At 34.3% G+C, this 72,089-nt stretch overlaps 2 long non-coding RNA genes across 2 annotated transcripts; one reads left to right on the forward strand and one right to left on the reverse strand.

Annotated features, from left to right (window-relative positions):
* Positions 1 to 5,364: 5,364 nt before the first annotated feature.
* LOC309630688 lies at positions 5,365 to 14,006 on the forward strand. The gene is made up of 2 exons (XR_014245887.1): positions 5,365 to 8,160; positions 8,195 to 14,006. It is a non-coding gene; the product is annotated as an uncharacterized lncRNA (long non-coding RNA).
* A 1,183-nt stretch (positions 14,007 to 15,189) lies between these two features.
* Positions 15,190 to 56,455, reverse strand: LOC309630668. Its single transcript, XR_014245874.1, has 3 exons — positions 47,581 to 56,455; positions 33,181 to 33,234; positions 15,190 to 27,029 (listed from the first exon to the last, which is right to left on the reverse strand). It is a non-coding gene; the product is annotated as an uncharacterized lncRNA (long non-coding RNA).
* Between the last annotated feature and the right edge of the window lie 15,634 nt (positions 56,456 to 72,089).

Genomic DNA, 72,089 nt, shown 5'->3' on the forward strand with positions numbered 1-72,089 from the left:
TTTTTTGCTTGGATTCATTTTCTTTTTTTTCTGTCTTCCTATACATAAAGGTAAGGTATTCCATGCACCGTTGCATAATGGTTGCTTAGTATTTGACTATTGCTAATCAGTATCTTCATAAATAATTTGTCTTATAAGGCAGAATATTAATATATAACAATTTAACACAAACATACATTCGGGACTGAGAAACAGGCGGGTGAAAAGTGCATCCTTGGGTCACTCTTTTCTTTTTTTATACTTATTCATCATTTTAAATCTGTTACAGTATATAGGGGAATAGGGGCTAAGAAAAATAAGATATTTTTTCTTCTGTTTTAATTCTTATTTAGCATTAAAAAAGATTCCTTTGACTTTAATAAGAAAAGTCAAGTTTTTAATTAAAGATGGTTTAAGTCATGATTCAGTAAGGAAAGCAGAAGCTACATCATTTATTTTTACAAACAGAAATTAATACAAAGAACTCATTACCGGTTGTGAGTCAACAACTGCAAAGCCAAATCAGGATTCTGGGGTAACACATGGATAGTAATTCTAGAAATTATTCGGCAAACACAGGGAAGAATTTGGATCATTAGAACCTAGAAGTTTGGAGGAGAGTTTTTTGTGGAGGTGAAATTAAAATCTCTGAAGTGGGAAGGCTGCCAGTGGGTGCCAGGACCTCAGCAGGGAGGAGGGAGCTGCAGTTACTGGGACCCTTGAGAAGAAAGCATTATGGGCTGGTGCTTCCAGCCCTAAGGGAACACATTACAGCTGGTTATGGGAACACAGAGAAAAACAAAAAAACTGGGTCCTGGACCTAAACACCTCTGCCAGGACAACAGGCCTTTGCTGAATTCATGCAGGTGGGGCCAGAGGACACCAAGGGAAGGTCAAGACATTTTCCTCCTTCTCCCAGATTTCCAGAACACTTCTCTAGATGGGCCCTTACACACGCACCTCACGAACACATGGGAAACACAGTGAGGCAGAGCCTGAACCCCAACATCACAAAGCAAAGTTCAGAGGGTGGGTTTTGGACCTGACAGATAGCAACACTAACTGGCACCGACAGCTAATTTATTCATAGCTTTTCCAAACCATGCCCTTATTTTAACTTTTGTCTGATTTTTCACCACAGGAGTGAGCAAAGAAAGTATTTCATTTGCTTGTGAAGTAGGTCAAAAAGGCCTGAGTCTCTGAGGACACTCATGATGAATTTTCTGCACTACCAGACTACAAATGCCATGGTTCTGCAGACCAATGACTATTTAAGCGCACTGTATTGAGTAGTACTTCAATAATAATATATTCCTCCTGTTTGATATAAGAATACAGGCAATCATATAAAACTTCCTACGGATTTATGACGTTATGAAATATATTTGACTCCAGGGAAAATGTCAGTGGAGAAGTATGTTTACAATGAGTTAACCTCAGAAGTATCTATTTATACTAAAATATGATTGAAATTAATCTTTCCTAAATCTGAAATATTTAGGTTTTATCAACGTTTTACAATTCTTTGGAGAAAAAACTGTTTCTAGCAGACATTACTGTAACACCTGGCACAAGTACTTATATTTGTAAAACTTCTTTCAGAGTTGCCATTGGCATAAGGGCCTCAGAACAAATTTGAACGACATAGTTTGGGAAAGAGATGCCAACAAGTTAACAGTAATTCACTCTTTGAAAGCTCATTTGTCACAATACTTTTAAGAGAAAGTGGTCCAAAAGAAAATCTCCATTTAATATTACCCATGGAAAATAAAATAGCTTTAAGGCTAACTACTCTCCACAATAAGCACTGGCCAACATTAGAACGCTAACAAATAGTCTTTTGGATGTGTTGCTTGTATTGTTAAAGTTATCTTCCCATCTAACATTTTCTGCAAGCATGGTCTGTCTCTTGTAATAGTTAAAACTATTTTCTGTTTGACCAGTTATAATGTATATAAAGCTCTTGGATAATCTATGTATAATTTTTACGAGTGGCTTAGCACATAAGGAACATTCAGTAGATATTATGTATGTTGTTATTGTTGCATTGGAACGTCCATAGGAATAGACGGTATTCTCCGTGTTTCATGGCACCAGATTCTTCCTAAGAGAAACTGCATCCCAAGAGGGTCTGAGTGCAAACTCTCAGGTTACTGGTTTCTATTTTGCAAATAATTCATGCTAAATAATTCACTTCACAGAATTCATTTCTCCAATAATTTAGATACCAACAATAAATCTATGATAATTCAGGTAACAATTGTAAATATATGAGTTAATATCAATGCAACATCATTATATTTTTTCTTATTATAGAAAGTTATATACCTCATTGGTTTCAATTGAACCTAAACATAAACTATAGGCTTCAATGTTTTCTAAACTGCAATATATAAAAGGATGATATTTGTTTAAGAACTATTTATGAGCATTTACTATGGTTGTTTGATTCTGATTGTGTCTGTATATGCATGTGCAGTTTTGGTAACTAACTTGTTGCCCCAGACATCTAGTAAGTGATGAAACCTCGGCTTCTTTCTGCCTCTTTCACCCAATTTTGACTTCCACTATTCATAGTCCTGAGGTGACCTCATCTTGATTCTTGCCTTTAAACTACCTCTTCTGTCCCAAGCTTAATCTGATAATTATCTCGTCATTTAAATGTCATTTAAATGATGACATTTAAATATGGTAAAGCAGATATTATTCCCCATTTTCACACTTAATCAAAAGGAAAATGAGTTATAAGATCTTATTTATAAAATCACTTCAGAAATTAAAAAAACAAATTAATATAATTATTCTTAAAATATATGTCCTATATCAGAGATCTGCAAACTTCTTTTTATTTATTTATTTATTTATTTATTTATTCATTTATTTATGGCTGTGTTGGGTCTTCGTTTCTGTGCGAGGGCTTTCTCTAGTTGCGGCAAGCGGGGGCCACTCTTCATCGCGGTGCGCAGGCCTCTCACTGTCGCGGCCTCTCTTGTTGCGGAGCACAGGCTCCAGACGCGCAGGCTCAGTAGTTGTGGCTCACGGGCCTAGTTGCTCCGCGGCACGTGGGATCTTCCCAGACCAGGGCTCGAACCCGTGTTCCCTGCATTGGCAGGCAGATTCTCAACCACTGCGCCACCAGGGAAGCCCCTGAAAACTTTTTTGTAAAGAATTGGTTGTGAATATTTTAGGCTTTAGAGACTGTATATGGTCTCTCTTGCTGCTGCTCCTGCTTCTGCTTTGCTTATTCTTATTACTTTTTTTACAACCATTTAAAAATATCCTGTAATTCAGCCCTTGATCTGTGTAATTCAAGAATCCTTACCCATGTATTATTGCTTCTCTTGCTGATTATTACATTTTGGAAGTTAATTTTGAAAAAAAAAAAAAGAAACTTTAAATGTAATAATTTGATCTTCTTTATTCAATAATAATAATTCTAAACCTCTATTAACATATATTCTGATAAATTATGTTATGAGAGATAACTTCTTTCTTGCCCTATTTCTGGCCTCCAATCCATCCATTTTTCAACATTAGGGAATGTGTTCTGGGGGACATGGGATCTCTTCACTGACAGTGAAGTTGATTTTCTGTCTTTTATACTCTATTTAATATAAATGACAGCAATACAATATTTTTTAATTCATATAATTCAAGGTATTTTTATAAGCATAATTATTACAAGGGCTTTCTTTCTGAAAACATAGTAAATTTCTTATCTATCAAATTCCTTTTCTTTGTCCTTAGGCAATTTAGTCATTAACTCCTCATTTTTAATCATGAATTGTGCATATTTAAACTTTCCCGTCAGGCTAAGGTGAAAGGCAACATTAACATGCTTTCTTCCAGGAGTTCATGTCTCATATTGTACACTTTGACTTTTAAGAAAATATCCTCTATGGATCACAAATGTAGAGGAGCAGCTATAAATCTAAAATTTTAAGAGACGTAAAAGGGAAACTACTTAATTTAAAAAGAGGAAGTAAGGTGGACATAAGTTTTACAAAAACCAAGGCATAGTAAGTAAAAAACCAAAAAGAGACTGGGGCTAGAAACAACCAAAATAAGCACAAAACAAAGAAAAAGAACTGCCAGGCATGACCTGTCCGATATGAGCAACATCGTCATGATGCTAGATCTTTTAAATGTATTATTCCATATAATCACACATACAATATAAAGAAGGAATTTTTATTCCCAGTTTTATAGGTAAAGACAAACTCACAGATCTTATTAAGGACAATAGGAATTAAACCCAAAGTCTACTTGAGTCCAAAGTTCACAGAGTGTCCATATTTCTACATTATCTCTCAATTATACAAAAACCAGGAAAATTAATTTTTTTAATTTACATATTTTAGTTAATATGAATTAATTCAATATGAGTTTATTTTATCAATTGTCTGAAAATAATTCCAAGTTAGTTCTACATTATCAGAAGTATAATGAAGAGAATGAAAATTGGCAATGGTGCAGCCAATCCTCTAATTTTACGGTCAGGAACAAGCGACCAGCACGCTCAGTACAACTGATATTACTCGACGCCACCTCAAACACCCATTCACACAGCATGGCCTTGATAAGTCCTTCTGACGACAATCCTTGTGCTAGGTACATAGTAGGTACTCTGATTGACTCATTTAAATCTTTGGTGCGGACAGAGCAACAGCAACTCTAGTCCCATTTGGTAAGTCCCCTCCCTCTTTCTTCCTTCTTCATCTTCAAAGATCCCCTGATATTCAGTGAAAGATCATTTTAGGGGGACGTAAACTGTAATAGATCAATTATAACACTGATAAATTATCATAACTCCAGTAGAGCACACTGATAGACAATGATTTGATTAAACTTCAGTACCTTCAGATATTCCTCTTTTTTATTTTATAGTTTGGGAAATACATCTGTAATATGTATTTGCACAATTGCATTCAGTATTGTAAAATGATGAATGCCTACTTAAATATGTAATTGACCTAGAATGGACATTGGCAAATACTTTATGGCTAAGATATAGAAATGGGATAATACATAGGTACAGACATACCTCGGACATGTTGGGACTTTGGCTCCAGACCACAATGAAGAGAATATCTCAATAAAACAGATCGCACAAGTTTTTTGGTTTCCCAGTGCATATAAAAGTTATGTTTACACTATACTGTAGTCTATGAAGTCTGCAATAGCATTGTCTAAAAAAACAATGTACATACTTTAATTAAAAATACTTTATTGCTGAAAAATGCTAACCATCATCTGAGATTTCAGCGAGTCATAATCTTTTTGCTGGTGGAGAGTCTTGTCTTGATGTTGATGGCTGCTGACTGATCAGGTGGTTGCTAAAGGTTGGGGTGTCTGTGGCAATTTCTTAAAATAAGACAACAAACTTTCATGGACGAAATATCTCTGTAGAATGCAATGCCATTTGATAGCATTTATCCACAGTAGAACTTCTTTCAAAATTGAAGTCAATCCTCTCAAACCCTGCCTCTGCTTTGAGCAACTAAGTTTATGGAATAATCTAAATCCTTTGTTGCCATTTCAACAATCTTCACAGCATCTTCATCAGGAGTAGTTTCCATCTCAAGAAATCACTTTCTTTGCTCATCCATAAGAAGCAACTCCTCATCCATTCAAGTGTTATCATGAGATTGCAGCAATTCAGTCACATCTTCAGGGTCCACTTCTAATTCTAGTTCTCTTGCTATTTCTACCACATCTGCAGTTACTTCTTCCACTGAAGTCTTGGACACTCAAAGTCACCCATGAGGGTTGGGATCAACTTCTTCCAAACTGTGTTAATGTTGATATTTTGACCTCTTCCCATGAATCATGAATGTTCTTGATGGCAGCTAGAATGGTGAATCCTCTCCAGAAGGTTTTCAATTTACTTTGCTCAGATCCATCATAGGAATTACTGTCTGTGGCAGCTATGGCCTTACAAAATATATTTCTTAAATAATAAGACTTGAAAGTCAAAATTTCTCTTTGATCCATGGGCTGAAGAACGGATGTTGTGTTAGCAGGCATGGAAACAACATTAATCTCATTGTACATCTCCATCAGAGCTCTTGGGTGACCAGATGCATTGTCACTGAGCAGTAATATTTTGAAAGGAATCTTTTCTTCTGAGCAGTAGGTCTCAACAAGGGACTTAAAATATTCAGTAAACCATGTTGTATAAACAGATGTGCTGTCATTCAGGTTTTGTTGTTCCACTTATACTCTGTCTGTACACAGACAGAGTAGATTTAGCATAATTCTTAAGGGCCCTAGGATTTTCAGAATGGTAAATGAGCACTGGCTTTAACTTAAAGTCACCAGCTGCATTAGCCCCTAACAAGAGAGTCAGCCTGTCCTTTGAAGCTTTGAAGCTAGGCACTGACTTCTCTCTAGCTATGAAAGTTCTTAATGGCATCTTCTTCCAATATAAGGGTATTTTGTCTACATTGAAAATCTGTTGTTTAGTGTAGCCACCTTCATTGATTATCTTAGCCTGATGTTCTGGATAACTTGCAGCAGTTTCTACATCAGCATTTGCTGTTTCACCTTAGTACTTTATGGTATGGAGAGGACTTCTTTGGTTAAACCTCATGAACCAACCTCTGCTAGCCTCAAACTTCTCTTCTGAAACTTCCTTGCCTCTCTCAGTCTTCATAGAATTAAAGAGAGTTAGGGCCTTCTTCTGGATTAGGCTTTGCTTAAGGGAAAGTTGTGGCTGGTCTGATCTTCTATCCAGACCACTGAACCTTTCTTCATATCAGCAATAAGCCTGTTTCACTTCCCTATCATTCCTATGTTCGCTGGAGGAGCACTTTTAATTTCCTTCAAGAACTTTTCCTTTGCATTCACAAATTGGCTAACTGTTTGACACAAGAGGCCTAGCTTTCAGCCTTTCTCTGTTTTAACACGCTTTCCTCACTAAGCTTAATCATTTCTAGCTTTTGATTTAACGTGAGAGTGGTACGACTCTTCATTTCACTTGAACACTTAGAGGCCATTGTAGGGTTTTTGATTGGCCTACTTTCAATGTTTTTGTGTCTCAGGAAATAGGGAGGCCTGAAAAGAGGGAGAGAGACCGGCAAAGGACTGGTCAGTGGTGCAGTCAGAACACACACATTTATTAAGTTCACTTTCTTATATGGGTGTGGTTCATTGTGCCCCAAAACAATTACAATAGTAACATCAGAGATCACTGATCACAGATGACCATAAGAAATATAATAATAATAAAAACTTTAAAATATTGTGAGAATTACCAAACCGTGATGCAGAGACACAAAGTGAGCAAATACTGTTGGATAAATGGTGCCTGTAGACTTATTTGATGCAATATTGCTGCACATGAAGAATTTGAAATTGAACTGAGAAATTGAAGAATTTCTAAAAAATGCAATGTCTGCGAAATGCAATATGACAAAACACACTAAAATGAGGTCTGTCTGTACTTATATGAACAGGTTTCCACAATTTCTTATTAATGAAATTAAAAAATAATAATAATTATTTTTTGAAACACAGATCCACTGAAGATAAAGAGATTTTTTTTTAAGGAATATTTTACTTGGTTCAAAGTTAGTATTCCTTATCTTCAAGATTGATTGTGAGTGCTGTTAATGCTGATCTGTAATGATAGTTTACACATTTCATCTTTGAAAATGCCTATTGCCCCAGATTGATACTGCCAAGTATTGATATCCATCTATAAGCATATGCTATCAATAAATCATATTCATTGCATAGTAGGCATTGATAGAATTCTATGAGAGTCTTCTCTTGAGAGTCTTGACAAGTGAGTTACAATTTCTTACTATTATTAATTATTCAATTCTCCAGTTGTCTCAGAGTTGCCCAGTGGGAACACCCTTCTCTTGACCCATCACTTTTTGAGCACTTCCTTGTCTCTGGTAAGAGATATATACATACCATGAATTACTTGTTCTTTCCATGCCTCATGCCCTGGAATCAAATCAGACCTGTCTATAAGAAACTCTAATTTCTTTTGTTGGAGAATGTTATTTAGAAGATAAAAGTGGATATTAGCCAAGCTCATTGCTATTGGTGTGCATCTGCTACCAGGCCCTCTCTGCAAACAGAGCTAGAGAATGTGGATACACACACACATTTTATATATATATGTATATATATATATACACACACACACATAAATATGTGTACATATAGGTGTATGTGTATATCTATATATAGATATATATAGGTATATGTGTATATCTATATATAGATATATATAGTTATACAAAAAGTATACACATTTACAGCTGAGGTATTTTCAACCATTTCTTTATATTGAAGACAAGCATTAACAATACTTCCAATTCCCATCCAAATCCACAGTGTTCATTTTAACTTGCTTCTTTAAAAAAAATATTTATATTCCTTTCTCTGACAGTGAGAAGTGTGGCTTTCATGAATTCTTTAAATTGAAGTATAATTGACATACAACATTCTATTAGTTTCATGTGTACATCATAAAGACTCAACATTTGTATGCATTGCGCAATGATCACCACAATAAGTTACGATCTGTCACCATACAAAGCTACAAGAATTTTTTTTCTCGGGATAATTTTTAAATTTTACTTGTTTAGCAACTTTCTTAGCAAATTTTCAGTACAATGGTATTCATTATTCTTGCATTTATTTATTTTATAAATTGAATTATTAGTACATTTAATTATTAATATTTTTTCAAATCACCATCTACGTATGATTAATCCTCCATCAGCACAGCCAGTTCCTCCTCCCCACGGACGTCTCGCCTGGCTCCAGCTGCAGGACGCCAGGCTCTGCTGCCCCATTTAGCTGCCTCCCCAGCCCTCGGGTTCTGACCCACCTCGCTAGGCAGTCTCTGCTCCCGGACCCCCTTCCCTACAGGCAGGGCGTGAGAAGCAGGGTCAGGCTGCCCTCGTGTGGTCGACCTCCCCACACACCCTTGCCTTCTGACATCCTCTAATGGGTGTGTGTCTCACCTCACTCACATCTTCTCTGAAATGTCACTCCAATACCCTCCCCTCCAGGAATGTTCTCTTCAACCCACCTAAACTCTGACATCGGTGCTGGGCTGCTTCACACCATCCCCCAGATCCTAACGAACAAGAGCACCCATCGTGGAGATGCCCTTCTTCATGCTGCTTGGATCTAAATTCCCTAACAGGACATCCCCACCACCGCCCGGACAGCCGCCCTTCTACACACACTCACCACGGCTCTGGCTCTGGGACCCCAGGCCAGGCTAGGTCTCACTCACCTTGCTCAGGCCTCTAGCTCCCCTCTCCCTCCCCACTCCTTCCCTCCTCCCCAAGATGCCTACATGCTTTTCCCTATTTAAAAGATTGAATGTTTCAGGCAGAGGAGAGAAGGGAAAGCTTAGCACAGTTTTAAAAGTATGAGTTCCCTAAAAGTTCTTTTTCAATCTATTGAATTTTTCCCTTTGCCTTTACATGTTTTCTTGGGAGAAGGAGGTGGAACGATTCTTATCTATTTTCAGGATTTCAACGATCTCTTAATGTACTAAATTTTCTCCTAACTAGCTTGTTCTGTAAGACTTCATCCCTTAACCCTCAGATGTTAAATCTGAATGTCAGTTTCATATATATTCTGTGGCTATCCCAGGCAAATTTCAACACTTTAAAACCTGTGATTCTGTGAGTCACCACTGACATGTGTGGCATCATCTATTCCCACCCTTAGAGCATAAAGTGCTTCTTGTTTTACATGCATTCTATCCACATTTTTTCTCTTTTCCTACATGGAGTCTTCAATGGCTGGAAAATTGCCCAAAATGGCAAAATTATGATTTATATCCAGATGTTAATGAGTTCTTAAAAAATACATATATTGTTGCTAATTTGCTTTGGACATAGTAGATTCTCTCCTTATCTCTTGATGCTTCCTCCATCACATTTTAGGATTAGAGGTATTTAATTGCTTATAGCAACATGGACCCATGCACTTGACCCTTTACTCATGGTGTCCTGATACGTTTTCTTTATCTTCCTCTCTCCCATTTATTTCTGCTAATTTTAAAGTCTAAAGTCAGTGATCACTTTCTCCAGAAGTTACCCTTGTAATTTGAGAATAATGCCATTTCTATCTTTATATTTACGGCATTGTTTTAAAATGATTGTTCAGGTTTCTTTTCTCTAAAACTGTATTGTGAATTCCTTGAAACCGGGACCTTACCTAGTCTGATCAGAGTAAAATCTTGGTTTGCAGTAGGTTCTGGATGAATACTTTGTAAATAAACTGTTTTCTACTGTCCTTGACAAGCAGTATTTCTGTATTTTGTCATACTTGCCACTTGGCCTGACTGACAGTTCAGTACTTAACGATGAATTTAATCTTGGCTCAGGTTGGTCTGTTTTGCTACAGTGTATTTTCAAACTATCTCTTAGTGCTCCAAGTTCTGACTTGCAATTTTGTAAGCTCTGTACGTGACCTCCTCACTTCCTTTTTAAGTGACAGACATACCTCGTGTATAAACAAATGAATGAATGGTCTTATATCCTGTAAATCTGAAATAAATGGGTGTATTTTTAAGAGAGAGAGAAGGTATGTATTCTAGCATCTTGGTGGAATTTTAAACACTTTATTTCATTTAATTTCATTTTTGAAATAAGCATCTTACAAACAAGAACTACCTTTGCCACTTACTTTACATATAATACCATTTAATTTTTGTTAAGTTTCTGAAGCTTTTACTATTATTACTGTTGTATTTTAAATGAGAAAAACAAGCCTGGAGAGGTGAAGTGATTCGATCAGGATCGCACAATTAGGATTCAAACTCAGAACTATCTGGATTTAAAGCTCATGTTCTTAATTTACACTATTCCAGAAAACTCAGATGTATGACAAAAAGCATGTGATTGGATTTGTGGATTTTTACTATTATTATTATTTCACATGACATTTAATTTATTTTTTAAGTAAATTAGGGTTGCCAGATTAGCAAATAAAAATAAAGAATGCCAAATTATATTACATGAAATATATTTCTACTAAAAATTGATTTGTTTTATGTATAAAATTCAAAATTAACTGTCATGCTGTATTTTATCTAGCAGCCCTAAGATGAATAACAATAAATAAGCATGCTGAGAATTTGAGGAATATCCATTGTTGAATGTTGTCAGTGTATGAGAACTGGGCATTAGTTGGGCAGACACTTTTACACTGGTAAAAATTACTGAATCTTCTCAAATAGGGGGGTACGAAAGAAAGAAGGATAAGAAGAAAAAAAAGAAATGATGGCAGTTATACATGGAAGGAAGAAGGAAGGAAGGAAGGAAGGAAAGAAGGAAGGAAGGAAGGAGGGAAGGGAGGGAGGGAGGGAGGAAGAAAGGAAGGAAGGAAGGAAGGGAGGGAGATAGGGAGGGAAGAAGAGTGAAAATCAAAGAGAATAAAAAGAGACAAAAGAGTGATAAATGAAAGAGTATCATTGAAAATAAACATTAAAAATGCAGCCAGTGTTGACACTTAGAAATAATACTGTTTCTAAGTCCTCTGATCCCTCAAATGTTTAATAAATCATAAACTTGAAAAGATTTGGCCCATCTACAAACTGAAAATGAATCAAAACTCACACTTATGTTCCTTCCATCTCTCTCACTATTGTTGCTTATTTCAATTAATGTCTTTCCTTGTTACACCATGTTACTTCTGCCTCATTATTTGGATCACATCAATTCCCATCTTTGGCAGGAACTGAGGGTATGTGTATATGTCTTTTGTGTCCTCGGATCTCATCTTGAGGTCTTAAATGATTACTTGCAGAGTGCTTTTCTGCTTAGAGCACATGTTGAGCAATTTTCTATATAATCATATCAAGATCATCTCCTTTACATCTTGTGAAAATTGCTAATAGTACTTTTCTTGCCATGTTAAAATCACAAATAACTTATTCTAAAATGCACTAACTGCTTCATACCCTGCTAACACAGACCACAGAACAAATTTTTTAAGTTAATAACTTAACCACTGAAAATATTTTTAAAGTTAATATTTACTTTATTAGAATTCATTGGTACCTTTCCCAATTTTTTGTTTGAAAAAGAGCCTTGTAAAGAATGTTTAGGGGCTTCCCTAGTGGCGCAGTGGTTGAGAATCTGCCTGCCAATGCCGGGGACATGGGTTCGAGCCCTGGTCTGGGAAGATCCCACATGCCGCAGAGCAACTGGGCCTGTGAGCCGCAACTACTGAGCCTGCGCGTCTGGAGCCTGTGCTCCGCAATGGGAGAGGCCGCGGCAGTGAGAGGCCCGCGCACCGCGATGAAGAGTGGCCCCTGCTCGCCAGAACTGGAGAAAGCCCTCTCACAGAAACGAAGACCCAACACAGCCATAAATAAATAAATTAATTAATTAAAAAAAAATGTTTAACATTTCTTATTATAATCAAAATATAGGTTATCTTCTTTTTTCTTTCTGAAAAAAATAGATTTGTAATGGAATAATAGGTTATTTATTTTTGCTTTATACTTAGATATATAATTATGACAGAGAGGCTACTAGAAGAATTTAGAAATTCAAGACATTGAGTTAAAAATTCCTGTTATGCCTAAACTTACGTGAATGTATTAAAATTATAATTCCAGAATTTCCACCAGCTGTGTGATGCCAGATCACTCACTTAATACCTCTGGGACTCTGTTTTTAGATCTAAGAATTAAGATTTTTAAGTAATTTTTTCTACATTGTCTTCCTATGTCAATTAATTTTGGGATTTTTAAAGATATAATTTTTATATGTTTACACATTTTTTGTTTAATATAGTCAATGTAGATAATTTGGGGGTCTTACCTATATTAATTTTAGCTGTGAATTTATCCAGTGTATCTTGGAGTAAAGCAAGCCACATTTAACAGAGAGCGAAGAGATCTTGGAAAAACTCTTTAAATTCCCCAGCTTTCAGTTCCTTCTCTTTAAGTAACTTTGGTTGTGGTGGAGTTAGGCATTCAAGATTCCTTCTTGAGCCATAAATGAAATAGACAAAATATGTAGTTGCCAACTCACCACTGTATTTGGTGATTCATGGACTCAGTCATTAAACAGAAGCACAGCATGAAAGAAATGATCCACACTGAGGTGATGTAGGCCACCTTAAATCTGAGGAAACTGCATTTTCAACAGTGAAATCTAATAAGCCTGAGGTTCATAAAATAACTGGAGGAAAGCCACGTAAACAAGCAGACTAGCAATTTAGACATGGAAAACTATGGATGCCAAAGCGTTCGTACACTGGCCAAGCAAAGAAAATCATTAGGTAGTATCATAAAACTTCCCCAACCCATAAAATGCTACTATTTTATTCCTACAAACAGCAATTTCACCCTTTATTTTCCTGTGTATTTTACGGCATGGGATTCTTATATGGTGCCATCTACATTTAAATCTCATTTCTTTAAAGATTTTTTTCTCATCTTTTATCTTTTGAAAATACTACAGCTCACAATGGAATAATCAGTGTTTCTGAAGCAAAAAATTCTCCGTTACATAAAGTGAAGCATTTCAGAGCAAAAGAAAATGCCTGTTCAATATAAGATATCATTGTGATGTTTGGAATATAATAATGAAATCAATGTTTTAATATCTACTTATTTATTCAATAATTGCCATATTTGTCTGGTGTTTTTCAGGTATATTTTCCTCATTTGCTTTTGAGAGGGTTTGCAAAAGGTCCTCTCCACTGACGTTTATACATCAGGTGGAAAATTACAAATAAGATAGAAACAAGCATGCTCTTTTTTCTTAAACAAATATTGAAAATATGTAGCATTTGATCAATTAATTTGTGAATCAAAAATAATAGTCCATGCTTTTGGATTATAATTCTGTACATTTTGAACAAGTATGTCAAGTAAATGATAGATTAACAATAAAATAAAAAGAAGATTTTAACTAAGTTTCTAATTATCAGCATATTCATTACCATTGTTAAATAACAAATCACCACAACATTCAGCAGCTTAAAAAATGAACATTTTTGTCTCACAGATTTTGGTGGGTCAGGAATCCAGGAGCAATTTATCTGGGTGGTTCAGGCCCAGGGGCTCTCAGCAGGTTGCTGTTAAGCTTTCAGCTGGGGCTGGCTTTATATGAACCGTCACTGGGACTGAATAATCCACTTCCAAGCTCATGAGTGTGGCTATTGGCAGGCCTTAGTTCTTCATCACTTAGGTGATTCCATAGACTGAGTAAACTGAGTAAACCTACAGTGTGGCATTTGGCTTCTCCCAGTGTCCTCCTGGGACACCAATGTTAGTTCATTATATTTTTTGGATTAAGGTAGAAGTCTTAGAAACGATGGTGGCAGAAAAAACATCTGAGTGACTTGTGTAGCTTATTTTCAGTGTCTTGGTAGCTATTCCACACATAACTTCATTGAAACTTTAACTCTTTGAGTCAAGATCTCCTATCATGTCAGCTTAAAAAAAAACAAACAAGAAAAACTTTACAAATACTCAACATCTACCTTGACACACTTGCTCAAAAGATTGATGATTTCTTTTAGAAATATCCTCTTAGGTGAATATTTTTATTGCTATTAATTTCCTGCATAATTTCTTTGATATTTATTTCATTCTATTCAATTTTTTATCTCTACTAGGTTCAAAAGAAGTAGGATTCACATTTTACAAACTCACTAATTAAAAGATAATTTTCTCCAAATATTTATTCTGAAGATTTTTTTATTGTCAACATATAAACAATAGTCTCTTCAACAAATGGTGCTGGAATCACTGGATATCTGCATATAGAACAATTAACCCAGACACAGGCCTTACATTTTTTATAAAAATTAACTCAAAATTTCTCTTTTGTCATTTTACATTTATCAAAACCCATAGAATATACAAAACCAAGAGTAAACCCTGATGAAAACTATGGACTTTGGGTAATAATGAAGTGTCCATGTAGGTTCATCGATAATAACACATACACCACTTGGTGCTGCAGGATGTTGACAGTGGAGAGGCTGCATATGTGGGAGCTGGGGATACACGGGAACTCTCTGTGCTTTCTGCTCAGTTTTGCTAAGACCCTAAAACAGCTCTAAAAATTAAGGTCTGTTTTAGAAAAGAAGCCCTCAATACTCAGTAGTGTACAACAATAAGCATTTATTTTCATGTATTTGAGGATTTTGTGGGGGGGTGCCCAGCTGATCACAGACATGCTTGCTTGAGCTGAGGCTGGGATGAGGGAGCTTAGCTGAGGCCGTGCTGCTTCTCTCACCTTCCTCCTAAGACCACCTGGCTAGTCTGGGCATGCGCTTCTCTTGGAGGTGACCAAACAATGAGAAGGAAAACAGAAACAATGTCATTTTGGGCCCAGGCACAGGACAGACAAGCTGTCATTTCCATCTTATTCTGTAGGTTAAATCAAATCAAATCACATTACGCAAATATCAAAATGGGGAGACACTGAAAAAGCATAGCAAAGTGTTTAAGAAATGGGGTCATGAATGCCATCTACCACTCAGCATGAGAGACAGATTAAAGAAATTCACTGCACAAAATAAAATGGATTTGATCTAAATCTTCCTAGAATGGGTTATCTTAGTTCTGTTAAGTGAAAAATAGTTATCTTTAATAAAATTGCCTATGAATAGCAAAAGATTACAATTTTAAATAACAAAGCCATAATCTAAAATATTAGAAGCAAAACTCACCGAATTGAGGATGTTAAATTATAATTTAAATATAAATCCTTAGAGACATCCCATGGTTATGCTTTTCTACATTTTTAAGAGAAAAATCTGTTAATATGTAGCCAAGAAAGGTAGAAATCTCTCAGGTATGCCTATAGGATATAAAGAATGAATTATATTTTCTAATGACATGTTATGAGACCATGAAATGTAATGCTCAAGAATTCTTTGTAAAGAAATATTTCTGTTAAAGGTCAGAGAGTACATTAAAAGAGCTATAAGCAAAATATATAATATTTACATGAATGTTAATAAAAAAGAAGCAAATCTCCACTATGTAGATTTGCATATTAGACAAGGAATATTCTCAAGTGGTTACTTTTTATGAATACGTGCAAAAATGAAAATATTTTTATTAGTCACCAAGTAGTTTAATAAAAATATTTTCAGTGTAATCATGAATTGGTGTGTTATTATAGCAAATGCATGCAGAAAAAAATTGTCTGTTAAATTTATAAAATAATTGACCAATTTCTTTAACAGGTGTTATCATAATTGTCAATGTTTAATAAAAATTGTAAATTTTGCCAAGTAATACAGTTAACATATTTTTTCTACAATAATCATGTAATCACCTATTAATTTATTTAGATTTATTTTATTACTGTTTTATTTTGATTTTTTTAATACAAGAGAGTGATAAAAATAAAAAATATGCAAGAATATTCAGTGAAAAATAAACCTCTCCTTGAAACTTGATGCCCTTGTCTACAAGGCAACTATTGGGTTGGCCAAAAAGTTCATTTGGGTTTTTTTGTAACATCTTACGGAAAAACCCGACCAAACTTTTTGGCCAACCCAAGACTTCCATATTATTTTTAGATTTATACATATAAAAATATTTACATATATAAGTATTTGTATACATGAAATTATAAAATACTTAAAAAGCTCTGCACCTTAGTTATCTTCTGTGAAAAAATATATATCTGGGAAACCATTTCAAGTCAGTACACAGACATTCACCTACATTCCATGCACTGATATGTCTGTTCTCCTACCTATAACTTTTAAACTATATTCTGTAAATCTTCAAAGATGAAATACATAGAGAAAATAATATCATGACACATTAAATTCAATAATAAAGACATTTAAATGCCAGAGCATTTAGACTGCTTGTCTTAGAGAAAGTGCAAGAGACTAATTCTATAATATTCATGTCTCAGAATTTGGCAAATCTGTGATCTGAGTGGTTAGGAAAGTTCATGTATTAGGATTATGAAGCAGAATTCTGTCACTAGTCTGGTAAATTAACCCATTGTTCTTGATATTACTACACTTCGTCCAACCAACATTTTTAGATTTAGAACATTTCTCACCATTTCTCTTAATCATCAAGATTCTAGATAATAGGGGCTTCCCTGGTGGCGCAGTGGTTGAGAATCTGCCTGCCAATGCAGGGGACGCGGGTTCGAGCCCTGGTCTGGGAAGATCCCACATGCCGCGGAGCAACTAGGCCCATGAGCCACAACTACTGAGCCTGCGCGTCTGGAGCCTGTGCTCCGCAACAAGAGAGGCCGCAATAGTGAGAGGCCCGCGCACCGCGATGAAGAGTGGCCCCCGCTTGCCGCAACTAGAGAAAAGCCCTCGCAGAAACAAAGACCCAACACGGCCAAAAATAAAATAAATAAATAAATAATTAAAAAAAAAAAAAGAATAACTCAGCTCTTTAAAAAAAAAAAAAAAAGATTCTAGATAATAAACAACCTCTTTCTTGAGATGGATGTAAAAATTTGGCAAAAAAAAAAATCAGCTAATGGCTGAAGACCTAAAACCCAACCTATTTCTCATCAATAATAACAGACACTCTTCACAGGGGAGAGCATGGCACCTGAAGACTTCTTAACTTTACATTACTTAGTTTCTTTATTGTGTGTTAAGCTATTCCTGTTGTTGGCCAGTAGATTTAGGTATAAGGTGTTGATGCTTAAAATTCATCTATGTGTACAATGTTGGTTCACATAATTCTTTAAAAAGTACACATTTGTTGTTGTTGTTGTTATCATGTTGTGATGGACAACCTGTAAAATCGCTCACAATGACCCCGCCTCCTGTTATTCATGAACTTGTGTGATTGTCTCTTCTTGATTGTGGACTGGACCTGGTTACTTGCTTCTAATCAAGAGAATATGGCAAAAGTAATGAAATGTCATTTTAAATTAAATTTTAAAAGACTACTGCTTTCCTTTTGCTTCACTCACCTTCCACCCTTCCTCTTTCCCTTTCTCTTTATCCCTCTCTCCCTCCCCTCACTCTGGAGTAAGCAAACTGCCATGTTGTGGGTAGCATTATACAATTATAGAAAAACAAGGATGGAAAAGAGCTGAATCTCATCAAAAAGCAAGAATTGACCTGAGGTCTGTCAACTGCCTCTTCAGTGAAACTAGATCCTTCCCTGTTCGAGTCTGCAGCCTGGTGTGAGCCCTGAACCAGAGACACTCAGCTAACTGTCACCTGACCCACAGAAACTATGAGATAATAAAGGCACCTTGTTTTAAGCCACTAACTTTTGAGGTAATCTTTACACAGCAATAGACAACTAGTATACATGATAACAGGTGTTCTGACATTCTTTGGAAATAGTATATGAAAACCTGCAAAGTGACCATTTGATCATGAGAAAAAAGTAAAATATAAAACAAATAAAATCATGTGTGACAAATCCAAATTAAAAATGCATGCTAATTTAAAAAAAAAAAAAGCAGGCATACATTACAACACTTTTCAGGTAATTTATCTATTAGGGGGTGAAGTGAAGCAATTATTGAAGTCAACAGAGCTAGTAGGTCTTGCTGAAGCTTGTTTAATATCTTCTTAGTTTATTATCTATGAAAACCTAGAGAAATCCAAAACCAACAGCTAAAAATGCAGAAATAGTTGGATTAAAAATATGCCAGTTAGGATTCAATTTATAATACAGAAGAGTTCTTAAAAAAAAAAAACTGAGAGAGTACTTCTCATTTACCAACTAAACTTAAAAATGTCCTAAAAAGATAGACTCCAATAACATCAGAATGTTCTGCTCTAAAAAAGTTCAGTTTTTCATTAGTGACACTAAGTAATCTTTTTTTTTTGCTTATTAAAAACTCCTTTTCTCCTTTATAGGTTCTTAGAAGGCAATGAAAAATAAACATAACTATTACACAATGTACAACATCCTTAAATTTTTTTTGTAAGTTACACACAGAGAGGGATAAACCTGAGTATTTTCTTCTGTGTGGAGCATTCGAAGCCATTTTTATTCATCTTGCATTTACCCATCACACTAGCAACAGTTTGGAAGAAAATTATAAACGACCAAATATATTTGTTGAATATTTGTTGACTGAATTAATAAGCATACATACTCCCATTAAAGTTTATCTTTTCTTTTTCTGGTTCTTTTTTTTTTAAGTGGGACTGGAAAGCTCATATTTCCTAAAAATATTTTTTAAAATACTGATTATACATATTGGTTCATCATTAATTGTTTTTCAGAATTGTTTTTGTCTTTTTATTGTGCTGATTTTTAAATGAGTCTACGGTAGGTAATATATTTAAAAGTTTTCACTTGATTTCCAAATCGGCACAATTTATCTATAATACATTTCGATTCTGGACGGCAGCACCCTAACTTTTACATTTCCCTTACCTCACACTTCTTAACACAGATAATTTAGCAGTGTGTTTTAACATAGTAAATGTTCCATAAAAGAGTATACACTGTTATCAGTAGACAATATAATCCAAAAAATTTCTTTTTGTGGTGTCATTCATAAATATTCTATCAAATAAACTTTTAGGTGACAGTGAAATAAAAGTGGATGTGAGCAAACTAATACTTCTGGCTGGAAACAATCTAATATCTAATCTCTAATTATAATGAAACTGTTACTACATCTATTTTTATTTTTATTTTTTTGCATCTTCCCTTGCTGGAACACCCTCTACAAGGACCTAATGCATTGCTCTCCACACAATGAACAGTAAGTGCTTGTAAACCAGTCCACTCTAAGATGCTTCATCAAAAACCTAATTGCATTTTTGCCACCATACTGTTGCCATTAAATTGAGTCCCAAGAAAAAAATGAGTGTAGCCTTAAGTGAAAGAAACGTTCTATAATTATCTGATAAACATGAACAAAATAGATTTCCAATTCTATTTTTTCAGTTCTAAATTAGGTTTTGGTTCCTAATCTAATTTAGTATTCTACTTCAGTAGAAATTTTCAGGATAACATTTCAACTCTCTACTTTGCTGAGTCTATCAAGTCCCAATCTTATCTGTATAACGAAGACCAGACCTATTCGAGCACATCAAAATTGGATAGGGCAGAATAATCTTTTCTTTTTGCTACTTGTCTACATGACAGCACCACTCAGTAGGGACCTAGTAATTCTAGTCATGCAGTTCATCCTCTTGTAATATGAAATTCAAATTCAAATTCAGGCAATGCTTTGATACAGCTAATCTGGCTGCAGTTGTACAGACAGCTCCAGAATTAACCTACCAAGAATATTGTAACTTTACTTCTCTTCCAAATATTGTTATTCATTTCTTCCATTTTATTGATGAAAACTATCCATTTGAGTGATACCTGAACTCAAATTTAATGTTTACACATGGACTGCCTTGAATAATATCTATTGACACCTCTTAAAGATATTTATTCAGTTTTCTAAAAACTCTGAATATTTGCAAATGTGATTGAATTTTATTCAACTATTTGAATTTCTAACTGTGGCATATTTAGGTTGTGTATTATGCATTTGCCAGGTTCCTTTTGGGGGATGTTCTCTGCTCTATTGTGTACAGTACTGGTAGGAAAATAGCTCTGGCTTACAGGATCCATTTTTTCTCTCTCCAGCATCCCCAGTACAGGTGAGCTGTATTGACCCATACTTGCTTGACCAAGCAGACTTTCTTTCTCCCGGGACTTCATAACTTGTGAAAGTAGCAAAAGGACATGAATGAGATATGTAGGCCATTCATCACAGTAGAAGTGAAATGACCAGATTGTATCATTACAAACTTACCTGTACTATTTCCTGTTTCTTACACATTAGGAAAGTCCTGCCTAATCCTAAAACTAAAACTCCAAATCCTCATCTAGTTTTACTTCCTTGATATATTGCTAATAATATCCACTTTCAGAGACACTAACTATTGAACTTAACCAAGAAACATAATTGATCTAGAATGTGGTTGTGATTAGTATATTTTAATGCAACAAATTTTCTATTTTTCTTCACTGTGAAGCAAATTTGAAATTGTGTGTCACATCTTGATAAGACAATGACACCTGCAAAAGGACACCTAAAATTTTGAGAATTTTACTGACATAATTTGAAATATATGATTAGGAGAAGATTTAACATGATGGTAAATGAAGGGGAATAATTGTATATGAAAAAGGCCTAAAATGATATAAAATAGAATAAATTTTAAAAATTCAACTTGACATATATATAATAAAATAGGCTTGACATTATAATGTATATTAAAAATAAAGAGAAGTATGCTTGCAATTGGGATAATAAAAACAGGAAGATAGGGAGTTCAAAAATTAGATAAATGTATTAATATTTAAAAAACAAACTCAGCTTAATGAAGAACTTCCATTACCTTTTTTTTTTCATTTATTTAATCAGAGTATAGTTTATTTACCATGTTGTGATAGTTTCAGGTGTATAGCAAAGTGAATCAGTTATACATATATGTATGTCCACTCTTTTTTAGATTCTTTTCCCATATAGGCCATTACGGAGTATTGAGTAGAGTTCCCTGTGCTATACAGTAGGTTCTTATTAGTCATCTATTTTATATATAGTAGTGTATATATGTCAATTCCAGTCTCCCAATTTACCCCCCCTTACCCCCTGGTAACCATACAGTTGTTTTCTACATCTGTAACTATTTCTGTTTTGTAGATAAGTTTTAGATTCCACAAATAAGCAATATATTTTTAGATTCCACAAATAAGCAATATCATATGATATTTTTCTTTCTCTGTCTGACTTACTTCACTTAGTATGATCATCTCTAGTTCCATCCATGTTTCTGCAAATGGCATTATTTTGTTCTTTTTTATGGCTGAGTAATATTCCACTGTATATAGGTACCACACTTTCTTTATCCATTCCTCTGTTGATGGACATTTAGGTTGCTTCCATGTCCTGGCTATTGTAAATAGTGTTGCAATGAACACTGGCATGCGTGTATCTTTTCGAATTATGGTTTTCTCCAGATATAAGCCCAGGAGTGGGATTGCTAGATCTTATGGTAGCTATATTTTTAGTTTTTAAGGAACCTGCATACTATTTTCCACAGTGACTATACCAATTTACATTCTCACCAACAGTGTAGGAGGGTTCCCTTTTCTCCACACCCTCTCCAGCAATTATTGTTTGTAGATTTTTTGATGATGGACATTCTGACCTGTGTGAGGTGGTACCTCATTGTAGTTTTGATTCGCATTTCTCTAATAATTAGTGATGTTGAGCACCGTTTCATGTGCTTTTTGGCCATCTGTATGTCTTCTTTGGAGAAATGTCTCTTGAGATCTTCTGTCCGTTTTTTGATTGGGTTGTTCGTTTATTGATATACCTTTCTTCTTTTTACTCAGTTTTTGCTCCCTGACCTTAACAGAAATGTGTGTGTGTGTGTGTGTATAAATATATATATATAGAGTGTATATATCCACAATTCATATAAAATTATTTAAATTAAGGTTTATGTTTTATTTACAACAAATGAATAGAACTATTTACAATATATTTGCATTTGCCCATTTTCGTGACATATGCTTTTTAAAAATCTTTGCAAAGTCTAGTCTCGCTTACATCTACTGTGGTTGTTCATGATTGTCTTCCTATTTCACTGTATAGAGAAAATACTTAAATATGCCCTATTAACAATTCAACATATAAATACTGTTACACACATTATGGATCAATTTTCTATGATACTGATATTTTAAAATTTGCTTAAACCTCAAATATTATTTCCTCATATGATGTTCTATGCAATTGCTCTAAACAATAAGGATAATTAAAAAGATTAATTACCTAAGAATATAATTATGTCAAATCATTTTTTCCAATTCATTGTGCCAAACGCAAAGGATGTTTGACTGAGTTTTTTTTTTTTTTTAACAAGATTTTCTGGAATCAGGGAGAAATTTGTTAAGAAACAAGCTTTTAATAGAGTAATTTACAAATTATTTGTATATCACATCACTCCATATGATTAGTCAATGCTGCAGAAAATGTGGTTTCACTTCAATTTATTATTCAACTTAAAGTAATTATTTAGATTTACATCTAGAATGTTTTAAACATCACAACCCTTTTCTTGCTTAAAAAAATGAATGTAAAAACTAGAATTTCCCTAGCAGTGGGAAATATATGTATTGTAAAGTGGATTGAAATGGAGAACAGTGTTCAAACTGTTCCATTATATCAAAGTTGGCTTACTCAGCTGTAAACTTCTTCCACAAAAATCAACTGTGTGATAGAAGCTGGTTATGAATTAGAAAAAAGGAAAACAAGTGTTTCTTCATACCAATAACTAATGGTTTATTTTTAAAACATTTCTAAGCAGTTTGAAGAATCATAGTGGTGTAAAAACACACAAATGAGACCAGAGAATTTCTGTCTTTGAAATGCAACAGACTCTGTAGCACCCACTGAAAAATGATTTTCTGTTGTTCACTGTGACAAATAAATAAAAAGAAAATGTCTTTTCCTATTGAAATAACTTTTTAGAGAATTAAGTATATCAAACACCTTATATTCATACTAAAAAAGCATCTTTTTTCATTCTGTGCTCCTCAATATATAGGCATCTATTTAGGCTTATACAGATTTAGGTATATTTGAAAGTCTTTATCCTTGTGGCTTATATGTAGTTAACTATTTTCAATTATAATATGATTACTTATAAAAGCTCTTTATATATTTTGAATACAAACTCCTTATCAGAAATATAGTTTGCAAATATTTTCCTCCATTCCGTATGTTGTGTTTTCATTCTGTTGATGGTTTTCTTTGTGGTACAGAAGCGTTTTAGTTTAATGTAGTTTCATTTGTATATTTTTGCTTTTGTCGTCTGTGCTTTTTGTGTCATATCCAAAAAATCATGGCCAAGATCAGTTTCAAGGAGCTTTTTCCTCATTGCCAAGATCAGTTTCAAGGACCTTTTTCCCTATGTTTTCCTCTAGGTGTTTTATGGTTTCAGGTCTTACGTTTAAGTCTTTAATACATTTGAGTTGATTTGTGTGCATAAAATAAAGATGTAATGTAAGGGTCCAATTTCATTCTTTTATTGTGGATCCAGTTTTCCCAACACAATCTCTTGAAGAGATTATCCTTTCCCTATTGTGTATTCTTGGTGCCTTCATCAAAAAGTAGTTGATTGGAGGTGTGTGTGTTCATTTTTGGTCTATTTTGTTCCATTGATCTATGTGTCTGTTTTTATGCCGGTACCATACGTTACTTCACTATAGCTTTGTAAGATAATTTGTAACAAGGAAGTGTGACGCCTCTAGCTTTATTCTTCTTGCCCAAGATTACCTTAGGTATTCAGGACCTTTTGTGATTCCATACAAATTTTAGGATTTTTTTTTTATTTTGGTGAAAAATGCATTTGGAATTTTGATAGAAATTGCATTTAATATATAGATCACTTTGAGTAGTATGAGTATTTCAATAATGTTAATTCTGCACCTCATAGCATACACAAAACTTAGTGTGGAATTTATCATAGAAGTAAGGATAAAACTAAAACTATAAAACTGTTAGAAGAAAATTTAGGGAAAATGTTTGCAATCTCAGGGTAAGCAAAGATTTTATATGGAGCACAAGAACTAGTAATCATAAAGAAATAATAATTTGGACATCATTTAAAAAACAAACATCAGCTCTTTAAAAGAAAATAACACACAAGCTGGCTAAAACACTATGTATATATATATCATATAATATATATCACTGATATATCTAGATATATATCTATATATCTCATATATGTGTGTGTGGGACAAAGCATTTGCATGCACAAATTATAAAACAATTCTTGCACCTCAATAAAAAGCAGACAAACAACCCAATGAAGAAAATGGTAAAAGGCTTAAATAAACCATTCATTAAAGAAGTTAACAAGCATGGCTAATAAATATTTGAAAAGATTTTTAACATCATTAGTCATCATGGAAATACAAATAAATTCACAACGAGAAGCCATTTTACACCAAATAGAATAGTTAAGTGTTTTTAAGACAATACAAAATACTGACAGTAGGCAAATTTTGAAGAATCATTTAAGAGGCCATAGGATCTCAGGATGGCAAGCAGACAATAACAAGAGACTTTAACTCATTATGAATGTTTGAAACAGTCTCACTGAAGAGGGTGAGGGAAAAGTTGTTGACCTAAGTAACTTTAGAGTTGAGAGGACTCTATAAAACTAAAGGTAAATTCTTTACATAAGCACTGGACACTCATTGACAGAGTTGTATCCTACAAGGGGTATGGATTAAAAATTCCAATATAGCTATATTTGCATACTGGAATTGAATAATTAAGTAAATGGATGTCAGATGCTAGCAACCAATAGTCCTACTCTTAGTGGGGGATGTTACAGACAAGCAAGGAAGGAAGACTACAATGAGTCATATGATACTTAATTAGAGTTGGAGACATCAGTGCGAACTTATGTTTATTTTAATATAGACACAAATGTTTATAGATATGTGAATATACAGAGGTTGGTATACACACATATATTCCTCTGCTCTGTTAGCAGAGAAGTTCTAGAAGCACTAACATCCAAGTGAGTACACTTGCACCCAGATTCTGGTTTCCAATACCATCTGCCAATAAAAGGAACCAAATCTCCTTGGGGAAATAGCTGATTCCAGGACTGGAGCAGAAAATACACAAGATTAGCCTGAAGCAACTAGTAGCATCAGAAAGTGATGAAGTACATAAAAACAACAACAAAAAAAGACCATGCAATGGTTTTCAGGATCCAACTGCAAGAGGATCCAATGGCCAAAGTTGGAATGATTTGAACAACAAAATAAATAAAGTGACATTGGTTCATGACCCAATTTTAAAATTAACATCTATGGATCCATACTGATATACACTTTTTATAAATAAATAAATAAATACATGACAGAGAATAGACAAATCTCACATTCAGTAGAATTCCAAATAATTTGGGTAGATACTCTGCCCTCAAGAAATGGAGCGTAACTCCCACTCTCTACGTGTGGGCTGAACAGAGCAATTTCCTTCCAAAGTTTACAGCATGGGTAGGGGGAAACATGGCAACTTTAAAAACCTGACAAACACCGCCTCAGCCAGGTAATCAATATGAACGTCAACAATGATAAATCAGGTTGGTAATATGTATCTTGGATAGGATGTGATGAGAATAACATTTTACCTCTGTGAGCTTATTCCCCCAAAACTCAACCCCAGTTTAATGATGAAAAAAATTAGACAAATCCCAAATGAGGGACATTAACAAGTAACTGATGAGTACTACTCAAAACCATCCAGGTTATCAAAAACAATGAAAGCCAGAGAAACTGTCACAGTCAAGAGAGGCCTAAGGAGACATTACAACTTAATGCAATGTCGTGTCCTAGATGGGATCCTAAGAGAAAAAAATTAGATGAAAACTAATGGGGGCTTCCCTGGGGGCACAGTGGTTGAGAGTCTGCCTGCCAATGCAGGGGACGCGGGTTCGAGCCCTGGTCTGTGAGGATCCCACATGCCGCGGAGCAACTGGGCCCATGAGCCACAACTACTGAGCCTGCGCGTCTGGAGCCTGTGCTCCGCAACAAGAGAGGCCACGACAGTGAGAGGCCCGCGCACCGCGATGAAGAGTGGCCCCCGCTCGCCGCAACTAGAGAAAGCCCTCGCACAGAAACGAAGACCCAACACAGCCAAAAATAAATAAATAAATTTAAAAAGTGTTTCTTCTAGTCTTTAAAAAAAAAAAAAAAACTAATGGGAAAATTTTAGTAACAATATATAGTCTTTTCTTCAGTAACTCAGTAAAGAAGAAAAGTACAATCTGGAGGATAAATAACAAAAGTATGAAATAGAGAAAGGGACAATCACTGTTTCCAGGTATCCAGAGAAAAATCATTTTCTGATGTCCTTAAATGAAAGTTACTTACTTTATTAAGCCATTTGCTTTTCCACGGTTGTTGGAACTTTCATGTGATAGCTGCTTCTGGAGGTTTTCTAATCAAGATACTTAATGATGGTATCTTATTAATTCTTGCTGTTTAAAGATGGCTGATGTCATTTCACTTGCTAAGAGTACATCTAAAAATAAATGTTGTTTAATTTAACTGTTAATTAAGAGATCCCATGAAGTAATTTATATTGAAGATCAAGAACAATCCATCTTTGATCAAGGATACATCATAGTCATGCAGGGGATGATTAGATAGTTGGAGAGTAAAGGTAACCTGTACCTATTAATGATTATAAGAATGATAGGAATGATTATACTTCATATGTTTTCCACAATATTTTAGATAGATAAAAATGTACAAGATTGAAATCAGTTATGAGTACAGATACCGGTTCTGAGAGAGGCAAGTTATGACTTCATCCAGAGGTAAGAATGCAGGTCCATGACAGGTAAGGAAAGTACTTTCAAACATGAGATTTCAAAGTTGTTTGGTAGTTCAACTTATTTATGTTTTAATACTTCATTCCCTCCTCTTTTCCATATTCTTGGGCATAATCAATAGTCAGATTCCTGTGTAAGGGGAAATGCCTTATGTCACTTACACCTAACTTGCCTGGAAAAATGTATTTCTTCAATACTGAATAAGTAAACTAGAATGGTCCAACCATTTCTATAGTTATTTTTAAAGGCACTGTGAGTGTTGTGGCTTTTTAAATAGACAATTGTTTCTACATATAAGGAAAATAAATGTATATTCATTGATGCATTTTCATAACCCATAGTGAGAGATAATAGTATTAAATTCATTTAGAGATGCACAAATCTTCCCTTAGGATGTACTTTCCGTCCATGTGCCACTTTTACAGCTTTTCCAGTATCATGTAGGTTGCAGGTGAGTCATGAATCGCTATTTTAGAAACCCACCAGTGTTCGATTCGATTTTAAAAGCTTGCCTCATGGAGTATGTTAGCCTCACTTGAGGTCATCCGGTCCCAGTACACAGTCACCTAGCTTTCTCAGATTATTTCCTCTTGATTTGACAGCTTGATTTTTCCAACTCTTTTCTTCAGACTCAGGAACCGGAGACCACACATCTGTGGTGAAACTGTAAATATCTCCATGAATGTGTCTTTGGAAAAACTTTAGGCAGAACAATTTATTTAACCTAATGTTTTGCTAAAGCATTTTCTCCAACTCCTATGTTGCCTCTTTTTTAGTGGGCCGAGCCATTATTTTTGTGTATGCAAAATTTTTGTGAGTATCATCAAGACATGAAGTGATTTATATATTTTGTTGTCTGTTTTTTTTAACACAGAACTTGACGAGGTTAACTAACAATTTTGTTTCTAAAGCATTCCAAAATCATGAACTACATCAACAATAAGTTAACTTATTGTTAGGAAGATATTAGTGACTGTCCATTGACAATAGGGATTGCTCTTCATTTGGTAACATCAGACTTAAAGGTATTCCCAGTTTGAAACCTGAAGATGCTTTGATTGATTTAGCTGAGACTACACTTGTTGGGAGGCAAGGATAAGTTCTGGCTATGGGATCAAGGGATAGACAATAGCTCCTTGATATATGAAACACTGCTGAGATGACACCCATAGGACATGGCTTAAATTTTCATGCACATGAAAATAAGTTGTTGAAGGCATATTTTGAGTTCATTTGAGGGCATTCTTGGTTTCCATAATCCATGGGGTTGGTTTCAAGATCTCAGTGGAGTCAAACATTTAGAAGCATTGCTGTTTCTGAAAAATTTCCTGCTAATCGCCTAAAAAATATGTTAATATCAGAAACCCTCTTATGATTCTTTCAGTGGTTGGCCTTGAGTAATTTTGAATTATTTGTAATCTATTCTTAGATGGATTCTTTTTCATCTAACAGATCATGACAAAGATAATACAATCATTGCTTTACATAGAAGCTCTGAGTCAATTTTTCAGACTGAGTAGAAAATATACGTACAGAATTTCAGTAGACAGAATAATCTCGCCCAAAGATGTACACAACTTAATCTCCAGAATCTACAAATGTGTTATCTTACATAACAAAAGAGATTTTGCAAATGTAATTAAGTTAAGGACCTTGACAAGGGAAGATCACTGTGGACTATCTTGGTGCTTTTAATAAAATCCACAAGGGTTCTTGTAAGAGGGAAACAAGAGTTTCACAGTCACAGGGAAGAGAAGTGATGACAGAATCAAAGGTTGGAGTGATGCACTTTAAAGATAGAGGAAGTAATTATAAGCCAAGGAATGCAAGTGGATCTAGTTTCTGAAAAAGGCAAGGAAATGGATCCACCCTAAGAGACTCTGAAAGGAAACAGCCCTGCTGACACCTTGACTGTAGCCCATTGAGACTGATTTTGGACTCCTAAATCTCCCAAACATTTTGACACTAAATGTGTGTTTTTATAAACCATTAAGATTGTGGTCATTGTTACAGCAGCAACAGGAAACTAATACAAGAATCAGTCTTAAATTTATCCATATTAATACAACATTTAAAAAGGTCTTCTGTTTTTATCTGAGTGTTCCCACAAGGGAGCTGCATATTCTGGTTTTAGGCTTGTGATAAGTATCACTGAGTTTCAGTAAATCTTTGGAGCATGTTTGCATGTATTTATTACTTTTCTTCTGCTATGAAGGTTATTTTTAAAAATTGGGCATGGCTGGGTTATATTAATCTTCTCCTAGTATCCCCCTCCTTATTTTATTTAAATAGTTTTCCTATCTGAGGTAATAATAATAAATTCAACTGTCTGGTACAGATCTTGTAATCAAAGACAAAAAGACCTTATCAAAATTCTGATTCTGAAGTAAAATTTTCACGTCTTTTTTTTTTTTTTCTTTTTCGCTTTAGGAAAACTTTAAGTATAAGATTCAACTTTGTTCCAGATTGGAGTTTAAATACAACTTCTGTAGATCTGTAGATCTTCTTTCTGGACTAGTATTTCTAAGAGATTATTGTGCCATGATGTGCTTTTTCTTTTTTCTAAGAAAAACCTCAAGGTGTATTTTGCTCATTTGGTTTTTATTTTTTTAGGGGAAAAGATCAAAAGAAATAGAATCTTTGTAAGTAGATGAGTAGATGGTGAACTTAAGATGGAGAAAAATATATATAACTGGAGAATTATATACAGTGGGCCTTGGGTTGCACACTCACAGATTCAACCAATAGCAGATCAAAACAATGAGATTTTAAATTAAAGAGCCTATAGGCTTGCTCAATATGTTAAAAAAAAAAGCTATAGCAATAACTTCAGTGGGTGCATTAGAAAGAGTGAAAGAAGATGCTCTTGTTCATGTACATTATTTTTTTTTTTCTGACTGTAAGCACAGAAATACTAAGTATGAATGAAGCAGGATGTGTTTCCCTGGCTTTAATGTCAATTTTACTTTGCTTAATATGTGAGACGAATTGAGGCTGGAACCTTAGGGGGAAGATGAAGTAGAATTGAGGTGCTCAAAAGCATAGGAAGTGAAGATCAAAAAGTATTTTAGTGCAGGCTCATATTTAATAAAATATGAAAGAAAAAATGCATTAGAAAGGAACTGTAATAAAAGGGAAGATATTCTTCCAAGCTTATCCTCAATGATATCTACCTTTTAAAGATTCAAGTTAATGCAATTCAACCTGAAAAGAAATCTTTGCAGTATCCCAGGTGCCATTTTAAAGCATTACAGAGAAAAATATATTTTCTAAGGCATCTGACATACTCTACCTCTGAAAGCTCTTCTGTGCTGCCACTTGAGGCTTTATCAGGTAACCCCGGGTCAGTCCAACCCCTAGGCTCTGGAAAGCTGTCTTGACTCAAGGCTGACTTCAGTCAGAAGGAATTAAGAAGCCTTAGGTTGCTACCTCAGGTGAAATACTAAGTCATCCTTGCAGACGTTCAGGATGTCTTTGTACCCTGATTCTGGTCATTGTTCTTAGGCTTTGTTTTCTTGTTAGCCATTTAATTGTGTGAGAGAAGACCTCATTTAAGTTATTACTCTTAAAATTTGCTCAGGCACCCATTCTAACTTGAATTGTGTTCCTGACTATCTCTTGGAAAACTCTGAACTCTGAACTAATGACATGTGACTTAAGCCCTCCCACCTAGTGGACAAATGCCCGTGATGTTAAGTCTGAACCTATCTGTCTGGCTGTCCCTGAACTGTCTATTGTGTTATATCAAATAACATCCTACCTGTCTCCAATGACACCCATGTATTTAACTCTTCTAGAACCGTCCTGATGCTATCTCTGTAGAGTAAAACCTTTCTTCCCTCATCACGTACTCTTGAAACTATGATTTACTCTCAGGCAAGAGGATATCTGTGCCTGCTTCAATTTTCTATTTGCCATGTCTGCTCCTTTCTTGGTCTGAAATTTATAATTATGACCTAACTCCCAAGGGCACTTTTCAGAGTTACTGACCCAAGGGAACTAATTATGTTTCAAGTATGTATGTTAAAGAGGTGGAAATATTATGATGGTGCCAAGAATGTGAACGATGAAAGAAATTTAAAAAGTAAAATATCAAGTGTTACAAGAGAGAGAAAATTTTTATGTGTGTTCAAAGGAAGAAGAAGCTACATGTAATTAGGGGAAGACAGGATGACAAAAGTTCTGAGGTAGAAATTTTATAACCAGGTCACGTAAAACTATGCCTATAATGTTGATTTTTGAGTTTTATTCGGTAACACTAAAGTATGTGAAGCCAGAGTAGCTGATTCTAAATCTGCTCTCCTGTGTGATCTTTGCCAAGTAACTTAATACCACATAGCTTAATTTACTTTATCTACAAAATGGGTACTTACCCTAGAGTGCTGACAAATCAAATTAGTTACTATATTCATAAAAATTAAAAAGTACCTAGGTATTAGTAATTATTGTCATCATCACCATCATATCATTTTTATCACCATCATTTTATTAAACAAAATGGTGATATAAGACTCTTAGAGACAAGAGGGGCTTTGTTTATAAAACAAGAGTTAAGCTGCGTTTGGAAAGAGACACAGAAGATAAAATAAATGGTAGAATATAGTGTGTTAAAAATAATTTTCAGTAGAAATTATAAAGTTGATACCAAATTACTTGAGCCTGGTTAATATATTAGTTTTTCTTACCTATTTGTTAGGAATGAAGAGGCACATATATGTTTGAGGACAATGGAGACAGTTCAGTGTCCTGCTGAATTTTGCTGTGGTTAGCTTGGAAATTTCTTCAGAGGAATCATACTTTAAATATTGAGTTTTGTGGATGGAGTCAAATGTCCTCAAGACATTAAGCTTTTACTCTAAATTAAATTGTGATAAACATATTAATACATTTATCCAAGGGTTTTCCTATGAATGAACAAAGAGGTAAGAAGCGAACAATTTTTAAAAATTAAAACCTTGAATATGATGGAGAGAAAAAAGGAATTTATATAAAAAAAATCATTTATATCTTTGATCAAGGATCAAAAATAATAAGAATTGTCATTTACGAAGTTTACATCAACTTAAGCCATTCTGGCTTTCAACAATTGCCAGCTTCCTTTTGATGTCTCAGATAATTATAGGTAAGTGAAATTTTAGACCTTCTTAGTGATATATTATAGTAAAAGTGTTAAGTATCCAATTTTGCCACAAAAAGTCATACAGCCCATTTCCTATCTCCTGCAAAGATTTTTGTCTCTCTTCTTTTCTCTTTTGTTGCTTCAAAATTTTACTTGAAGGCTTTATTGTGAGACAAATGCAACATATTCTGACAGCAGAATTAACTACCTTTCTAGTCAGATCACTGATAAATCCTCCAGAGGCTGCAAGGAAGATCAAACCGAATGTACAGTCTGAAGATTCTACCCTCCACTCACTCAAATGCACAGGTGTGAAAATAATCTTTATCAATTGCAAAACATGAACACTGCTATTCAATCCAACGACAAAGCATTCTTAACGTGCCTTATGAGAAGTAAAAGTCTCTTTAGTCAAGATTTAGGTAACAGTATTTATTGCCTTATCAAACTCTAGAACAAGGGCTTCAGAATATGTAGTTCATAGTTAATTGGCAAACACAAAAATATGCACACATATCACTGTGAATACTGGGGTATTTTAACGTAATTTCCAGACATTGCAACATTGTCTCATGTGGAAAAGGGTAGACAGGAAGAAACTAGACATAGAATGATAAGGAGAATATTATAATTATTTAGGTTAGAGTTAATAAGAGCTCCAAATTTGGGAGTGCTGTGGAGAGTACCGGTACAGGGCTCACTTGTAGGTGAGGGCTTACCTGGTGAGGGAAGTCTTCGTGTCCAAGAGTATCCTGCTATGTGGAGCTGGGCAACTAGAAATAGAAGGAAAAGCAAATGAATAAGCAAAGACAGTTTGGAAAGTTAATGAGCTCAGCAAGAATCTGGAAAATGAGTCTATTTAGCCCATGAGGAATTCAGTGGTGTCACTTTTTTGTATTATAACACACCCCACAATAATATTTTTATCAAAATGTATCGCCAGTTTTTCTCACAGTATGGCAATAGTCCTAAATTATTTGTCCCATATTGTTTGTTGATTTTGATCCAGTTTCATTATTATTTCATTTATTTCTGGCAGCTATACATCACACAGGAGTGGTGTAAAGAAATGTTTTCTTCCTGGATCTGGGCATACCTTTCCCTCAAGTGATTCCATTCTCTACACTGTAGACTGATCCACTGTGGTCCTTGGGTAAATGCTTTAACTTCATCACAAGGGTAGAGCAATATTTTTTTTTTTAACATCTTTATTGGAGTATAATTGCTTTACAGTGTTGTGTCAGTTTCTGCTGTACAACAAAGTGAATCAGCTCTACGTATACATATATCCCCATATCCCCTCCCTCTTGCATCTCCCTCCCATCCTCCCTATCCCATCCCTCTACGTGGTCACAAAGCCCCGAGCTGATCTCCCTGTGCTACTTGGCTGCTTCCCACTAGCTATCTATTTTACATTTGGTAGTGTATATATGTCCATGCGACTCTCTCACTTCGTCCCAGCTTACCTTTCCCCTTCCCGATGTCCTCAAGTCCATTCTCTACATCTACATCTTTATTCCTGTCCTGCCCCTAGAACCTTTTTTTTTTTTTTAGATTCCATATATATGTGTTAGCATACAGTATTTGTTTTTCTCTTTCTGACTTACTTCACTTGGTATGACAGACTCTAGGTCCATCCACCTCACTACAAATAACTCAATTTCGTTTCTTTTTATGGCTGAGTAATATTCCATTGTATATATGTGCCACATCTTCTTTATCCATTCATCTGTCAATGGACACCTAGGTTGCTTCCATGTCCTAGCTATTGTAAATAGAGCTGCAATGAACATTATGGTACATGCCTCTTTTTGAATTATGGTTTTCTTAGGGTATATGCCCAGTAGTGGGATTGCTGGGTCGTATGGTAGTTCTATTTTTAGTTTTTTAAGGAACCTCCATACTGTTCTCCATAGTGGCTGTATAAATTTACATTCCCACCAACAGTGCAAGAGGGTTCCCTTTTCTCCACACATAGTCTTTTAATAATATGTCTGAGGTTGGGTATTTTAAAGTAGGTGCACTTTGAATCTGAGGTTGAGTTGAATGCTGTAGAGCAATACTTTTGATAGATTTAACTCAACCTCAAATTCAAAGTGCACCTACTTTAAAATACCCAACCTCAGACATATTATTAAAAGACCATATTCTATAAGAAAGGGTTATTTTTCTCGATATAACTAGAACCTTCAGACAAAAAAGAAAACCAAGCAAAGCTAAGTATTTATTGAACAATTACAATTTTTCTAGGTATTGGGCTAGATATATTAATATCCTATTTAATCATCACAACAGGAATTAATATCCATCTTAAAGATGTGGAAGTAAAGTCTTAGATAAGATATATTGTTCAAGCTTACATTTTCTAAAAGTAACACTTATTTTTTGAAAAATGTTTAGTTAATTCTGAGAAAATAAGTAAACTGGCTGAACAACGTTTATTTTAGAAAGAAAAATATTCAGGTTAGTAACATCATACATAAGTATTGAGAATCAACAAGAATATTCTTCTTATTGGCACCAAGTTGACTCAGAATCTAGTATAAATAGAATTCCCTAGATAAGTGACCTTTTCTAATTTAATAAGAAAACATATATTATTTTTCTATTCTAATAGAATGGATACAAGGTCTCACACACACACACACACAAACAGATGAGATAAATATCAGATAGTAGATTTTATTATACATGAATGAATCCAATTTATAAAGAACGTCTACTAAATTTTAAACTACACTGCAACATGTCTCTAAAGTATTCTTTTGCTGACAGATGCATTTACTTTTATTAGCGTTGAATGCCATTTGGGGAATTTTGAAAATAGTGAATGAAGTTAAGGGAAAGTGAACTTTTAAGGACAGGGATTTGAGTTTGCTGTTTTCTTTGAAAATTTTAGTTTATTAAATCTGACACATGGGGATGAAAGAGCAGTGAGAGAGACCATGGAGTGGAATATATCTGTAATGTTAATATTTTCTTTTGGGGATTCAAGCTTTTTTGTATTAAAAGTCTGTAAAGTCCCTTTTGAGGAAATTTTAAAAAGCACAATACCAAACTCCTTTCTTAAAAACTACTTAGAAGATTGTCAGTGGTTATTTTCCTGTTTTGGATAGTTTGCTTCATAAAATCTAGAGCTACTGAGTACTGAAACATTGCAAAATTAGCTTTTTAACAACATTATTGAGACTTAATTGACATAACATAAAATTCACCCATTGTAAATATATAATTAACCAAAATCCAGTATTAGAGTATTCTCATTACTCCTAAATGGTTCCCTCTATTCTGCTGTATTTGAATCAGGACCTGTGCCCATCAATGCTCCTCTCATCTCAGTGAGATGGAAACTCCACTTGAGGCCTTATGCTATCAGAGAGGCATTCCTTTTTTATTAGTAGTAGTAATATTATAATAGTTTAAAGAGGCTTCTGCAATAAATCATGTTATACTGTTACTCAATTAGCAACAGACAGGGTTATAAAATCTGAACCAGAAACTAACAGAAGTGGAATATAGTTGTCCTTCAGTATCCCCAGGGGGGACTTGTCCCAAGCCCCACCTCCACCCCCCAGATACCAAAATCCGGACATGCTCAAGTTCTTATATAAAATGGCATAATATTTGCATATAATCTACACACATTCTCCCATATACTTAACTTTAAATCATCTCTAGATTACTTATAATTCCTAATACAATGTAAATGACGTCAATGCTATGCAAATAGTTGTAAACACAATGTAAATGCTATGTAAATAACTATTTCCTGCTCACAGCAAATTTAAGTTTTACTTTTTGGAACTCTCTGGAATTTTTTAATAATATTTCCAATCCTCCGTTGGTTGAATTAGCAGATGCAGAACCAATGAATATGGAGAGTCAACTGTAATATGAAATATAAAATAGAAAATTTTTAAACTTGTTGCCACTCTTTATATCATTTGATAGTTTAAATATAAAATTTTTACCTTCTCCTATTTAAAAATGAGTCCCCTGAAGTCACAGATAATTCCTTAAAAGAAAATAACTCCTTCTGTGTCCTTTAGAAAACTTATAATTTCAAAATGTACACAATATCTCTTTTCTTTCTATTGCTAAATTTTTTACACATAAGCACTTCATTCATTTTGCATGGATAAAGTGTGGGCTACTTATTTAGCACCTATAACCAGTATTTACTCTGTATATTTACAATTTCTTATTTTTATTTTCTCAGTTGGCCCTAATCCTGACATCTCAATGATACATGGAACATAATTTTTCACTTGGTTCAAAGTCTCTCCTGTCTTTTGTGAGTAAAATATTCAACATTTCTGACCGTTTATCGCTGGGCCCCCTAAAACAATAAGGAGTTACTGTGTTTCCTTTAAATGCATAGGCTTACTATAAATTGCTTTTGGAGTCAAGAGACAGAGGCAAAAAGATCTTCTTTCCTATAACGTAAGACTTCTACCAAGAAGCCCAAGCACATAAAATTTCCAGTGATTTCTTCAAAGCTTATTGTAACTCTTATGACATAATTGTCTGTATGAAGGTCAGATATGCTGTACCATCCTTGTACAGCATGTTCTGTGTCTACATATTTCATTTGATGTAGACAATGCACAGTGAAATCTACTATTGCATGTATTTAAAATTGTATCTCCCTTGCTCATTATAGAAATAGCTCTACTATTGATATGGAAAGAAATTCCCTTGCAGTACTACAGATTTCCAGAACAGTTACCAGGGTGAAAATTAGTGAAATTTTGTATTTGATACAATTCCACATTTGCAAAGTTTCCAACTCTTGCTCTTTTCTCTTTAATTCTCAAAATCCAGAAGCATTCAAAAGATTTCCTTGCCAAGGTGCTGCTTCTCAACTCTGTGCCTTCAGTTTCCCACTGCAAAGAAATGTGTCTTATGCTTTCTGTTCCTGCATCAATGTTTTTATATCCTCAGCTTTTGAATTTCCCTGGTCATATTGACCTCATTGTTACCACATACACATGGTACTTTAAAAAACATTCTACAGCAGATTGGACTTCCTCAGTAGTAAAATGACAGTCCCTCAGCTCTGAGGTATGGAATGGAGGATGGGGATGGTTAATAAACTGCATGCCACACCCCTCGTGATCATTACAGACAACGCATAGATATATACAAACCAAAGTTCCATCCATTTCGCTGATTAACTTTGTTATACAGCAGAAACTAACACAACATTGTAAAGCAATTATACTACAATAAAGATGTAAAAAAAAAATTTTTTTAAATAAAAAAATAAAAATAAGAAATGTGAACCTTGTGATTAAATATTCACAGAGATTTTTCTACTGACTGGGGTGAAGCATTTTCCTTCATTACGTGCTTTCCTCTAAAAAGCTCAGCTAGTTTATCTGCAGTTTTAAGTTTAGAAAACATCCTTCTCTGAATGAACAAGCTATGATATCTCCTTTATTATTATATCCAAATATCCTTGGTATATAGTCACGTTTTGCTGAAAGTATACTAGGTAAAAGTTGGTTGAGAATTAACAAATTTCATTTAAAATATGAATCTAAATTTTAAAATTCGTTCTGCCATAGCCACAGTATTTCAACTCCCAGTGTATACATGACACAAGGAAACCCCTGTTTGTATTTTTATACAAAGAAGAATGCTTCCCTAAACCTAATGGAACCCCTCTGGTGAGTTAGTTTGTACACTAGGTGAACATCTTTCCTTGTCTTCAGGCTGCATCATTTACAGAGGAAACACTGCTTAAAGCCTAAGTTGTTGTTTAAACTAAAGATTAGACAAACTTAAGTACACTGAAAAGGGAAAAGATTTGTTAAATTATATGTTACTAAACCAAAGCAAGGGAAATAGAACAAAATATCTATAATAAATTATTATAAATTATACCTTTGTGCTTTTATATTAATTTAATGAACATTATAAAAAGAAAGCTATTTTTGAAGTTTCTTCAAGTTTTGTAGATAATATTTCATTAGCCTATTGCTTGTAAAAATGTCTCTAAGAATTTTGAGATTATATATATCATAGGAGAGTTGCATAATCTCATTACTTTAGTTCCGTGATTATGTGTAGAATTTTTTTCTTTATTTTTTCCAGTTTCTCATTATACATGGTATAACTAAATCTATAACATATAAAGCTCTTTTCAAGATTTCTCTGAGCAAAAATAACATATTATTCACACAAAATTTTACACATAAATCCAATATATAAAAACTTAAATTGTATTTTTGCCATTCACTTATTTTGTAACATTTACTTATTTATAACATTATCAGAGAGAATGGTGAAGATCTTCTGTATGATAAATGTAACATTTAAAACTCTACCAAATACTTAAAATCTGAAACTATTAATTTATGGTGTTTAAACACTCATGGATACTTAAAATATAACTATGCTTTTCAAATGTTCAAATAATAAAAATTAAGTGAATCAATTAAATACATCTCCACATTTAGTACATCACGTTTTAAAAATTATATACAAAAATATAAAACAAAACTTAAAATTCATCTTTGACAATTCTCATGTATAATCTGAGCTAAGTTATATACTCCATTTAGCTCTTTCTCATCAAGGCCAAAGAAATACATTGAAAATATCTAGACCACCTAGTAGTCAATTTGCATTGCAAATTGATCCATTGACATGTGGGAAAGAAATATTATGGTTTCTCTTTAATATTTCATTAATAATTTTTATTTGTTTTTAATTGTTTTATGATGTACATGATACCTAAATATTATCTTAAAATAGAGAAATATACAAATGATTTGTAAATAAGACTTTTCCATCTAAAATACTGTGATTCTCAAAAAAATATCGATATTAATATGTAAAAACTGGAGCCACAAACATAGTTTTCTCTTGGCAGTTATATTATAAAAAACAGTGTAATCATATGGGTATTTGGGCAAAGATGACACATAGTGTCCTTTGCAATTCTGAGATTCCATGATTCTTTACTCCACAAATATTCTTATTTAAAGAGTATCATTGAATCTCTTTTAACCTGCAAACTTTAAGGCTCTTGACAAACCAGATTAAATTTCTTTCCATAAAAACAAAATTCAGGGATAGACATAGTGTTTAAATATATATTTTCTTTATATTCCATACTTTCCTAGACGTTATTTTAAATGGGGTTACATTTTGTGATTCTCACAAATATCTTAAGAAACAAAAATACTGTCTATAATTTAGAGACCTGGAAATAGCCTTGAAAGAGATTGCTGTAGCAGAAACTAGTTGAGGCGCCCCCATTATGTTAGCCCTTAATCAGCCCTTATGCTTTTCAGCCATTCAACCAGTCTCCTATAGATGTTTTTTCTTTTTTTTCCTTCTCTTTTTTGCTTAATTGAACTCTGATACTGATTGACCTCTAGCTAAAGTTGTACTATGCACCTGATGTTTACTTTTCCAAGACAGCACTCCTTAACACTCCTTTCCTTTGTGAGCATTGTTCATTCCAGAAAGAAGATCACGGAATTATAACCTCGAGGACCACCAGAACCTGTTCGGGGACCACCTGACGCCAGCCCTAATGATCTCAATCAATGTCTCCAGGAGGAAAGAAGAATGCAAGACTACTTCAGCCCCAATCCTAAGAGACCTAATTTCCACCCTGAAACTATAAGACCCCTTATTTCCAAGGAAGGGGGGCACAGTCTTGAAGGCATTAGCCTGCTGTGCTCCCCTTTGCCTGGCAAAGTAATAAAGCTACTCTTTTCTGCTCCTCCAAAGCTCTGTCTCTGGGTTTCTATTTGGCACCGGTGAACAGAGGCTGGGTTTTCGGCAACAAGATTGAAGAGTTTTCCAAGGTTACCTTGATAGCAACTATGGGTATCAGGATTTAAAACCATTTAGGGTTAGACAGCCTTATCCACCAGAAGGCAGACAGCAGAAGCAAGAAGAATTACAATCTGGCAGCCTGTGGAACAAAAATCACAGTCACAGAAAGACAGACAAGATGAAAAGGCAGAGGGCTACGTACCAGATAAAGGAACAAGATAAAACCCCAGAAAAACAACTCAATGAAGTGGAGATAGGCAACCTTCCAGAAAAAGAATTCAAAATAATGATAGTGAAGATGATCCAGGACCTCGGAAAAAGAATGGAGGCAAAGATTGGGAAGATGCAAGAAATGTTTAACAAAGACCTAGAAGAATTAAAGAACAAACAAACAGAGATGAACAATACAATAACTGAAATGAAAACTACACTAGAAGGAATCAATAGCAGAATAACTCAGGCAGAAGAACGGATAAGTGACCTGGAAGAAAGAATGGTGGAATTCACTGCTGCAGAACACAATAAAGAAAAAAGAATGAAAAGAAATGAAGATAGCCTAAGAGACCTCTGGGACAACATTAAATGCAACAACATTCACATTATAGGGGTCCCAGAAGGAGAAGAGAGAGAGAAAGGACCCAAGAAAATATTTGAAGAGATTATAGTCGAAAACTTCCGTAACATGGGAAAGGGAATAGCCACCCAAGTCCAGGAAGCACAGAGAGTCCCATACAGGATAAAACTAGGGAGAAACACGCCGAGGCACATAGTAATCAAATTGGCAAAAATTAAAGACAAAGAAAAATTATTGAAAGCAGCAAGGGAAAAATGACAAATAACATACAAGGGAACTCCCATAAGGTTAACAGCTGATTTCTCAGCAGAAACTCTGCAAGCCAGAAGGGAGTGGCATGATATACTTAAAGTGATGAAAGAGAAGAACCTACAACCAAGATTACTCTACCAGGCAAGGATCTCATTCAGATTCGCTGGAGAAATCAAAAGCTTTACAGATAAGCAAAAGCTAAGAGAATTCAGCACCACCAAACCAGCTCTACAACAAATGCTAAAGGGACTTCCCTAATTGGGAAACACAAGAGAAGAAAAGGACCTACAAAAACAAACCCAAAAAAATTAAGAAAATGGTCATAGGAACATACATATCGATAATTACCTTAAACGTGAAGGGATTAAATGTTCCAACCAAAAGACACAGGCTTGCTGAACGGATACAAAAACAAGACCCATATAAATGCTGTCTACAAGAAACCCACTTCAGACCTAGGGACACATACAGACTAAAAGCGAGGGGATGGAAAAAGATATTCCATGAAAATGGAAATCAAAAGAAAGCTGGAGTAGCAATACTCATATCAGATAAAATAGAATTTAAAATAAAGAATGCTACAACAGACAAGGAAGGACACTACATAATGATCAAGGGATCAATCCAAGAAGTAGATATAACAAATAAAAATATATATGCACCCAACATAGGAGCACCTCAATACATAAGGCAACTGCTAACAGCTATAAAAGAGGAAAGCGACAGTAACACAATAATAGTGGGGGACTTTAACATCTCACTTGCACCAATGAACGGATCATCCAAAATGAAAATAAATAAGGAAACAGAAGCTTTAAATGACACAATAGACCAGATAGATTTAATTGATATTTATAGGACATTCCATCCAAAAACAGCAGATTACACTTTCCTCTCAAGTGTGCACGGAATATTCTCCAGGATAGATCATATCTTGGGTCACAAATAAAGCTTCAGTAAATTTAAGAAGATTGATATCATATCAAGCATCTTTTCTGACCACAAGGCTATGAGATTAGAAATGAATTGCATGGAAAAAAACGTAAAAAACACAAACACCTGGAGGCTAAACAATATGTTACTAAATAACCAAGAGATCACTGAAGAAATCAAAGAGGAAATCAAAAAATACCTAGAGACAAATTACAATGAAAACACGACGATCGAAAACCTATGGGATGCAGCAAAAGCAGTTCTAAGAGGGAAGTTTATAGCTATACAAGCCTACCTCAAGAAACAAGAAAAATCTCAAATAAACAATCTAACCTTACACCTAAAGCAACTAGAGAAAGAAGAACAAACAAAACCCAAAGTTAGCAGAAGGAAAGAAATCATAAAGATCAGAGTGGAAATAAATGAACTAGAAACAAAGAAAACAATAGCAAAGATCAATAAAACTAAAAGCTGGTTCTTTGAGAAGATAAGCAAAATTGATAAGCCATTAGCCAGACTCATCAAGAAAAAGAGGGAGAGGACTCAAATCAATAAAATTAGAAATGAAAAAGGAGAAGTTACAACAGACACCACAGAAATACAAAGCACCTAAGAGATTACTACAAGCAACTCTACGCCAATAAAATGGACACCCTGGAAGAAATGGACGAATTTTTAGAAAGGTAAAACCTTCCAAAACTGAACCAGGAAGAAATAGAAAATATGAACAGACCAATCACAAGTAATGAAATTGAAACTGTGATTAAAAACCTTCCAACAAACAAAAGTCTAGGACCAGATGGCTTCACAGGTGAATTCTATCAAACATTTAGAGAAGAGCTAACACCCATCCTTCTCAAACTCTTCCAAAATATTGCAGAGGGAGGAACACTCCCAAACTAAGTCTATGAGGCCACCATCACCCTGATACCAAAACCAGACAAAGATACTACAAAAAAAGAAAATTACAGACCAATATCACTGATGAACATAGATGCAAAAATCCTCAACAAAATACTAGCAAACAGAATCCAACAGCACATTAAAAGGATCATACACCACGATCAAGTGGGATCTATCCCAGGGATGCAAGGATTCTTCAATATACACAACTCAATCAATGTGATACACCATATTAACAAATTGAAGAATAAAAACCATATGATCATCTCAATCGATGCAGAAAAAGCTTTTGACAAATTTCAACACCTATTTATGATAAAAACTCTCCAGAAAGAGGTCATAGAGGGAACCTACCTCAACATAATAAAGGCCATATACAACAAACCCACAGCAAACATCAATCTCAATGGTGAAAAACTGAAAGCATTTCCTCTAAGATCAGGAACAGGACAAGGATGTCCACTCTCACCACTGTTATTCAACATAGTTTTGGAAGTCCTAGCAATGGCAATCAGAGAAGAAAAAGAAATAAAAGGAATCCCAATAGGTAAAAAAGAAGTAAAACTGTCACTGTTTGCAGATGACATGATACTATACATAGAGAATACTAAAGATGCCACCAGAAAACTACTAGAGCCAATCAATGAATTCGGTAAAGTTGCAGGATACAAAATTAATGCACAGAAAACTCTTGCATTCCTCTACACTAATGATGAAAAATCTGAAAGAGAAATTAAGGAAACACTCTCATTTACCACTGCAACAAAAAGAATAAAATACCTGGGAATAAACCTACCTAGGGAGACAAAAGACCTGTATGCAGAAAACTATAAGACACTGATGAAAGTAATTAAAGATGATACCAACAGATGGAGAGATATACCATGTTCTTGGATTGGAAGAATCAATATTGTGAAAATGAATATACTACCGAAAGCAATCTATGGATTCAATGCAATCCCTATCCAATTACCAATGGCATTTTTTACAGAACTAGAACAAAAAATCTTAAAATTTGTATGGAGACACAAAAGACCCCGAATAGCCAAAGCAGTCTTGAGGGAAAAAAACAGAGCTGGAGGAATCAGACTCCCTGACAGCAGACTATACTACAAAGCTATAGTAATCAAGACAATGTGGTACTGGCACAAAAACAGAAACAGAGGTCAATGGAACAAGATAGAAAGCCCAGAGATAAACCCACGCACCTATGGTCAACTAATCTATGACAAAGGAGGCAAGGATATACAATGGAGAAAAGACAGTCTGTTCAATAAGTGGTGCTGGGAAAACTGGACAGCTACATGTAAAAGAATGAAATTAGAACACTCCCTAACACCATACACAAAAATAAACTCAAAATGGATTAGAGAACTAAATGTAAGACCAGACACTATAAAACTCTTAGATGAAAACATAGGAAGAACACTCTTTGACATAAATCATAGCAAGATCTTTTTTGATCCACCTCCTAGAGTAATGGAAATAAAAACAAAAATAAACAAATGGGACCTAATGAAACTTCAAAGCTTTTTCACAGCAAAGGAAACCATAAATAAGATGAAAAGACAATCCTCAGAATGGGAAAAAATATTTGCAAATGAATCAACGGACAAAGGATTAATCTCCAAAATATATAAACAGCTCATGCAGCTCAATATTAAAAAAACAAACAACCCAATCCCAAAACGGGCAGAAGATCTAAATAGACATTTCTCCATAGAAGACATACAGATGGCCAAGAAGCACATGAAAAGCTGCTCAACATCACTAATTATTAGAGAAATGCAAATCAAAACTACAATGAGGTATCACCTCACACCAGTTAGAAAGGGCCTCATCAGAAAATCTACAAACAACAAATGCTGGAGAGGGTGTGGAGAAAAGGGAACCCTCTTGCACTGTTGGTGGGAATGTAAATTGACACAGCCACTATGGAGAACAGTACGGAGGTTCCTTAAACAACTAAAAATAGAACTACCATATGACCCAGCAATCCCACTACTGGGCATATACCCAGAGAAAACCATAATTCAAAAAGACACATGCACCCCAATGTTCATTGCAGCACTATTTACAATAGCCAGGTCATGGAAGCAACCTAAATGCCCACTGACAGACAAATGGATAAAGACGATGTGGTACATATATACAATGGAATATTACTCAGCCATAAAAAGAACGAACTTGGGTCATTTGTAGACACGTGGATGGATCTAGAGACTGTTATACAGAGTGAACTATGTCAGAAAGAGAAAAACAAATATCGTATATTAACGCATATATGTGGAACCTAGAAGAATGGTACAGATGAACCGGTTTGCAGGGCAGAAGTTGAGACATAGATGTAGAGAACAAACGTATGGACACCAAGGTGGGAAAGCCACGGGGGGTGGGGGTGGGGGTCAGATGAATTGGGTGATTGGGACTGACATGTATACACTGATGTGTATAAAATTTATGACTAATAAGATCCTGCTCTATAAAAAAATAAATAAAATAAAATTCAAAAATTAAAAAAAAAACATTTAGGATTTCTTACACGCCCTTGCATTGTGGTACATTACATATAATTTAAAAATAATTCTAGTCACGTTTATTTTTTACTGATGTAGAGGGTTTGTAGATAGAGTACCTGCTTAATAACGTTTGTGACAGAAAATATCACTTTATCAACCACATCAATCGTTGAAAAAAAAAGTGTAAAAGAAAAAAAAAAAAAACACTTCCCATCACAGCAAAGCTTACTGTTATCTAATGTTAAACTGCTCCTTCTGCATTTTCATTTAGAAAATTACGGTATTTATAAGACTCTTTGTCTTCGGCTCTTTTACTTCAGGAGATTTGGGGAGATACAAACTATTTATTTTCATCCATTTACAGTAGACTATTTATTTTAAGGATCATTTCTGGGAAGATGATTGTAATTCTAATTAAATAGCTTGTCAGGAAAGCATTTGCCTTGACAGATCTGTTGCCATCATAATATCAGCCAGACGTAAAACTGACATGCTGAAATATTTGTCCTGCGTTTTTCTCACTGCCACATTTTTTCCTCTCTCGGTTTAATCTCCACCAGATTTGTAATTTCAAGAAAGCAACAGTATATCACAGAAATACCTTTATCTAGAAAAATAATTACAATATATTTGTATTATCAAAAACCTAGAAAAAGAATTAATGATATTTAAAGATGTTTACAAGTTAAACTAAGATCTGATTAAAAGGCTAGGCTTTTTATAGTTGATAATCAACATTTTTTGTGGTTAATACTTTTAATTAAAGGAATCTAATTTATTCTACATAGCCTCATCATTATCCAAATAGGTAGCTTACAGAATGTTTGATTCTTCTAGAGACGTTGGATTATTCTCTCAATATTTTCTCCCTTTTACTGTAAAATTTGAAGGAACCAATGAATATTATGGAGGTCCAATATAAAACATTCTTGTTTTGCACCTCAATCCTGAATCATTTATAAGTAATCAAAAACAAACTCATATGTACAATAGAAATATCAATTTTAATATTGTTAAATCTGAACTGGAAATCATGGCTAGTAGTTTTCCTATAGCTAAACCCTCAGAATGCATATTCAATGCCAAAGTGTCTTAAAATACCAAATTACTTCACAAAATGGAGCTAGCCCCTCACATGAAGAAGCAAAGTAGAATGTGTATTTACTTCAAGCAGTTTGATTCCCAAGGAGTAAAAGGAAAGAGCCAAACTGAAAATATCCCAAATTTAGGTCCCCCGCCCAATGTATCTAGCAGAATATTTACTCCTTTATTATGAAATTTCTTTTAAGCCAAAGGAAACATCAAGAATGGGGTTGCAGCACTATTCCCAACAGATATCTAAGTGCACTTTTTGTAAGGCCAAATTCTAAACGGCATCGACTTATTGACTTTCTCTTCCCTGTTCTATCCATCACCAGTGACAATTGTTATCAAGTTTTGTGTCCTTTACTTTGTGTATAAAACTTGTTTGGAAATCATCAATTCAATCATTTATATATGTATTTGCTTTAATCAGTTACCTTTGAAGATGAGATCGTTTCAAAATCATGTGATTAAAAAAAACCAAGAAGACGAAAAAGCTATTAACTTTAGGGAAAGATGACTAACCTAAGAAGCCACTTTTAGAACAGTCTAAACTTACCTTAAAAAACAATATGCACACATTTTTTTTTTCTTTCTTTTAATCTCTGTTTATCAAACACCTACTAAGTATCATACCAAATGATATATGCTATGAATTTTTGAGAATGCAAAAGGACAGCTTAACTATCTGACAGTTTCTTAAAACCTTCAACATACATCTGACATAAGATCTAGTGATTCATCTCTTAGAGAAATGTAAACATATGTTACTATAAAGACATTTAAACTTCTGTTCCTAGTTGTAGCTTTATTTACAATAAAGCAAAAACTAGAAACAGCACATATGTCCGTCAGCCGGTGCGTGGACAAACAAATGGTGGTGTATCGATACAATATAATTCTACCCAGGACTGGAAAAGAATGAACTATTGATCCCAATATCAGAGATGTATGTCAAAGTTATTTTGTTGAGTGACAGAAGCCAGACATCAAATAATACATGCTATATGGTTTCATTTATAAAAAATTCTGTAAAATGCAAACTAGCTTATACTTACCGAGCACAGATCAGTGGTTTCTTGGGGTGAGGTGGGATGAGGTTACAAAGGGCCATGAGTAAACAAGGCTGATGACCGTGTTCACCATCTTCTTGTGAGAGTGGTTCAAGGATGTACACATACGTCAAGCTTACCAAATGGTGCGCTTGAAAAAGATGCAGCTTATTGTATATCAATTCTACAACAAAGCTGTTTTCTAAAAAAGAAAAACGTTTCTGATAAAATTTCACACACTTTCAAAGTAAAAAAAAAAAAAGCTAAGATGTACATTCTCATTACTTTAATTCTATATTATATTGGAGAACATGGCCAGTGCAATAAGAAAAAAAAAAAAGGAAAAAATTAGAAAATGAAATAGCAGACAGAGTAATGGAAAGACAGAAGTAAATCTGTCTTTATTTATAATGATAGAATGTACAAAGAAGGTACCTATAATTTTTAAAAAGCTGAAAATTAGTTAGAAATATATCCCAGGAATTAAGAAAATAACAGCAAAAACAAAGCCAAAGAATGTATAAGGATGACTTAATATGAAATAATAAAACTTAAAATAAATAAATAAATATGAAATCAAATATTAAAACAAAAAATATGTAATAGTGTGGGTCCAGAAAACCAAAAGTTTGTTTTTTGAAAACAACTCTAAATTTCACCAATAATCTATGGCAGTAATCATGAAAATTAAGGGATAACAAAATCACAATTTTAGTCATGACAAATAGTTGAAACTACAGTTATTTAAATGCTTAAGAAATATTAAGGGGAGTTATGTACATTTTGACAATAAACTTGATCTTTTAAACAAAAGCAGACATTTTTGGAAAGAAAATCTCAATAAACATGAAGCCAGAGAACATAAAATTAAACTTTATGTTCTATAACTACTAAAGAAGCAATACTTTTCAAATACATTTCCTCAAGCAAAACATTCTTAGCACAAATGATTTTACCAAGAAGTTCTACCAAATGTGTGAAGAAACAATATTGCAATCTTATATAAATTTTACAGAGATGCAAGATGGCTTGGAAATGTAGGTGACAAATGGAATATTTGATGAGCATTGCTGTGAATGCTATACAATTGAAAAGATTATTCCAGGTTGATTAAAAACATAAATGTGGAAACATCAAAATTATAAAACTTTTCAGAAGATAATATCTTACATGAAATAAAAAAAATGTTAATAGGTTAATAGGTGGCACTTTGTCCCTAACAATCAATGCAGAATTAACAGGCTGAGGTAGCCTCTGAAGGCATTCTTGCCCACTACTTATCGGGAACTCTGAACAAAAGCCTGCTGGAAGCATGGTTAGGCCCAGGATGGCTATACTGTTTCTTCATTGCTCTTTTGGTTTTCAGCAGATTCAGAATTCCCCATATGCCATAGTCAGGCACAGGGGACCCTTCAAAAAACTACGGACTCTTACATATAGAATGGATGGACAAGATCCTACTGTGTAGCACAGGGAACTATAGTTAACATCCTGGGATAAACCATAATGCAAAAGAATGTAAAAAAAAGAATGTCTATATGTGTATAACTCAGTCACTTTGCTGTTCAGCAGAAATTAACACAACATTGTAAATTAACAATACCTCAATTAAAAAAAAAAGACTACAGACTCAAAGAGACATTATATAGGTGACTGGTTTTCAGAGCAAGATAACCTCATAGGTGTGGACAATAGTTAGGGCCAGAGTCATCAGCAGCAGTTGCTTTGTCCCACACCTCACAGCAAGGACTGCTCTTTCCTAGTAAGCTGCGTGCCATCCTGGGTTGGAGAAGGAGCCGTGGGGAAAACAGTACTAGAGGCAGTTCACGTCTAAACTGAGCAAATATTTATTTAAAAGTAACTGCCTTAAAGCAGAGTAGATGGTTATCATCATTTGTAAATGTAAAGTTATTCCAAACCCCATCATGAGACAGAATTAAATGACATGTTACAGGAAAAATTGTATGCACAGAAGTATTTCTATATACATATTTGTATTTCTATATACATGTACATTTATATGTAAATATAGTTACATACATATGTGTGTATCATATATATGGATATCATATGCCTTTCTAGTGGATACATTTGTGTATGTGTATATTAATTATGTTTCCCCAAATCTCTAAAATCTTAACACTTACTACCTATGAATAGTGCCTTATCAAACGGTTATCTTTATCTATACTGTTTATATTTTTTAATATTTCCATAGATAGGTCATTTAATATTCCCATAGTTTATGATGAATAAAAAATAAGTTCATTCAAATGCACTTAAACAACATAAAATACCTTACTATTTTTTTTTTTTGCTTCATTGTACATTTAAGTGTGATTTAATCATGTTGAGTATCAGTTATCTCTTAGAACTACTGAGGAATGAACAAAGTATGTTAATAGTTGGTAGAACTGTTTGTCTGTTTCTGAGTATATATGCATTAAATTTTATGGAGATTATTTACAACAGGGATCTACTTACCTTGATTCCTTCTTCTGACAGTCACTGTCAATATAGCTTGATAATAAATGTGTTTAATCCCAAATTGCACAGAGGATTTTGAGTAATAGTATATATATGACTTCCAGCTCCCAAACACAAATATATATTCACAATATACGTTCATACACACACACACACACACACACACACACACACACACACACACACGAGTACAGTCATATTTCACATGGTAAGAAAGAAAGCAACAAATAAATATTTGGAATTCTCAAAATATTTCAGAACATATACCTAAATAATGAACATAATAAACATATTAGAATATTCTGGGCTAGAAGGAAGAGACATACAGATTTTATTTATTTAATGAATATAAGTATGCATGTTTAAATAATGAAGCAGCTTAATAATCACTCTAGTCTCAGAAACTCAATGCTAGAATATATAATGTGTCTCTTAGGGAAAAAAACTGGAAAAAGTGGGTCACAAACTTTTGAAATATAATAAAGTGTTCTTGAAATCTAAGACCTCTAGTAATCTGAGACATTCATTGCTTTTATGCACTTGAATATTCTGTAATCTCGTTTAATCATTTTTCCTCTCTTCCTCTCTCTCTATAGTTTTTAAAAAATTTTATTTCTTCCCTGATATTTCTATTTCTGCTTCTATGTTCCTCTCTTGGCACCTCTTATTCATAATCCACCAAGAGGAGGGAAATTAATGGTTCATTTAGTGTTAGCCAAAATGTAGTTTGCCAAAGGGGGGCAACTTCCAAATTTTAGCTCTGGGTTTAGATCATCTGCATCACTACTCACAGTATCAAATTTTATTTTTTACCAGTAAGTGCCTCTTGGCCAGCACCTGAAGTGGGCTGAATACTAAAAGGTAACATATATTGGAATATGACCTTTGCATTCACTAAATCAACAATTATTTGTGAGAGTTTACAATGTGCCTGACACTCTTTTAGGCAACCGGCATACATCAGTAAACAAACAAAATCTTCTAATTGTTTAGTTTAAATCTTTGCTGTCCGATGTGGTAGGCACTAGCCACATGTGATTTTATAAATTTAAATTGAATTAAATTAAATTAGAAATTCATTCCTCAGTCAAACTAGCATCATTCCAAGTGCTCAACAGCCACATGTGGCCAGTAGCTACCATATTGGACAGTACAGATTACAGCGTATTTTCATCATCATAGAAACTTCTGTTGTATTGGATGGGAGTTGTCTAAGTGATAGGTTGCCAGCCTTTTGCATACTTGCCTATATGCAGTTGCCTTTAACTAGGATCAATGTCTATTTTACTGCTGAGTAAAAGTATCACGGTTTTCACAACCATACAAATTTAGACCAAAAAACACACTGAAAAAATTTCCTCAGAAGGAAGATGACTGTGACCCTTATAAATTAAAAAGATTACATATTGCAAGTGTTTTTCAACATGTTATTATTAAACTCCTTTTTAAAACTCAATCTCTTGAAAACTATCATTTCCTCTCATTAACTCTGGAATGTGGATGACTAAAATTCAGGATAAAATCACCTACTATCTGGGGACTAACGTACATAATGATTTGAGCGTCAGAGAGGCTGTTTTCAGAATCTATTTCAATTAAGAAGGAAAATGTCGGACTAAATAACATACTCTACAGCATGGAAACCAAGGCCATCTAACTAAGGCCACCACAACAGATCACTCCAGAGAGCTTCATTCCAATCTTTCTTTTTATTAGTACTTGAAAACTTCTAATAAATGTTCTATTTTGTAATTGTATAATAAGATGGTGATAATATTTTCAATAATCTTTCAAAATAAAAATTTAAATACCTCTGCAAATGCATGAAATATTCTACCAGGCACTTTTATTAAAATAAAATATCTGTTTTTTCTCAAGAAAAATTGTTTAAATCATTATAAGGATGATTAAATAACAAGTATTTGTAGAAACTGTACATTAGAATGACTATTCTGTTTTCTTTGTTTTTCTTCTATAAAGATATATTTAGTTTGGATTATAATTCTTAGCAATATAGTGAATTTCCATGCCTCCAAAAGAGGGTGAGCTAATACTGACAGCTGGCTTCCTTCATGAATACTTTGAGAAATCCATGGGAAGACTGAAAATGGGTCGTTCTTGTAGGTGAGGGAGAATTTTTCAGAACAAGGTGTGGAAACTCACTGGTTAACTAGTGCACATTCTAATCTACTGAGCTACAGAGCACAAGGACGAAGTGACTGCAATGGAAGCACCATGCTTTTTAAAAACTTATCATTACTTTGTGGAGGTATACATCTTCGCTCTTTGCCTTGAGGAGACCCCTCACCTCCCACACCACTGCCCCTTCAGCTCTTCTAGAAGGCACAAACTGGGTCTGAGGACCAATTTCTCCTCTTTGTACATTTTGAGAAACAATTTATGATTGTAACTGCAACAGATGGAGAAAAAAATCTGAAAAACCAGACGAAGCAGATGAAATAAACAAAAATAATTATTTTCAATGTATCATGTAATATCAGAAAAAGTGACCATGAATTACTTACAAACTAAAATTCAAAAAAGGTTAACAAAGCTCAGACCATGATTTCTGATCACATGACAATTTGAAAATAAAAATCAGAGGATAATTATAAATATTCATGTCTGAAAATGAGAAAATTCAAAATTAGTACAAAGTGAAATTAAAAAAATAAAACTTGGATAGAAAGAAATGTAAATGTGTATCAAAACCTTTGTACATCCTCAAACCCCAGGCACTGATGGCTTTACAGTGAACTTTAATGTATTCTCCTGGGAAAACAGCCCTGACCATATACAAGTTTTCTAAAAATAGAAAGATATAAAAGGCTAATACACTCACTTTATTAGGATACTGTAACTAAAATATAATATAATTAGAGCAGGAATGCCAGGATAATTTAGCCAAAAAAGAAAAGAAAAGAAACAAAAAGAGAAAAAATACACTCACTTTCCATGTGATTTAACACATCAATGACCTTAAAGAGAAAACTGATATGGTAAGCTTAAAAAAAGAGAATGAGAAAATCATTTGGAAAAGTTCAACATCTATGTTTTATAAAAATTCTTGGAAGCCAACACTAAAAATAAACTTTCTTAACTTCATAAAATTGCACAGCAAAAAAATCTACAATTATTTTCTACTTACTGAGAAAATTTGGGGTATGCTTGCCTCATTACATGACCATATGACCATATTAAGATTTCCCTGTCACCACCATCACCACACTTGTCATTATGTTCCAGCACAGTTCTAATACCCTGATCAATACAATATGACAAGGAAATAAATTAAATGGATACATAAGCAGGACATAGTTCTTTTTTAATGATTTGTCTGTGCTCCGTTATTTGAAAAGTGGATTGCTTCATATTGAATCCAATGACACACACTGTTAATGGTCTGCATTTTTTTCTTTTATTTAGTAACACAACCTACGTCTTTGTGGGCAGCAATAAACTAAGTTAAAATGAAATAAAACAAAATAACGTGGAAAGTGAGTAACTTATTTTATTCTTCCTTTCAAGTGTTTTATTCTTCTTTTCAAGTGTTAAATTGTAAAAAACACAAATGTATGGAGGCTAAACAGTGTGCTACTAAATAACCAAGAGATCACTGCAAGAAATCAAAGAAGAAATAAAAAAATACATTGATACAAATGACAATGAAAACACAATGACCCAAAACCTGTGGGACACAGCAAAAGCAGTTCTAAGAGGGAAGTTTATAAGCAATTCAACCTCACTTCAAGTAACAAGAAAAATCTCAAATAAACAATCTAACCCTACACCTAAATCAACTAGAGAAAGAAGAACAAAGAAAATCCAAAGTCAGTAGAAGGAAAAAAATCATAAAGATCAGAGCAGAAATAAATGAAATAGAAACGAAGAAAACAATAGCAAAGATCAAGAAAACTAAAAGCTGGTTCTTGAGAAGATAAACAAAATTGATAAACCCTTAGCCAGACTCATCAAGAAAAAAAGGGAGAGGACCCAAATCAATAAAATTAGAAATGAAAAAGAGGAAATCACAACTGACACCACAGAAATACAAAGGATTATAAGAGACTACTACAAACAACTATATGTCAGTAAAATGGACAACCATGAAGAAATGGACAAATCTTGGAAAGTTAGAATTTTCCAAGACTGAACCAAGAAGAATTAGAAAATATAAACAGACAAATCACAAGTAATCAAATTGAAACTGTGACTAAAATCTTCCAACAAACAAAAGTCCAGGACCAGATGGCTTCACAGGTGAATTCTATCAAACATTTAGAGAAGAGCTAACACCCATCCTTCTCAAACTCCTCCAAAAAATTGCAGAGGGGAGAACACTCCCAAATTCACAGAGCCACTCTCACCCTGATACCAAAACCAGAAAAAGATATCACAAAAAAAGAAAATTATAGACCAATATCACGATGAACACAGATGCAAAAGTCCTAAACAAAATACTAGCAAACAGAATCCAACAATACATTAAAAGGATCATACACCATGATCAAGTGGAATTTAGCCCAGGGATGAAAGGATTCTTCAATATACACAAATCAATGTGGTACACAATATTAACAAATTAAGGAATAAAAACAATATGATCATCTCAATAGATGCAGAAAAAGCTTTTGACAAAATTCAACACCCATTTATGATAAAAACTCTCCCAGAAAATGGGCATACAGGGAAACTACCTCAACATAATTACCTACCATAAATGACAAACCCACAGCGAACATCATACTCAATGGTGAAAAACTGAAAGCATTTCCACTAAGATCAGGAAAAAGACAAGGATGCCCACTCTTGCCACTGTTATTCAACATAGTTTTGGAAGTCCTAGCCACAGCAATCAGAGAAGAAAAAGAAATAAAAGGAATACAAAGTGGAAAAAAGAAGAAAAACTGTCACGGTTTGCAGATGACATGATACTATACATAGAAAATCCTAAAGATGCCACCAGAAAACTACTAGAACTAATCAATGAATTTGGTAAGGTTGCAGGATACAAAATTAATGCACAGAAACTTCTTGCATTCCTATACACTAAGAATGAAAAATCAGAAAGAGAAATTAAGGAAACACTCCCATTTACCACTGCAACAAAAAGAAGAAAATACCTAGGAATAAACCTACCTAAGGATGTGAAAGACTTGTACTCAGAAAACTATAAAACACTAGTGAAAGAAATCAAAGATGACATAAAGAGATGGAGAAATATACCATGTTCTTCCCTGGAAGAATCAATATTGTGAAAATGACTATACTACCTAAAGCAATCTATAGATTCAACGCAATCCCTATCAAACTACCAATGGCATTCTTTACAGATTAGAACAAAAAATTTTACAATTCATATGGAAACACAAAAACCCGAATAACCAAAGAAATCTTGAGAAAGAAAAACGGAGCTGGAGGAATCAGGCTCCCCGAGTTCAAACTATGCTACAAATTTACAATAATCATGACAGTATGGTACTGGCACAAAACAGAAATATAGATCAATGGCACAGGATAGAAAGCCCAGAGATAAACTCACGCACATATGATCACCTAATTTATGACAATGAAGGCAAGAACGTACAATGGAGAAAAGACAGCCTCTTCAATAAGTGGTGCTAGGAAAACTGGACAGCTACATGTAAAAGAGTGAAATTAGAACACTCTCAAATATCATACACAAAAATAAACTCAAAATGCATTAGAGACCTAAATGTAAGGCCAGACACTATAAAACTCTTAGAGGAAAACATAGGCAGAACACTCTATGACATAAATCACAGCAAGATCCTTTTTGACCCACCTCCTAGAGAAAGGGAAATAAAAACAAAAATTAACAAATGGGACCTAATGGGACTTAAAAGCTTTTGCACAGCAAAGGAAACCATCAACAAGATGAAAAGACAACCCTCAGAATAGGAGAAAATATTTGCAAATGAAACAATGGACAAAGGATTAATCTCCAAAATATACAAGCAGCTCATGCAGCTCAATATCAAAAAAACAAACAATTCAATTAAAAAATGGGCAGAAGACCTAAATATACATTTCACCAAAGAAGACATATAGATGGCCAAGAGGCACATAAAAAGATGCTCAACATCACTAATTATTAGAGCAATACAAATCCAAACTACAATGAGGTATCACCTCACACTGGTCAGAATGGCCATTATGAAAAAAAATCTAGAAACAATAAATGCTGGAAAGGGTGTGGTAAAAAAGGAACCCTCCTGCACTTTTGGTGGGAATGTAAATTGATACAACCACTATGGAGAACGGTATGGAGGTTCCTTAAAAAGCTAAAAATAGAACTACCATATGACCCAGCAACCCCACTCCTGGGCACATACCCTGAGAAAACCATAATTCAGAAAGAGACATGTACCACAATGTTCTTTGCAGCACTATTTACAATAGCCAGGACATGGAAGCAACCTAAATGTCTATCGACAGATGAATGGATTAAGAAGATGTGGCATATATGTACAATTGAATATTACTCAGCCATAAAAAGAAATGAAATTGAGTTTTTTGTAGTTAGGTGGATGGACCTAGAGTCTATCAAACAGAGTGAAGTAAGTCAGAAAGATAAAAACAAATACCATATGCTAACACATATATATGGAATCAAAAAAAAAATGGTACTGATGAACATAGTGGCAGGGTAGGAATAAAGATGTGGACATAGAGAATGGACTTGAGGACACAGGTGGTGGGAGGAGGAAGCTGGGGCAAAGTGAGAGAGTAGCATTGACATATATACACTACCATATGTAAAATAGATAGCTAGTGGGAAGCAGCCACAGAGCACAGGGAGATCAGCTCGGTGATTTGCGATGACCTAGAGGGGTGGGATACGGAGGGTGGGATGGAGTCTCAAGAGGGAGGGGATATGGGGATATAGGTATGCATATGGTGATTCACTTTGTTGTACAAGAGAAACTAACACAGTATTGTGAAACAGTTATACTCCAATAACGAGTATAACTGTAAAAAAAAAAAATTAAAAAAAAAAAAAAAAACAGCTAACTTCATAGGCTACACTTTGGTTTTCCAAGTTTGCACTCTTTTGTTAGATCTAGGTCACATGACTGGGTCTTGCTTTTTGTTTGCCAATAGATTTGCTCTGATTTATCCTTAGTTATTATGACGTTCCTGAAACATAAGAATTTAAATGGATCCTCATTATAACAATGGAATCCAACAGTGTTTATTAATTACTGAGTGATGTGCCAGTGTATTATTTGGAAATTTGTATGTGTTTGATCAATAACAAAAAATGTTTGTATTACAACATTTCAGACTAGGGTCTTCAGAACAATTTATTGGCATTTTGCCAATTATAAAATTTAATAAATTAAACTTTGACTTTGAAGTATGCTACAATGCTCATAGTTTTTCTCTCTTTGTCCTTGGCCTCTCAAAGATGAACGCACAGCTATGATGCCAGTGCTCAGAAGTTCACAGGATGAGAGAGTGATAGCATAGGAGTGAAATCGTGCAACAGAGCATCCATTATTTTGACTGCCTTTTATAATTACTAAGAAGTTAATTCTGGGATGGACTCTGCCAGAATGACAAATAATAAAATAATACTAGAAAATTTTAATATTATGTTAATGGACTTGTCGCTGATGTTGGCAATTGAACATCTTTAATTATGTAAAACACTGCCATTAACACGTTTAAGATTTTTCATCTCTAAAAATATTACTTAATATATTAATTGTTTTAATTTCCTTAACTACTGTCTTGAAGGGAACTTTTTCTTTTCTTAATTGAAATTTAAACTGATTTCAAGAGAGAATGGTTACATTGAGTATAGAACTGATTTACTTACTTAGCAATTTTGTGTATGGATTATAGTCCTTCTGCCTTAGACCATATATCATTATAGTATCACATCCTTCTGTCTTTAAAGAGTCAATCACCAACAAAATTGTACACAATCTAAATTCAGTGTAGCATTTGTAATAATTTACAGTTTTTGAATCATGTTATATACATTTTAAATAAGAAAGGAGGAATTAATAGAAATGCAAAAAATAATTTTTGACATGAGAGAATAATTTTTCCAACCATCCATGCAGCTACTGGAAATAACTTAAAAAATTTTTTTGCTTCAAAGATAAATATGTTGAATGAGTGAAGTATGTAAATAAATCTGGTGAAACAATTTGGAAGTGATTGCTTTTGTCTGGATGGATATGAAAACATACTATGAAGAGGCAAGATGGGAGGAGAAAAACAAAACAGTATAGAAAATAGGATTGTGAGAAGAATTTTTGCTTGTTTGTTTTTTGTTTGTTGGTTTTTTTGTTTGTTTTTGTGAGGGGAGAAATGGATAGAGTGGGACTGGCTCAAAATCTGAGGGACATTTATCACAGGTAAAATTTAGCAGAACATATTTCAGCAAAAGGTATGAATACCAATTATGAGAAATTAATTTCATGTAAGTAGAATGGCAGATCGTATAGAGGGAGTACAAGAATAAATTTTATAATATTTCTAACGAATTTGCCTTCATATTGACAGAAGGAATCTCTAAAATAGAAGATATTAAACAATGAAAAGTTTAATTGTCTGCAAGGGTTATACAATATGAGAATATATACAGTTGGAATTTGTGAAATCTTCCCATCTGAAGAAAAGCTGATCTAAGCTGGGAAGTAAAACTTTTTATACCTTTTCACTATCATTATCAATATTTGTAAGTTTTTGGAATGACATTATATAAGGGTAAATCTATTTTGTACAAATAGAATTAATAATAGGAAAACTACTTTTTTGCATTGACTGTGAGGATTTAACATAAAAAATATATTTATTTACTCTGAGCTTATGAAATTATGACAACTGTGCTGTGTGTGATTAATTATTTTATGAAAATAAGATGATGTCCCATACTGTATGTTTAACTTGCTAGGATATATATTACTCAATCACATTTAAGGATGAAACAGTCTAGAAACAGAGTTTAAATTATGTATTTTTAAGGTTATGCTAAGCATTGCAATGTGGTACTAACCTTTTACACAGATGGAATTAAGTCTCAGTCTGCCATTTCAGCACCTGCCCTTCAGGGTGTTTATAGCTGATATTTAAAGCAGAAGTAAATGCAGAAAGGAAATTTCATATAGAATAACCAATAAATATGTGTAAAAATTCAACTCTATAACTAAAATCCCATTACATATCTATTTAATCTTATTTTGAAGGAAATGCTATTTTTTTTTCTAGAGCAATAAAGTGCTACATTTAAAATCAATCTGTGCATAACCCACCAACATAGATTAAAACTCTAGCTTGTGTGACATTTTTAGCAGACTGTACAAAGTGGAAATGTCACCTTTTCTTTTGGGTGTAAGTCTTTTGGTTTTGCCTAGAATGAAATATACAGAGTTTAACATTAGCTTTAAAAACGAAAAATTCTCTGTTAACCTAAAAGTTCACGAAAATGTTAAGTCTGCAAAACTATTACTAAATAACAGAATGTCTAAGGATGTATCCTTGGCCAAAGATGATAATTCTATTTCTTTGTTTCTTATTTTTCATTTGAGGAGTAATCCAAATAAACCAAAAATAATTTTCCTAAGACTATGTATGAAAATCTTCATAAACTACATTGTGTATCCACACACCAATTTCCTTTGGAGTGTCATTTTGAAAGTTAAAGATATATGATTCTTGAGTATACCAAGTCTACTGATGGGACCAAAGTAAATTAGAGGATGAATGTTACAGAGATCCTGATGTCTTGGCACTTCCTTCATGAACTCTTATATGCTGATGAGATGATTTCTCGTGGCCTTGAAGCCTTCAGCTGGTTTTACTGATACATAGGTTAAAAGAGTATTTTATTACATGATATTTGACATCTGTGTATCATGAGATAGAAGGAAATTTTTAGTGAACTCAATAATTAATCTATTATGGTAAGAGTTTATTTTTTAAAAATGTATAAATTGTCATAGGTATGACAATTTTGTAGTTTTTAAAATAAATATCAAGAATATGATTTTGAGATTATTCAATAAAGTATTATTTTTAGGACAAGGGAAAATATTGTCTGGGATCTAGGACTTAAACCAAATAGCTGACATAAAAAAAAAATCATAAAAACAGAGGAATGATACATGTTCTTATGACAATGTATTCTGTAAATTTAAAGGAAAAAGAAGTCCAATTTTGATAGTTTAAAAACATGCCTTCTTTCTGTGGGTAATTAGAAATGAATATTCAGACGATCTATATCAGCGTGAAGAGAGTTAGAGGAATCATTATTTAAAATTGCCTTTATACTTATATCTTCATTCAAATATAAAAAAAATTAGAAATGCCATATAGTCTTAACTTAAGGATATGGTATGTGTGACAAGGATATAGCCTTAAATCAATCCCTTTTGTCTAAAATAATCATCTTAAATTTTACCTTTCACATTTATGCTTAGTTAAAAAAATAATTCTCCTTTCCAGGCTTTTACATAGTTTGAATAATTCTGACCCTAATAGTTATAAAACTTCGATAGGACAGCTTTGAGGGACATGAGCAAAGTACACCTGAAAGACTTCAGTAAGGCAAAATCCATAACTGAATATTCATCTACTCAGTGTTAATAATTCCACTTGTAATTTTAATAACAAAGGAAAATAAATTTCCTGAATTAGAATATACAACATTGCACACACAAAAAGAAAAAGCTTATAGTAAACTGAGTCAAGTTAATAGGAAAAGCTTTATTTTGTGACAGTGATTATTAAAGCTTATTCCATTATTTGATATATTTGTAAATTTTATATTCATACCAAAATACCTTAGCAAAAACATGTAACAAATTAAATAGTAAAATCTCGCAAAAAACCAAAAGTCAAAAAAGAATGTTGGGGCTTCCCTGGTGGCGCAGTGGTTGAGAATCTGCCTGCCAATGCAGGGCACACGGGTTCGAGCCCTGGTCTGGGAAGATCCCACATGCCGCGGAGCAACTAGGCCCGTGAGCCACAACTACTGAACCTGCGCGTCTGGAGCCTGTGCTCCGCAACAAGAGAGGCCGCGACAGTGAGGCCCGCGCACCGCGATGAGGAGTGGCCCCCGCTCGCCACAACTAGAGAAAGCCCTCACGCAGAAACGAAGACCCAACACAGCCAAAAATAAAGAAAGAAAGAAAGAAAGAAAGAAAGAAAGAAAGAATATCATACACGTACATACAAAATAATTGTTTTAAGATTTGTGAAAGGTCTACGTGGCAGCTTCTAAATAACTCCCAATGATCTTTGCCACCGGGGGTGGGTGTATGAAATGCTTTCTTCTTGAATGTGTGCTATACTTTGCATTGCTTCTAAGCAGAACGATAAAAGTGATGAGATACCAAGTTACCAAAATACTGTGACTTTAATCACTTGCTATCTCTTGCTCATTCTTGTCCTCTTACATGCTTCCTCTAATGGACATCAGCTGACATGTGGTGAGTGATCCTATGAGAGGGCTCCAGCCAGTGAGAAACTGAGGTCCTCAGTCAAACAACGTATGAGGAACTGTCAACAGTCACTTGGATGATCTTGGAAGAAGTTCTCCCAGTTGACCCTCAAGATGATTGCAGTCTTGACTGATACCTTAACTGCAGCTTTGTGAGACTCAGGGCCATAGGACCTAGCTAAGCCACATCCAGGTTCCTGAGTATAGAAAGTATGAGCTAATAAATATTTGTTTTAATAATACATGAAATTTTGGGAAAATTTGTTCTGCAGGCATAGAAAATCAATCTAATCTTCCTAAACACAAAAGCAAAATAAAGAAGATAAAGCTCAGACATAAAACATTAAATTATGTATATATTAAGAATGACAGGGGCTTCCCTGGTGGCGCAGTGGTTGAGAATCTGCCTGCCAATGCAGGGCACATGGGTTCGAGCCCTAGTCTGGGAAGATCCCACATGCCGCGGAGCAGCTGGGCCCGTGAGCCACAATTACTGAGCTTGCGCGTCTGGAGCCTGTGCTCCGCAACAAGAGAGACCGCGATAGTGAGAGGGCTGCACACCGCGATGAAGAGTGGTCCCCACTTGCCACAACTAGAGAAAGCCCTCGCACAGAAACGAAGACCCAACACAGCCATAACTAAATAAATAAAAATTAGAAAAAAAAAAAGAATGACAAAATAAAACACATGGAAAAATATACTCTTCATAAACATGTAAAATGTTAATATTCTTATATAACAATCTCTTAAAATCTTAAAAACATAGAATATCTTATGATAATGGTAAAAATGTATAAATATATTACTTATGTATATTCAAATATAACTGTCCAATAAAAACACAAAGGAAGTTATATCTTATTAATAATAAAATCAATTAACAAATTTGATAACTTTTTAAAGATTAATTTTTTAGAATAGTTTTAGTTTCACAGCAAAATTGAAAGGTACAGATATTTCCCATTAGCCCCTGTGCCCACACTGCACAGCCTCCCCCATTATCAACATCCTCCACCAAAGTGGTACATTTGTTATAACTGATGAAAGTACATTGACACATCATAATCACTCAAACTCTATTGTTTACATTAGGGTTCATTCTTCATGTTGTATATTTCACAGGTATGGACAATGAATGAGAGTTCCTATTGCTCCACATCCTTGCTAGCATTTCATGTTGTTCTGGATTTTGGCCATTCTAATAGGTGTATAGTGATATTTCACTGTTGTTTTTATTTGTGTTTCCCTGATGACATATGATGTGAAGCATCTTTTCGTATACTTATTTGCCATCTGTATATCTTCTTTGGTGAGGCATCTGTTAAGGTCTTTGGCTCATTTAGTAATTGGCTTGTTTTCTTGTTGCTGAGCTTTAAGTGTTCTTTGCATATTTTGGATAATAGTCCTTTATCAGCTATGCCTTTTCAAATGAGGCCTTTCTTTTGCATTCCAGTAGGTGTCGCTATAGCAGAAGATTTTGGTTTCTCTTATCGGAACTGCCTCTAGTTTTGAGAGTCTGCACTTTCCACCCTCCACCCGTCTCCGTCAGAGGTGTTGCCCCAACCCCTCTTCATAGCTTCTTTTGCCTCCACGGGTTTTGGTGTCTTACTGCTGCCAAGGTCGCTGACCTTGTTGCCTGGGGCACTGGGATGGTGGGCTCTCCAGCTGCCTCTGGGATTTCCTATGTCACAATCTCTGCTGTCACAGGGGAGGGAAACAGTGAGGTGAAGACAGGGTCATGTGGGCGCCTCTACAGTGCCCAGTGTTGCAAGGCTCTGCCACTGCACAGGGGTCAGGTAGAAGGCCAGAGTGGCAAGCAGAGCACCTTAGCAGCTGGAGGACAGGGTCCCAGGCCCCAGTGCAACTGCTGCCTGTTGCCCCAGACGTTGCTATGGCTGGGAGGCCTGGATTGCATGTATGTACCACCTCCCCTGCTGTTACCAGTTCTCTGGGGCTTTCAGGCCTGGGGGGATATGATATTTTTTCTTTCATAAAAGACTCACAGAAAGATTCTTCAATTCATCAGAAAAGTCCATGAATACCAAGTATTAAAACCAAGGCAGAGACGAGTGATCGACAACAGTTCAGCAAGTTCAGCAACATTCTTTTGCTTTATATTCGAGATGTGCTGCCTGTAGCATAAATTAGTTTCAAACCTTTGAGTTTTTGTCCTCGTACTTTAAATAAGTAGTAATTGTAATATTTATGCCTTGCCTTATCTGCATAAGTGTAAGCTATGACAATTAAGGAACACTCTGCAAATAACTACCTCAGTTAAGGCTTCTGTTTACTAATTTGGGGGTCTTTAAAAGAGAATGGAAGAAATTAGGTTTTAAAATAAGATGTGTAAGATATGCCATTGTACATTTATTGAAATTTCTAATTGCTTATTTAAGTTTAAGAATACACTAATAACTGACACTATACTAAGAACATGTGATTTTATCTTAATCATCCTGAAGAAGCCATTAAGACATCTGTCATTGTACTGTGTTGAATTTTTTTATTTATCTTATTGTCTCTCTCACTATAATATGAGCTAAGTGAATCCAGGTAGTAGGCTACATTAGTATTTTTATTGTCAGTATATCCATGGCATATATAATACTTATAATTAACTTTTTTGCCTAAATAACTTAAAGAGGGTGAGAAGATTATAAAGATGATACATAACTAGGAAAGTAAAACATACTATTTTTATACTTTAAAGTACAGTAAAAGTTTTTCGGGCACGTACATGCTTTAGTCTAGATTGATCAATCATTTCAGACTTCAGTGCTAGAAAGTTAATTTTAATCCTCTCCCATTAGTATTTACATTTGCCTAAAGCAAAAGATAAAGTTATTTTTAGTAAGAAAAAATATACTATATCCAAAGGCTAAATCATTAATATGGCATTTGACAGTTTCACAGTCAGAAATGAACTTTATGTGTTTACATTCATGTATCTTCTTTTCAGCCCACCTTATACTGAGAAGTCTGAGCCCAACCCCAGAAAGTCTATTGTAATCGACTATACGGATTTGTTCTCTCTGGGTTAACACCAAAGTAGATTCCCAAAGTGAAATTTTCTTCTCGTTTGTAATACCTTTTTTTATATTGAGATGAATCATTGTGTAACTATGACAGAGAATAATCATAGTTGGAGGAAATGGCTGGCTGAGGACAGATGCCATGACGTTCTTTTGGCAGTACAGGAAAATGTACATTTGACATACTCAAGAAAATGACACTAATTGAAGTGTTCTCTTCATTTATCCATATTTGCCTGTTGTATAATTTCATGTGTTGATAAATGATCAGCCAATGTCAACAGTAAAGAAAGATTATTAGCATTATATGAATTGAGCCAAAGCTAATTATGTTGAAATGAAAAACTCAGATATTTTGATATCAGTATTTTCAGAGTATAGTTAAAAATGAGAAAAAAATCTTCAGATAAAGATAAGTCATTAAAAGCATAGCTATTCCTGCTCTTTTCCCTAAAGTCAATTAAAAAACAAAAAAGGAAAATCAGAGAAGAAAGTTCAGCCTCAGTGAAAAGACAGTTACAACTATACAAATTATTAAAAAAAAAATCTGTCATAGATAGATAGTGAAATTTGGGCAAAGTTTTTTAGATAGCTAAAAAAGACACACATTTCTACAGACATTGACTGCAAGTATGTGTGCAATGAATGCATCCTGAGAGCCCAATCATCAAGGTCTTAACATGAATCAACAAAATCCTGAACCCAGGGCAAGGTAGGAGTATCTCTATCACCTTTTCACACGGCAGAATAACAAATGAGGACCAATTTGCAGCAGACAATGTGTGCTGCCTCCTCAGCAATGATTTTCAACTTCCCTCTCCTTTTGAAAAACTTTTAAGGATTCTGAAATATAGCCAGATATATATCACAATTCCTAACTGGCCATTGTAAAATCCATCAGCTAAAGATCAATAAGTCCTAAATCCCCCTAACCTTTTTAACATTTTGGAATTCATTTTGAGCTAAACATACCTGAGTTAAGTCCATGGTAAACGTGATATGAATGTATTCTCAGGCAACAGGCTTAACTGTCCAAGCTTCAGTAAAGAAAACAAACACAGATCAACAAAAGGGAAACACATATCACTGAGTGAATAAAGGAAACAAATGAATTTTTAGAGCCAAAACAAAATAGACTGCAAGCTAAGATTGATTTAAATTCCCAAAGAAACAACTTCGTCAATGTCTAAAACTACTTGTGTTTTGCCAAAGCAGGAGGACTTTCAGCCAGAATTTGAGAGCTTTCTAGCATTGATTTCCTCCTCCTTACTTACACACTTCTTTTCTAGCATTCAATTGCACACTCAGAGATGTGGGTCTGATGGAAGTTCTTCTAACGCATATTGAGCTTTTACTTTGGGCTCTAATCTGTTTCTGTCACTTTAAAAGCAATCTCTAACTCTTTCTCTTCTGCTACCATATGGCTTTCACTCTCATTTCATTCAGTTTACACTCATTCTTCACATCATCAGAAAGTACTTACTTCATCATGCTACGTAAATGAATAACCATCACGCTTTCCTTTTAGCCTATTCTATGTTTTCTTCATAGAATATTTATAACAATAATTCTATACATAAATGTAAGCTTTATGAGATCAGGGTCTTTCTCTTATTCATTGGTGTATCACAGGCACTATTTATTTCCCTCCCTGGAAAAATTATTTTAAGCAGAAACAGTAATACATGTGATCCAGTTATAATAATAATATATGTGACTATTAAAGAATCTGATGTAATAAGATACTGATAAAAAAGACCAAGTTGAGTGATTTGCTTAAACATATCATAATTTGGAGGGCAATAATTGAAGAATGATTTTCTTTATTACTTTTGTTTATAATATAGAAGAACAGAAAATGATAAAATTACTGTGACAGAGTGACTGACTTTTACAAAAAAGAGACAGTTCTGCTATTAGAGGGAAGAAAATTACCAAAAGAAGCCATCTTTGATGTAATTTATCATGAAGACATAGATGAATACTGGAAAGAGTGTGAGAGAAAGTACTTCAAAAGAATGAGGTAAGATTTTTTTCCTAATGGATTAAACACATTTACTTGATATTCTTGAATAAATTGTCAAGTTCACTTTATGCTGCCAGTCAACTCTTGATTATTCATGTTATTTTAAGAACACATCAGCACATAAAGGCAAAGTTTAATGTGGGAGTAGCTGTTGGTTATAACTGATGCACAGAGAGAGTGGAGGGAAGTCTGGCCATGACGAGTAATGGGGCAGAGACAATTGATCACTGTTGATCATACTGAAGACTGGTTGTTTGGAGAACATCTTCAATCCTCAGTCTTCATCATTTAGGCGTGGATAATCAGAAGTTGATTAATTTAGATACTCTTATGTCTACATTTTAATTCATACCAAAATATGAAAACTTTTCTGTGCCAGGCACAATCATTGGTAAGGAAATGATCTACAGCTTGCATTGGCATTAGAGTCTAGTGAGTGAAAGAAAACAATTAGGTAATTACTCAAAGAACTGTTAGGGTCATTCTGAGATGCTAACCACTAGTGCCTATACCAATATATTTCTGACTGAAATTGAGTAAAAGATGCATTCATTTCAACAAATATTTTAAAATCTGCTTCTTACGTGCATAATTTAAATTTTGAACACACCCAAACCAACTAATATTCAATGAGTTCATTCTAGGTGAAGTTCTTATATTAATTAGAGAATAAGATAAAAGAAACAAGAAAAATCAAAGTTATCTCAAGAAGAGTTAATAAATTAATTTTATAGGGGCTTCCCTGGTGGCGCAGTGGTTAAGAATCCACCTGCCAATCCAGGAGACACGGGTTCGAGCCCTGGTCCAGGAAGATCTCACATGCTACAGAGCAACTAAGCCTGTGCGCCACAACTACTGAGCCTGTGCTCTAGAGCCTGTGAGCCACAACTACTGGGCCCACGTGCCACAATTACTGAAGCCCATGTGCCCTAGAGCCCGTGCTCTGCAACAAGAGAAGCCACTGCAATGAGAGGCCTACGCACTGCAACGAAGAGTAGCCCCCGCTCACCGCAACTAGAGAAAGCCTGTGAATAGCAACGAAGACCCAACACAGCCAAAAATAAATAAATAAATAAAAATGAATTAATTTTATAAAGAGAGAAAAAACTGCATTAAATTATATGTGCTTTCTCCAACTTATTTATGGAAGTGGTGATAGGCACATTATTTTTATTCTCTCTTCTGTTAGGTATTAATGTGGGTGTTTTGTGAAAAGCTTTTTACTTATTGTTCTTCATTTTTATTTTTAAACACAACCAGTTTCTAAAGAGAGTTTGAGGTTACCAATTCATTGTATATATTTTGAAGTTATTCTAGATTATTTAATACTTATTAAATTATTAGAGTATATAATTTTAATTCAAAATATATTTTTACCATGCAGAATGGAATTAATTCATTAAAACAATTACTGATTATAATATCAAACAGAGTGGTACTGAGAGGGCATAATTTTCTTTTAATCATACCGTGAACATAGGTTCTTGACCACCTTTCCAAAGTTATCAGTTTTATCTGTTTTATTTAATTGTCCTAATTAGCATAGGAGAATATTCTAGGGTATTTTATTTTAAAAACAAATAATTATCATTGATCTCATGCTCCCTCAAGCATTCATAGGCATAGCCAAGTTCTAGTGTCTGGAGAGGCACGCCTCGGAGCAGAGTCTAGGAAGCCTGCATAGCTGGTTGATAGAAAACTTAATGCAAAAAAATGTTTTCAATCTTGACTTCAGTTGTATATTTCACACCGCTCCTTTTAACATCACTTTACAAACTCTTAATAATGATCATTTCAAAATATTACATTAAAATCATAGTTAGAGATGCAGTGATTCCAAGTGGTATTTACACTAATGTGTACACTTGGTGCATATTTATGCTTTGTGTATTGTTCAGCATGTATGTTGTACCTCAATAAATGGTTCATTTAAAAATGAGGAATCAAAAAGTTTTAATTATACCTAAGAACATGAAGGTAAAACTAAGAATAATTGTACAATTAAATAAAATCAGGGGGATAAGTCAAGAGAGAAGAAATATATAAATTTATGTTCATCATAAAGAATTACTGGATAATGTCTAAACTTACAGAGACTATTTCTAATAAAATATAGCTAATTTATAATACAAGCCTTTCTAATTTTAAATTTATAATAAAATCACATAATTAAGAAAAGGAAATACAATGTAAAACATCTAAAGAACAAAGAGAACTAGAAATTATAACATAAAACAATAATAATATGAGATACAGAAATAGTATTACACATATCTATCATAGTTACATATGGGTGTGAGCGTGGACTAAACTCACATATTTAAAGAAAAATGACTATCTGATTTAATAACAAAATAAAATATGACTTTAAATTATATAAAAGGGACAGATCTAAAATAAAGGCATTTAGAAGATTGAAAAAAAGAGGAAATAAAAAATACATATGTAGAGTTAACAAAAGTCAGTTTATCAGGGATCCCAATTTTCTATCAGAGACATTTAAGTGCAGCTGGAAATTATTAAACAATGTATATTAATATAAATCTTTAAAATGCTAAAGGATCAAATTCACAATGAAGATATACTAAATAACACCAATATTTACAATGAAAACGAGTGCTAGGTAAACTATGCATTAAAATTAGACTTTGATATGTCACTAGTAATGAAAGTTTTACCAAACTATACAACGTTAATATAAGGTTATATTTGAGGCCTTTAAAAATCTTCCAAAAGATATACACCAAAAGACATTGCAATTCAAGAGACAACAAGCAGCTTGGTCCATTATTATTTAGCTCTTCCTCATTTATAATTGAAATATTCTGAGCTTTGCAATTTGAAACAACATAGGTCTAATCTACTCTCCTTCTCACAGGTCATGCCTATCTCCATGGCTGTTATTGACACAATAACCAATGAATATGTGTGGAGGGAAGGAAGGAAGGCAGGCAGGCAGGAAGGAGGGAAGGAAGGGATGGCATCTAAGTATTTAAACATTTTTCACACCTTGCCTTGAACTGTGTCTTGTAAGTGTGTAGTTATTTTGAGTGTCTGTGTGATGTGTATTTCTCATCTGTTTAATTTGCACTGTTACCGTAAATGCTCTTTAGGATTGAAGTTCAAAATTTTTGTGGATTGTTTACTATGAACTCTGGACTGTGTGAAGTTCAATGCTTTAAAGATAAATAGCATGTTTTCTATTAACATGCAAAATCCTCTTGGGGTTGTTTTACACCACATGGATTGCTGTTAGGTGATTATTTTCTGTGATGTTGTTTACACTACATTAATGCAAACAAGATTATGTATGTAGCATCTGCTTTAAATGACTGACTCATTAATCTTTCCAACAACTGATACCACTGGATCCTGACATCATTTTCCACTGTTTTGTTGTTAATCATATCTCTCATCTACTACCATGTAATCTTGTTTTAAAACATATATTAAAGGTTTTTAATAATCATTACTAAATTTTAAAGCTTTTATTTTATCCAGCATTATATTTTTGAAACATTTTAAATCCAATTCTGTAAACCTAATAATAATGATATTTACTCTTTTAGTTTTCTGTTACAAAAAGGATTAAGCATTCATTAAATGCTTTCATCCGAAGTATTATTAAGGGTTTTAAAATTGGCAAAATATAGGGGCTTTCCTGGTGGCGCAGTGGTTGAGAGTCTGCCTGCCAATGCAGGGGACACGGGTTCGAGCCCTGGTCTGGGAAGATCCCACATGCCGCGGAGCAACTGGACCCGTGAGCCACAACTACTGAGCCTGCGCGTCTGGAGCCTGTGCTCTGCAGCAAGAGAGGCCGCGATAGTGAGAGGCCCGCGCACCGCAATGAAGAGTGGCCCCCGCTCGCCACAACTAGAGAAAGCCCTCGCACAGAAACGAAGGCCTAACACAGCTAAAAGTAAATTAATTAATTAATTAATAATAAAAAAAAAATTGGCAAAATATAAAATTTGCTATTCCATTAAATATCCACATCTTTTTGAGCCATGTGCCCTTAGAGCTACCATAGAGCCCAGCTGAATGGTAGGAAAGGCTTGTCAATCTCCTGGTTGAGAGCTGCCCTTCTCCCACAAACATCATAGAATCTAATAGAACATTTTATGAAAAAAAATGTTCTATATCTATTCTCTCCAATATAGTATAATATAGTTGCATGTGTCTGTTGAACACTTAAAATACAGCTAGTGAGAGTGAGAAAATTAATTTTATTTTATTTGATTATAGCTAATTTAAATATACACTTCAATAGCCATATTGTATAGCAGGGGTCCCCAACCCCCGGGGCCACAGACTGCTATGGGTCCGCGGCCTGTTAGGAACCGGGCCGCACAGCAGGAGGTGAGTGGCGGGCAAGAGAGCGAAGCTTCACCTGCTGCTCCCCATTGCTCCCCATCGCTCGCATTACCACCTGAACCATCTCCCCATCCCCATCCGTGGAAAAACTGTCTTCCACGAAACCAGTCCTTGGTGCTGAAAATGTTGGGGACCAATGGTATAGAGCAGTTCCACAATATTGGCATGTAAAAAGTGACACAATATAGTGAGTTTTATGAGCAGTTTACAAATATTTTTGGAAACAATGTGAAAAAGTATATGTTTTTATGAATCCAAATTAATACAGCTCTACCTGTACATATTATGAGTGGATAACTTTGGATGATGGGAATTATGGTGATTTTCTTTTTTCGTGTAAAATTGGAATATGTTACATACATATGTTATGGACATATCAGGGAATGATCACTAGTTTCTTTTAATGGAATGACAGATCTAAGAATAAAAGATGACTGTCAAGATTTTCTGACTGAATGGGTACATGGTTCAAATGAGTATGATTATTCAAATTATAATTACAAAACTCTAGTCATATGTATGTGTCAATGATAGAAATTTCAAGTCTACAGGAGGAGCTGGAAGAATAATAATTTTATATGGATGTTTTGAATTTGAAATGAGTCAGCCATGAAGAAAGGCAAAGTGTTGATTATCATTCCAGATTGATATACCACAGCCATGTGTACACCAGTTAATTCTGAAGAATAATAGTTACTGATACAGTTGACCCCTGAACAACAAGTGGTACCAAAACCAGCAGATGCTCAAGTCCCATTGTTAGTCCTCCTTATCTGTGGTTCTGTATCCACAGATTCAGCCAACCACAGATCGTGTAGTACTGTATATTGAAAAAAATCTGCACATGAGTGGACCCACACAGTTCAAACCCATGTTGTTCAAGGGTCCACTGTATATTGATCACCCATTATTTGTTAGACACTGATCCAAATTTTTTACCTATTTTTGTCTCCAAGGCAGGCATATTACTGCCCTTTTTTTTTTTTTTTTTTTTTTTTTAAATAGATGAGGAAACCGAGGGGGTTAATAAACTTTCCAAAGTTCATAGAGATAAAACTGGGATTTAAATGCAGGGAGTCTAGCCAACTTTAAGAGCCCATACTTCTAACCACTATAC

Source organism: Balaenoptera borealis, assembly GCF_965194805.1.
Source record: "Balaenoptera borealis genome assembly, chromosome: 1".
NCBI classification, from domain to species: domain Eukaryota; kingdom Metazoa; phylum Chordata; class Mammalia; order Artiodactyla; family Balaenopteridae; genus Balaenoptera; species Balaenoptera borealis.